The 71,212-nt window shown below is 44.8% G+C and overlaps 2 protein-coding genes across 3 annotated transcripts; one reads left to right on the forward strand and one right to left on the reverse strand.

Annotated features, from left to right (window-relative positions):
- Positions 1–6,650: 6,650 nt before the first annotated feature.
- On the reverse strand, positions 6,651–30,164 carry kcnk10b (potassium channel, subfamily K, member 10b). 2 transcript variants are annotated; one of them, XM_008401921.3, is made up of 7 exons: positions 30,036–30,164; positions 20,239–20,654; positions 12,311–12,425; positions 10,490–10,650; positions 10,086–10,278; positions 9,867–10,009; positions 6,651–8,432 (listed from the first exon to the last, which is right to left on the reverse strand). In XM_008401921.3, coding segments are annotated over exons 1-7 (1,680 nt in total). In that variant the 5' UTR covers positions 30,037–30,164; the 3' UTR covers positions 6,651–7,781. The 2 variants fall into 2 exon arrangements, with proteins under 2 accessions (XP_008400143.1, XP_008400142.1); XM_008401920.3 differs by having other exon boundaries at positions 29,468–30,163.
- Positions 30,165–34,709: 4,545 nt separating this feature from the next.
- On the forward strand, positions 34,710–43,724 carry fbxo33 (F-box protein 33). The gene is made up of 6 exons (XM_008401923.3): positions 34,710–35,298; positions 37,213–37,323; positions 38,061–38,221; positions 38,304–38,512; positions 38,584–38,881; positions 39,257–43,724. Exons 1-6 carry the CDS (start codon positions 34,871–34,873, stop codon positions 39,520–39,522), a joined length of 1,473 nt encoding a protein of 490 aa, XP_008400145.1. The 5' UTR covers positions 34,710–34,870; the 3' UTR covers positions 39,523–43,724.
- The last annotated feature ends 27,488 nt before the right edge of the window (positions 43,725–71,212 follow it).

The raw sequence follows: 71,212 nt of genomic DNA on the forward strand, positions 1-71,212 counted from the left end.
TCCCTGGTCAGCTTGAGTCATGGTCAGACGTGCAAATATTGAACTTTATTTCAAGTAAAGTCAAAGTAAAAAGGTCCTTTAAGGAAAAGATTTGTAACTTTTAAATTAGAGTTTATTTAGAGGACACTGTAAAAAGAGTTTTTCAAAATATTTAGTTTGGAGCTACTTAAAAGTTTGAGTTGACTTTCTGTAGAATTAAGACAAAGAGATTTTAAATGTTTATTAGAAGACAATCAATGATTTGAGTAAGAGTGACTTAAATGTGTTATCTTAAACATACTTAATACATTTGTTAAATAAAATTAACAAATTGAGTTGGATGATTAGAATATATTGAATTGGTTAAACTTAATAAATTAAGTTGGATAAACTTAATTGAATTACTTGTTACCCATAGAAGCAATTCAATTAAGTTGGTTCTACTATTTTCTTTTTAGAGTGCAGAAACCAACAAACACAAAAACCACACTACAAAAATCCTTCCTGTGGTCTGATGAAACGGACCAGAACAGCTGAGTTCTGCCATCAGCAGTCGGTCATGCCGCCCTGCAGAGTCCAGCTAACGAGCCATCAGTTGGATCCAGCAGCTCTGCAGGAACGCCGCTGGGTTCACCTGTCTCTGACTTACCTGAGAGTCTCTGTGTGACAGACTGGCCACCTGTCCAGGGTGACCTCTGCCACTCAGCCGGTGACCCCTGAGAGGGACTCCAGAAATCTGCTGTTTGCACATTTAACTGGGTCTAAAAAAGACTAAAACCAGCAGAGTAAAGAGAGAATTAACACATGAAGGCAGCTTCTGCTGTTCCTCACTCGTTCATTCTCCCAGCAGCCAGAACTAGAAGATGTTGTGAGGAACTGAAGAAGTGTGATGGCGCTAAGAGCGACGGGAAGAGGAAAAGTTGGAGGAAGTGCCAGACTGTGGCCCCGAGCAGCGCAGCGGGTTTGACATGAAACGTACCGAAACACAGACGAAAATCCGCCTGGCAGCTTCGACATCTGAGACTCTAAAATGAAGCGAGGTGTAAAGTGAAGTAATCAGAACCGAACCGAACCGGAGATCCTGAAGAACAGCATGTTCCAGGAAGGTTTCATCAGAGCAGGAGCAGTTAGCTTTATTCCACCTTAGCAAATGTGCTAAAACAGTTGAATCTGACTGAAACCATTCTGCAAAAAAAATATTTACAGGCATTATAGTTAGATTCATTACCAGCTTCGGAGGAGTCAGAGTCTCTGCTGGTCTTTTCTTCTTCACACTCTATGTGGATATTTTTATGGCTGAGTCAGACTGAATACATCTGCAGGACTGGAAAGATACCAGAAGTGTTGAGACGGACTGGATGAACATACAGCAACACGTAACATTTTTCAGGTCAGAAGCTGTTTCCATTCAACTGTCTGCAAAATCTGAGATAGCTGTAAAATAAATAAAAAACAAAAAACAGGAATTATGTAATATTCTGTCACACAACTCAGCTGGTTTTCACCAGATTCCTGTACATTTTATACATAAATACACACACAGCTGTCTGACATGAAGTTAGGCTGAGTTTTTCTTCCTTTTGTTTTGTAGAATCAACCTTTAACTGTTTGGCTTTGGTTAACCATTTAGTTCCTGTGTGTTTGTGTTTATTTCTGAGTGGAGCAGCCATCATGATGCTGCCACCACCATGCTTTACTGTGGGGACGGGGCTGTGCAGGTTTAGTCTTTCCACACATATTTTACTCAGAGGTTCAGTTCTGATCTCATCAGATCTCTCACCGCTGAGCTGGTAAACGTTTGTAGAGTTATTGTTGCTGCTATTTTCATCTTGCATACGAAAAATCAAAAAGTGTGTGGGAAGCTCTAAGTTACAATCTTTGTCCCGGATCTGTTGACAGCCGGGTTTAAATTCGTTTCATGCTCTTCAACCTTCCTTTGATTGCTCTGGCTAATATTAGGATGTGAGCCCACGCATGCTGTCAGCGTCTCCGGATGAAGCCTTTATTTACACACACACACACACACACACACACACACACACACACACACACACACACACACACACACACACACACACACACACACACACACACACACACACACACACACTCCTCACTGATGAATTGCACCATTAAAGGCGCCTCAACAGTCTCTGTGCCGGAAGGAAAAGTAAAGTCGCCACTTTAGACGCTGATATAAATCAAGAAGCTCGGTTTGTAAAAAAGGACAACAGGTCGACATCTAGAGTCACATTTCAGATGAAGGCTGGATGGAGAACTACGTCAAATCGATAAATATTTCCTAACAGTTTGTTTCTTCTCGTTGTGTTGATTTGTCTGCTTTTATTCACACTTTAAATGTTCAGGATGAGATCAGACTCTGGAGGTAAATACACACGTTTACTGCCACACAGTTACTTTAAAAAGAAGCAATAAGTAGTTCTTATCACCACTTCTCTCGTTATCGCAACAAAATATCACGATCAACTTTAAGCCCTTCCTGCTCAGACGGCGTCGTGATTCCATGCTGTGATCAGGTTCTGAGACCGACCCGTTCCTTCATCAACCGTCTGCATGTCCAGCTGCTGAGCAGGAAGATTTGGTTTTATAATTATATCTTCAGAATGCAGCTTGATTCCAGTGATTAGTGAGTTGAAGTGAGTGAAGGTTGGGTGGTTTCTGCTGCAGATCAGGCCGTTGCTCCTCCTGACAGAAGATGCTCTCCTTGCTGTTCAGGCAGAGTTACGTAACACTGCAGCACACCCAAGATTTATTTTAATATTTCTCAGGCACCAACAACCATTCATTGTGTTTAAGAAATGTCAATTCTTATGGCTACGCCTGCTTCTCCTTTTGCCACTTTATTGCTGCTGAGTCTCTGTTTGGATTGATTTTCTTTAACGAATCGCCTGCCAGCTTCCTTCCCTGTGAATAACTCTGACTGTCCACCACAACAATGTCCAGTCAATGATGCGTCCAGAGGAAAAGTATTTAAAGAGCAGCAATAGAACCGGACCAGATGCAGTGGGACAGGGGGCAGAGGTCACGTTCACCTGGAGGTAAAGCCCTGCAGACCCCACACACACACACACACACACACACACACGCACACACACACACACACACACACACACACACACACACACACACACACACACACACACACACACACACACACACACACACACGATCTTGTTATTAATGTCTCCACCTTTCTGCCCTGCCTGGCTGCCTAATTGCCTGATGACAGAACCGGACCGGACATGTGGTTCGGTCCGGTTCTGTCTGAGCTCAGAGGGAGGGAGATGAGCTGCATCAAGCCGCGGGTCACTTATACAGTCAGTATAATTACCTGAAGCTGCAAACACACCAGAGGAGAAACCTGCTGCAGGAAGGAGAGACGCTGCTCATGCTTCAGGTTACATTAAATATGCTTTTGGTGCCATTTGTTTAAGTCCCAACTGATACAATTTAAATTAAAAACTAGTCTTTGGATTCTAGATTAAGAATAACAGAAAACCTACAACAAGTTTTTCATTTTATTTATACGTTTTATTGTAAAAGAACAAAAGTAACTACTTCCTGTTTGGTAGGTTTGATACCAGGATTTTCTTGGTCAGTATGAACAAAACGGAAAACAAAACCATGAAGTCAAACTCAAAACACAGAACTGGATGAAGGTTTTCTCCACAAAACTGGTTCAAATTAGAGGAGAAAGAGTTTTTGATTTACTGTCGACTTTCAGCTGTTGGAGAATCTCAACCAGCAGAGGCAGAATATGAAAAGAAATCCAGAAAACATATAGTTTTAAAATGATTAATTTACATTTTATTGCATAAACTAAGCGAGGAGATAGAAATCAGCTAGATATGTTTATCATTACTGTTTATTATTATTAAATATATATGAAAATCAAAACTAAACTTCAAATCTAAGTTCAGTCAAAGTTTGTTTCTATGTTTATAGTGTGTAAAATATAAAGAAATCTCCCAGTTTATACTCATCAGACATGGTGTGATCTATAAATGTCTGCATCCATCAGATTAATATTGTTTTTACTTTTAACACGTTAATACGATCTGCTACAGGCTCAGTGTTTGAAGACTTCAAAAGGGATCAAATGTCGCAGCCAGAAGACAAAAATAATACTGATGATGTCAATAAGAAGCTCAGGCTGCAGAGGTCGGTGGAGGTCATCCCAAGGCCTCTGTAGTTTTGGTTTCACTCTCAGCCAATCAGGGCGCTGCAGCTGAAGGCCAATCAGGACTCAAGTATCGAACAAGAGTCACTGAGCAGGAGCCACAAACCACACGTCCCACTTCAGGGAACATCTGTCCGCCACAGTTTGTTTCTGTTTCACCCCAGAGGGCAGCGAGTCTGAAGGACGGAGGAGAAACTTCTGACCCGCACTCAGACCACGTTTCTCCACTTAAATCACTCCTTCTGTCAGTTCTGGTTAATAAACAAATGTAGCTTTCTAGGAAAGTGGAATTTTGCATCAGACCATTAAAGTATGTAACTTACAAAAACACGTTTTTCCAATAATTGTTAAAAGTTTGGCAGTTTTTTATGAGACAGATAGTCTGTGTAAAGATCTATCTCCACCTCCACCCAACCCCAATCAAAAACAACCAATCAGAGACAGGAGGCGGGTCTTAGTGCTGTCAGTCAAGCTCGTGCACTCGCTGCTAAATGTGGAGAAACAGCTAAACATTACAGGAAAAACATTTATCTGCTGTTGTCAGTGGCCATGCTAACTGGTTTTAGTTAACCAGCTGTAAGCAGAGAGCAGGGGACGAGGGTGAGCAGCGCCCTCATGAGCCTGACTGGCAGCGGTAAGACCCTCCTCCTGGATCTGATTGGTTGTTTCTGACTGAGTGGCCTATTTCTGTGGTTGGTACTGGGAGCACTGGGAGAAGGCCCAGGAGCTGGACCTTTTCATAGATTATCCGTCTCATATAATAACAGAATGACATGGTGAGAGTTTAATGTTCCATATTAAACCCTTTTTGGGTTTTCAGACCAGAATCCTCAAATGAAACAAACTTAAGATGCGTCGTTTGGTCTGGATGCAGGAAGACATGAGCTGCAAACAGCAGAAGGAGGTAAAACCTTTTAGGCCTGAAAAAGATGCTCATATCGTTAGGCTGGTTGCCATGGCATCAGCCTCTTACCTTAAACGTTCTACCTGAGGCAGTCAAACATGCTGCTGAATAATACTCAGTGGGAAGCAGAAGAGAAAGGACGAACGAGACATTCTGCATATTTCTTCGCCGTGTTTGGTCCAGTTGGGGTTCTGGTCTCAGGTTCCGACCCACACAGCTCACACCCTGTCTGGACTCTCAGCTTCCTGTCACACCAGCGTGTCCAACAATAACACATGAAGACGCGATGAGCCTACCTGTCCCACCCGCCTGTCTCCAGCTGGATAGACAGAGCTGTGATGAGGCTGCAGGTCCAGACAGGTCGGTCCAGATGGGTCCGGCCGCCCTGCAGGGGTCCAGCTCTGGGTTTACAAAGAGTTCAACGGTTTGAAGTTTTTAAAACCATCCAAAAACAATAAAACACAGAATACAACCAGCAACAAGTCCTGACCCCTGACCACCGATTTATCACATCCTGACCCAAACCAAGCCGAATTGAATCAGAACATTTCTCCTGATTTTGATTTATTCCCTTTGAGGACACGATGCTGACATCCTGCCCACTCAGGTGATGTGATGAAGATAATCTGTGCAGTTTGCTTTGACTCTTATGAGTCCTAATGTTAAGTAGAAAATAATTATGATGAGTTCTTTTAAATAAACGTGTGCAACTCAAATCTGTTTAAGTTCTTAGAGCAGCATCATCTCCATCCACCCTCACACTTCGGCTGCATCCGGAAATTTCGCGCATGCGCACAATGCTGGAGGGCGAAAACTATTTTACGTGCCATTTATAGCTGCGCTGCCGCCGTTAACTAAATGAGACCTGGAGATGTAGGTGTTATTCATTCAGTTAAATGAACAATTAGAAATAACACAGAAAACGGCTGAAGAATAACTCAAAACCTCTGGTATTTTTCTTTATCCCCCCTTCCTGTGTCGGCTATACTATACACACACTTGTTGCCGTAGCAACTGACAACAATGCCCATGTATCAAGATTCAACTCCAAAAAATTAATTTCCCATATGTAAAAGAGCAATTAATTAAAAATTATTGAAATTTGAATTGCTTAATTTATTTTTATTAATGAAAATATATACAAACAATATACACTGCTCAAAAAAATAAAGGGAACACTTCAGTGTTCACTTAAATGTTAAAGTGTTCCCTTTATTTTTTTTGAGCAGTGTATTTTTCAGCTAAATGAATTCAAATCGAGATGCATGTGATGAGGACATAAATCTTGTCTAAGTGAATCACTGGGTGATGAGGAGGAATCTTAAATGTATTGCATCGTAGCTCGTGAATCCAGATGTGCAGAGATCAGATTCCCATCCCTAAAACACCCATCGTCCTCCAGCGTCTTGTGAATAAAACCCAGACATTTTGTTTAAATTAGAAGTTTATAGCAGACCAATAAAAAAAACATTTTTATTCATAAATGTAGGCTCACTGACTGAGCTTTTCAACCTATATAAAACATATACAACTGTATGTTTACTAGGGATTTGGGTAATAAAGCAGTTTAAGCATACAAAAACGCATTTTTATTAAAAATAAAACACTTCATATCACTATTTTTTTGTTCATGTTACAGTTTAATGGAAAATACACAAAACCGAGGTGTATGGCTGATAGAAAAACAAGGAAACACAGGTGCAAACATGCTAGTGAGTATAAAAATCAACAGCATCACATTCATGAACAGAATCAAGGTAGACATGTCAAATCCTGATAGAAATAAAAGGCAGATTGAAAAAAGTGTAAAAAATTTGTGTACAATAAAGGCTGCTGACAATCGTAGTACGCCGGAGCTGTTTGGATGTTTGTGTTAATTCACAATTAGACGTTACAAAAACACAGTTTTACTGTGGATGAGCAGAAACCAGGAGTGAAAGCCAAACATTTTATTTTTTCACGAAAAAGGAAACATTATAACAGCTGTAACTCTTTAGGTTATTCCAGCTAGCTGCTATGGTTGTGTTTTAATAACCATGCACTGTGTATAGTTTGTTTTCTTTTTTTTTCATCACAGATCTTAATATTTAGTTGTTTTTTTTACTGTCAGGCTACATATGCAAAGCCACATACAATGTAGGGATAATTGTACATGTCCTCTAGGTAGCTACTAGCGTTGTTTATTGATCCAGCAAAACCAAAACCCTCCAAACTGCAGTCATTAAGGTAGAAGTCCCTCCACAGCAGGCCGGCGGCCCATAAACAGCCACCACGGTATGAGATGACAAAATGATCGATAACGTCTCTGGAGATGAATGACAGGAATCCAGCTCTCTGGCTGTCGCGCCCACAGTGTGAGAGAAAAATAAGATTCAGTGTGAACAGATGGCCGTCTGGTGAGCGCCTCCAGTGACAGCTCAGTTCACATCACAGGTAGCCCATTTTACAGCAACATATGTAATGAGGTAATCGAACAACAGGCTCTTCTGGATGTTTGTTTTGATTCATTTTTGGCAGCAGGTTTTCTTCCCATTGCTATGGCACGATGACTGAATTTGATGGGAACGGTTCCAGTCGAAGCATAGGAAACAGAAAAGGCACGTTTCTTGACATCTCAAAGGACTGTGAACTCTCCCTGGGACTCAGTCCGACTTTCTTTCCGTCTCGTTCTACAGTCTATGTCTGCAGCTGAAGTGTTCATGCATTTGAGATCTGATCGCTCTCTCTGTCCTTGGCCTGTGTGGCTGTGAAGCCGTTGAGCTTGCTGCGCTCCGCTGCGTACTGCGACAGGTTTGTCAGGCTGATGTTTTCCTCTTTCTTTTCTCGGCTCTCTTCTTCTGGCTCCTCATCCTCGCCCGTTCTCTCCTCGCCTTGCATGGGCGTGTTGATGGCCATGCTGGTACGCCGGGAGTCTTCGGTGATGTTCCTGCACAGGTCGCGGTTCTTGTTGCGCCGGGCCAGCTTGGTGAGCGAGCCGAAGCGCAGGTTGAAGAGGTTCTCCTCCGAGGAAGACGCGGTCTGCGGCGTCTGCTCGCTGCCCTGCTGGTCGTACGTCTCGCTGGCGCCCTTCAGCCTCAGGTTGTTCAGTTTGCCGTTGATGTTCTCTTGGGAAGAAGTCTTGAAGCGGCCGGCGTCCAGGCTGGCGAACATCGCCCGCTTCTCTGGAGAGAGAACGTCGAGCGAGTGAGCGCGCTGCTCCAGGCCCAGCTGGCGGCGCTCCATGCTGCGGATGGTGGCGGCCCGCTGGAGTTTGTCGTGGATCTCCACGCTCAGGCGCCGTCGCGTTTCACGGAACTCCGCTCTGACGTTAGCCTTCCACTCAGCAGCGTGAGCCTTGATCTCCCCGACCTGAAACAGAAACCAAAACGATCAGAACAGCAGGTATATAGAGGCTCATCTGAACGAACCACAATGTCATCAATAAATGTGTTTATTTCAAATCAGTACATATAGTAGGAAGGGGAGCGGTTTGTAAAGCTACGCAGTAAAAAATACAAACAATGTTTTGTTTGGTTTGACCTGTAAGAAAAAAATGGGAGTTTATTTCACCATATTATTCATAGTTTTATAAATCTCAGCTTCCAAACAAAATATTTAATTCACAAGCTCAATATTTAGCTTCAGAACGAGATCACGGGTACAAGCGGCCGAAATGGGTTTCCTCCTCCGCAGGGTGGCTGGGCTCTCCCTTAGAGAGAGAAGCTCGGTCATCCGGGAGAGACTCAGAGTAGAGCCGCTGCTCCTCCACGTCGAGAGGAGCCAGTTGAGGCTCGGGCATCTGGTCAGGATGCCTCCTGGACGCCTCCCTGGTTAGGAGTTCATGTCCCACCGGGAGGAGGGGAGACCCAGGACACGCTGGAGGGACGATGTCTCTCTATGGCCTGGGAACGCCTTGGGATTCCTGGAGGAGCTGGAAGAGGCTGGGGAGGGAAGTCTGGGCCTCCCTTCTGAAGCTGCTGCCCCCGCGACCCGACCCGGATAAGATGGATGGATGGATGGAATATTTAGCTTATAAATTAAACATTTAATGCTCAAATTAAATATATAATTTGGAAGATATTATTTAGTTACCAGTTAGTTACTAAGGTCTGAGCTAAGTATTTAGTTTGGAAAATAAATATTTACTTTGGAACTAATTATTTAGTTAACAAACTAAATATTCAATTTATTAACTAAATATTTAATTTGAGATTAATGTGGTAAATATTACATGAATTAAATATTTAGTTTGGGAATCGAACATTCAGAAAATATGACTGAGAAATGAACTCCCACTTTATGTCTACCACAGGCTAAATAAAATAAAATATTGCTGTTCTTTCTTTACTGTGTGCCTCTACAAATGGCTCCCACGGGTTAGTCCGCTTTAATCCATTTGTTATTAATGTTTTCCTAGAAAGTCCAGGTCGTTTATGGACGTGTGAATACACAATCGAACCCAAATGACGAACTCTGGTCCGTCTGCAAACCTCTGTCTGGGTTCGGTTGAAGTGAACTCTGATGTGGTTTGTATGTATATGTGAACGCCAAGCGGACTGGAGAGTTGTAATCGACTGGATCTGGTTTTACTCAATCAGAAATGCTACTCTGTGACCTATGAAATCAACATCATTGTTCAAAACTCCTTCTGTTCTTTGGTGCACCTGTTTGAAATTAATTCTGAGAAATTGATCTCAATGGGAGAAATTCCAGATGGAGCATTGAAGGGAGATGAGAATTGAGCTGAATTGCGTAGGAAAGCAGCGCCAGGCTTGTTGAAGATGCAGAAATATGGACGCTCACCTCTTCTTTGGTCTTTTTCGAAAGAACTCTCAGCCAGTCTCCGATCATGCTGAGAACAGCAGCAAAGTACGCCAACCCCACCAGGATCCAGAACCACACCAGAGGCTTGTACCAGTTCATGTAGTCGATGGTGCGATTCCCACCTGCAGCAGGAGCAAAAGCGATGTTAGAGGACCTGAATCCTGCAGCTTCAGTAAACGGCTGCAGCTGCAGGACGACCTGCCACGTAGTCGCCGATGCCCACGGTGGTGAGGGTGATCACAACGAAGTAGATGGCCTCCAGCGTCGTCCAGCCCTCGATGTGCTTGAAGATGACAGCAGGGATGGTGACGAAGACGATGCAGCCGGCGAGGATGAACAAGAGGGCGGACGTCACTCTGATCTTCGTCTGACTGATCTGTGTGTGTTTTTGCTGAGCAAACCAAGAAAGAGATTAGAAACTAGGAAAACGTAGATTATTAAAAGATTCAAATATGACAGATTCTCACTGGATATCCTTTAAAAAGATAAAGTGATACATAAAGACAGCAGTTTTCAGACACTGGGCATCATTACATAGGTTGTTTTTCCTCTGATAGCTAAAAAAAACATTCTGATAAAAACAAAGACAACACACTCCTCACCCTGAATATCTTTTCAACTCGCAAGATGCTTTTCACAAACATGGTGCCCAGCTGGTCTCCGATCCCCGCCAACAGGAAGCCAAAGAGAGGGATGCCAAAGATGGCATAAAGGATGCAGAAGATCTTCCCGCCTTCCGTGCTGGGAGCGATGTTCCCATAACCTGTGGAGAACAGGAGAGCGTTTCAGAACCGCTCAGACCCAAACAGACGCAGGGAAGAGCAGGGAAGGCTGGCGCGTAAGACGAGGAGGAAGACTCAATCAAGCTTCTCTTATGTAACTCAATCAATTGATGGCCTCATGCAGCACCTCTTAGTGCATGGAGAAGCTCCAACACTGTGATTAGATTTAAAGGAAACTGCATTAATAATGACTTTACTGTTACATACAGTGAGGTAAGAATCAGTGATGGAAGAGGCAGCTTGATTTCTTCATCTTTAACCCACTGAAACCCGGTTCTCACATTTAGGAAAAAGTATCAAAACTTTTAAAGCTTTTGTTCAGCAGCAGCTGGCAGAATTACTTAAAACTCACTTTTTTATCAGCTCCAGTGGCTTTTATTTGATAGTTAGTTGACAGGAAAGTGGGTAATCAGAGATCACCAGGCCGGGAATCGAACCTGCGACAGCCACGTTGAGCACTGAGGCCTCCATATGAGGACTGTGTTTAACCCCTGCACCACCACAGCACTAAAACTCACATTTTTTACGTTAAGATGACGAATTTCGGTGTATTTTAATGATTTTTAGGTCATGTGAAGCTAAAGGAAAATGATACAAATAAGAAGTTTGTTAGTATTTGCACCACTGAGTTGGTACTCAGGGGAACATTTTCACTCTTTCGGGGTTTTTCTCTGCCGGCTGTAAACATCTAAACACAAAGTTTTTGCTGTTTGCAGTAAAACTGAGCCAGCTTTAAACTGCTCCGTTACTGGGTCTTTATGACGCTGATTGTTCACTAATGTTTTTTAATAAATGAAATATTATCTTTTTATCTATCACATGATAACAAGTGGTGTGTCTGAATGGATTTCATGACGGCAGCTGAAAGAGAAGCTCCTGTCTGATGCTGGTGTTTTAAATGGTCTCTGAATCGTCACCATGTTTTGTGTAAAAGCAGCAGAAGCTGTTTCAGGAAGGCGGCTGGTTGTGAGAAAACAACATGTTCATGTCAGCAGTTTCTCTAAGCAATTATGAGAATGCTGAGCTTCACAGGCTGTTAGCTCCAGGAGCGAGCGCCGGCGTTCAAATCACCCGGGAATAATAATGAGGCCGAGGTCAGCTGAGATTTTACTGCATCTATTCAACCACTGCAAATAAAACTGGAAAGGACAGAAAAACATTTACTGTGAAAATGGGAACAATGACATTTGTTTTCATAAATGTTTTGTTTTATAACTTGTGGTTTATGACCTGTGCTGATAGGCTAGCTCCTTTTAGCACAACTTGAACACAGCAGTGTTGTTGTCCAGCATCCAATCGGATCGTTTTGAAGCAGAAATGAACCTCAGTGGGCCGAGAGAAGCAGCTTTATCATCCATCACTGCTGTAAATCTGGCAGATTTACAGATGTACCAGAAACACAACACATTTCCAGCTCAGGATTTATGTATTTTAATAAAACTGATAACTGCATTAAAAGTTTTACATGCTAAAATTTATGCAATTAATAGAAATGAACAAGTTAAAATTCACACGTTTAAAAAATGTTCTGCAAAGTGATCTATTACATTCTATGTGAGGTTTAATATTAAACTTAACATCTTATTGACTCGGCATGCGGCCGCATGAAGGTGTTGAGCAGAGCGCCTCTCTGGCTCCTACCTATGGTGGTGATGACCGTCCCAGCAAAGAAGAAGGCGCTGCCCATGTCCCAGTAGCTGGAGTTGTACGTTTCTCCAATAGGCCTCACTCCTGCGCTCACAGCGTCTATCGCATGCTGCAGGAAACAGGGAGCAAAACTCAAGGTTGATACATAAATAAACTGATCAAAGCACAGGGAGAGAAAATGGTTAAACATGAGGAGCTCAGCAGTCGTAGAGAAGGAACGGTTCAGAGCGCCGGGCTCCCAGACAGACGGTTCCTCTGCCCAGATATTCACACATGACCCTCAGCATGGATCCTGTCACACCTTTGACCTTTTTATGACCTCTGTTTCCTCACGTCAGCTCAGAGTTTTCTAATTTAACACCAGTTTGGAGCAACCAGACAGAGATCTTCAGGCGTCTCTCCAGATGTTTCTGGAGTCATCGCTGCTCTCAGCTCCTCAGCTCGGCTCAGTCTGGGTCTGCAGGCCGAAACGTTCATGGAAGAAGGCTGGTTTTCCATCTGCTGGGTTCAGTTCCCAGAGTTCAAACTGCCCTCGTTTCTCAGAGAACTCCAGATGAAATGGACCGACCCACAGCATCATAGATCCTCCACCATACTTATCTATGAGTTAACTTTTCAATCTGACCCTCGGTTTGTTTTTTTCCTGAATTTACATGTTTGACCACTAGTTGGCAGCAGAGCTTGTGTAAAAGGTGAAATGCAGCACTTCTGTTGTTGTTTGTTATATTATTCCATAAATATATGTGTTAATGCAAAAAGTCTGGACAAACCACACACACCGTCACATTATGCACTTCACAGAAAAAGACTTCTAGACAAAATAAAGTCTAAAAATGTCTTAAAAATGAAAATACTTTGAAAATAAATAAAACTTTATATGAAGATGATTAAAACATTTTATCTTAAAAAGTGGAAAAACAACATCTGGTGGAACCTTTAGGGTTAAAATAGTAACATCAGGATTTTTTTAAATTCATGAGTTAATATGAATTTTCAGGGATTTCTGGGGCTTTTTGTTGTAAAACAATTATCTCTGCACATGGATTTTGTTCCTCCAACCCTTAATAAATGTACCTAAGTCAAAGGTTTGATTTGTTTCTTACTTTTGGTTGAGAATTTGAATTTTTATTAGTTTGGTAGGAATGGTTTACAATAATTAACACTATTGTAAAAACACCAGAATTATACATTTTTTCATCTGTTGGACAATTGGAAAAATAATCTCACTAAACAAAAGGTTCTAAAATGCTGCTGAATTTGTTTCAAGGCTTTTAGCGTCATGTTGCAGATTAAAGGGATCCTGTAAATGCAGTCAGTAGGAATCAGGGTCAGACTTAAAGGACGTGTTGGACTCAACCCAGGGTCAGTGCAAACAGCTCAGTTAAAATGTGAGTACAGTCAGGAGGAACCTTCAGGCTGCGGTTTCAGGTTAGCACACCTGGTCATGTGACCTCCATCAGCTGCTCCGTCAGCTCATAGTTGGTCCATTTAGTCCCCAAAATAATTGCAGAAAGAGTTTTTCTTGATCTTGTACTCAAGTAATTTAAAGTTATGTTAGTTGATTAGTGTCACAACTGACTGTAAAACCTGAGGGAGTTTCTTCGTTTCAGAAAGAAACAATATTGATGGAGTCTCGTTTTCACAGGATCTTGTTCTGTGTTCCTGTTTAACCAAAGCTGCTCAGAGTCGGTCTTTTCTGGTTCGTTCACATTTTATAGACTGAAAACCAGTTACAGCATCTTTTCTCAAAGATCTCCCTCTGGGCTCCATTATGCACCCAGGAACATCAGCCTATCATCTTTTGTTCTTTATAATCTCTGTCTTTATGGGCATTAGATGAGAAAAGCATTTATTTTATAATTTTCATACACATGTGCTCGGTAATATTCTGCCTCTGGGGGCAAATAACCGAGTGGATGTTCTGTTTGGTCTCATCACTGCTGGAGCGCCATGCTTTCAGCTGCGGCTTCTTCATTCAGGGCAACCCCCAATCTGTTCACTCAAGCTTCCTGAACGCCGTGAGAATAAAATATGCATGTACTCTTCTGACACACATTTCCAAGCAGTAAAGGCAAAACACAACCTGCAAACACGCTGCTGCACTTGCTTACTCACCGTCTTACATCCGATTGCCTCAGCTGCATCAACCCAACCAACAACATCCACTCAAAATCTAAAAATAATCGCTTTCAAAGTGCTTGAGGTTTTAATAAACATTAATCATTTATGAGGGGAAAATATCCCATCAAAAAAGCCAAAGATTTCCTAATTTTAGAGTCGAGGGGCAGAAATACATAGCTGCTCGATGTGTCTGAATATTTTATAAGGACTTCTATTTTTGCCCCATAACTTTTACAACCACACTAAGAAAAGGATCTGACTGAGATGCAAGTATCAGGTTGTCCAAATAACCGCTAATTTATTCAAATCAATAGTGAAAACAAATATCTGTTATGTTAAGACATTAATTTACATCTAAAATCAATATAAACAGAGTCATTTTCATCTTGGCACACAGCTCCACACAACGCTGCAGACACACACACACACACACACACACACACACACACACACACACACACACACACACACACACACACACACACACACACACACACACACAGCCAGTCTAAAATGATGTGGTCAGTTCCACACAGGCCGTGCACAAGCCACATGCACGCCACCACTACAGAGTCAAAGCTCCATCTCAAGCTAAGCTAAGCTAAGCTAAGCTAAGCTAAGCTAAGCTAAGCTAAGCTAAGCTAAGCAGACACATTCCTCTCCTTGGGTTGCTGGATGCTTGAAACTAAATATGAAACTCAGCTTCTAATCAATAATTATACTAGTAATTATTTGATCACTTGAAGTCTCTTCACTGGAATCTCATTCCTGAACAGTAGATTTTCCAGAAGCTTCATACCTGGTCACACCGCAGCAGGTCACTGTGAACGCCACAGCCTTTATGCCTAAATGATGCTCTAATCAGAACAACACACACGCTTCAGACACAAGTCTTCATGTTCTTTAAAATAACCAACATAACAGAAACTTTTTAACTACGGTACCCAAAGCTGTCTGAAAACAAACCTCAGTCTGGGTTCAGCTGAACTTCGGTTTGAATTTATATGTGAAAGCTAAGCGGAGCAGAAGCCGCTCCAAAAGCAGGAAGTGGACTACAGCGCAGGGCATTCTGGGTAACCAAAGCTAACGTGCTAGCCTAGCACTAGCAGCAGAAATGGCTCCTGGTCTTTAGCCTAAAGAGAAATCCTCCAACCGCTAAAATCCTCCATCTTGTTTCCATCTGGTGAAGAAGGAAGTTGCTCTCAGCGTCTTCAGAGGTTTTTGTGTCGTTTCCTTCAGTGGTTCTTGGTGCAGCGCCCCCACAGGCCAGGAGGGGAACAGGCTGGTTTGACTCAGAACCACAGCAGCTGGAGGTGGAGCAGATGTTCTGGTTCCAGTAGAACCAGGTCGACCGGACCACCAGGTGGGAAAACATCTGATGTTTTGTCCACAAGGCAGGATTATTACTGTTTGGTGGCAGACAAACTAGAATAGTGAAAGGAAAATCACCTTTAAGGCTGACACCCTGTCATTTATGAGATTTAATAAAAACTATGTAAAGCATTTGAGAAACCTTGCAGGTGAGAATTGGTGGATAGAAAAGCAACCGGAGGAAGTCGAGTGTGAAATGACCAAGACTGGTATGAAAAGTCTCAAACTCATTTGAGGACTGTGATTTGTTCAGGTTATTTTTATCTGATGTGAAACTTTGTGAATTTGGTAATTAGCCAAACTGTTTGTTTCTCCGTAATGTTCTGGTCTGCTTTGGTTTCTCTACAGGTGCAGAAACGCTGCCACCTCCAGCTGGCTGATGTGTTTTCTCATCCTGCGCTGCAGGATCATTAGAGAGCAGCCGGTCGCTGCAGATTTCCATCCTCTCAGCGGCGTTTCCTCCCCTCAGCGGGTGACAGCAGCGACCCGGGCAGCAGCTTCCTCACGCTCTCCACCCCCTGCTGCATTCTGACACGCTGCCAACAACTCTGCTCTGCAACACTTTTACATCAGTAACACCTGAACACTGACCCAAAACACCTTGAAACCTTTGATGCTACAACCAAGAACTAAGTTCAACAACGATAACAGGTGGTTTTACTATTAAAGAACAAATTCTGAACTAATACTTTAAGGCTAAATCCGTCCTCTGCAGCTTTCTGTGCAGCTAATCCTTAGAAATAACAACAAACCCAACCTGTTACACTTTTCTCTTATGTTACATAATTCATGGCATGCTAGAGTGTTTCTGATGTATTTTTACTTGCAGTAATCCGGTGAATGCAGAAGTTTATTTGCAGATTAGTGAGTCATCAATACATGGAGCCTAACTGCTGCCAGAGACATAATGCCACGGTGAGTCATCAACCACAGCCAATTAGGGCTGCAGTGTTTGTGGCACCCAGTGGGTGAGTGGGCATCTCCGGTAGCGGAGCCGACGTGACGAGGTCAAGACGCACATGGCCGCATTAAGTCAGCACACGCTGTGCGGCGAGCCTTAACGAGCGCCACCGTCCTGATAGATCGGCCCACACAGGCTTCCCAAGGTTGCCATTTTCCTGTCAACTTCTTCACCAGAACAGTTTGACAACAGAGCGTCGCCGCTGCCAGCTCTCCGCCGAGCGACTGGAGCACGAACAGATAACTAATCGCCAAAGCTGTAAGAGGAGCAGGCAGACTTTCTGATGATGTACGTGTGAAGCAGCAGGTCCTGCAGGCCTTTTCTTCAAACAGCAGACACTTAAAACTGAGTCATTCTGCTACTGTAGGAGCTGATCAGCTCCGACGTTTGTTATTCAGAAAGACTGATATTCACTTTCTTCCACTTTCCCTCAGTGAACATATTACAACTGTGCTGTAATCATTAATCTGCTGCCAGTCAAGCTTAACAAAGCTCAAACTTCAGAGAACTTTGAACTGAACAATGACGCGTTTTACTGACAGAGTTCAAATGAATGCAGCTTTAATGATTCTCTAAAGATTTTCAGTGTTTACAGGAGAAACTCTGGATGCTGGATGCATTTTTCCCTCCAGCTCAGCAGAGTGACAGGCAGGAGATGCACTGAGGACATTTAAACCTTAGATACGCTCCCTGGTTGTTAACAGATCTTTTCCTGCTCAGTTCACTTCTTTGTGTTCAGTTTCTTGTTTTTCTTGTTTCTGTTCTTTCTGCAGTTAAATGAATGAATCTTCGATCGCCGTTAATTCATTATTTTCCTTCTATTTTCCAAATCTTTATAAAAAAAAACACTGAAGTTGGTGGTTTCACTGTGACTAAGTTTAAAACGGTGAAGAGTTGTGCATTCTTTTGAGACACTTTGTAAAGTTTGGAAACTGAAACTATTTGACATGGGGAAATAGTTAAGAAGAAAATTCATGTTGTCATTTCACAACATTAACACATTAAATTTTCCGGCTTGCTACGGTTTGCTGTTCATCAGGTAGAAACCGAGTCGTTCAAATATCTAAATTCACTGACCGCATTGAGATAGTCTTCCTTCAGACTGGCTCTTTCATGGCATGAATCTGAAGTAGAGATTGAGCTGATTTGTCCAGAAGACGCTGCTGGCTGTGATTCCCTCCAGGAGGTTTGTGTCTGCAGATCTGCTCAATGAATAATTGATTCCTCTGGACCCCAGGCTCGCCACGCTAAAGGTTTTCATTTCCACACGTCTTTTTAGGAAGTACTTTCATTGATTTTTTCAAAAACTCATGATGGAGCATCAGTGGCTGAAAGGCTGAGTACAACAAAGGGAATGTGGTGCAGAAAAAGGACGGATCCAAAGAAAGTTTGGATGAGCTGCAGAGGGAGAGAGGCTCTGTGGAGCAGAGTGGGCGATCAAATGGGGTTATTCTGGTGGAAAGACGAGCGCCACCGACCCGTTTGGGTTAGTTCAAGGACTGGGCTGCAGACTGAGAACTGCCTGGTTGTTACATGAGGTTGCTGGATTCTCCTTTTGTTCCTGCCGTCTGGCTGATCTTCAGGCCTGAACCTGTAAACTTTCTGCTCATCGTACTCCGGCACATCTCAAATCATTTTCCCATTCCCGTTTCCACTTGTGCGTGTCATGGTGATGCAGTGACCCTCAGTCTGGACGATGATTCAGTTTAATGCCAGAGAGCAGAATAAATCACAGCTGTGCTTCATATCACTGCTGCTGTCAGAGTAAAACACAGTTAAATGGACGGCTAATTTGGATCCTGACTGAACTCGGTCTCTGTTTCCTGGAGCTATGAACTGACAACAAGGGAAATTTCCCAAGTTGTGCTGATAAATGACTGATTCAGTTCATCACTGGTTGAGTTTCTACTTGAAGTCAGAAAAATCCCACCAACTTTTTCTATTTCCTTGAACTCTAGATGGATCATTCTGTCCCTTTTCTCTGGAATCAATTTAATTCTAACCTTGAATGGGATATAAATACATTTGACTTCCTAACTGTGGGTCTAATACAGACAGGAACAGGTGTTGAAGGGAACAACAGGTACACACACACCTCTGCTCAGGTTTCTCAGGCCAAGTGGAGTGTCAGAGTCAAATCAGGTGAGACTTTTCTGAAGTTCACAAGAACATCCTCAGATATCACACTCAAGTTCAGAAAGCTGCAAAAATGTAGAATTGATCATTTAAATTTTGGAATTAAGATCTGAGATTCTCCAAACAGTGAAGTCAACCTCTCCTATAGCAGATGTATAAATGTTAAGCCAACAGAGAACAGCAGACATTTCCTGTCCAACGTTTTCCTTTTATGACGAATGTCAACATGAACGGACAGTTCAGGTCAGATTTCTCCTGTTTCAGCCTCCAAAACAACGTCTGACTAATTTACAGCAAATCTCATCATTGATCTTCCACATGTGAGATAAAGTCCAGGCTGATTTTAGCTATGCTACGTAGAAACACAATATTAGACTGTGCAAACAGACTAATGCAGTGGTGTCAAACTCATTTTTATTTTGGGCCGAATCAAAAATCTGAATGTTCTTAAAGGGCCGGTTGCACCAGAATCTATTGATAAAACCAATAAAACTGTTAAAATATCAATAAATAGCTGTTCCTCTGGGATTTGTGATTATTTTAGTGTTTATTTTTGCAATCAAAATGACAGATTTTGTGGTGAATATTAAGAAATATTTGTAATCGTTATTTTTTTTACAATATTTACGCTAATGTATGATGTCAAATGTGACTTTATCACTCGTCATATCAGTTACGGATTCAACGTTTTTGACCAATTCTGAGAAAATTAGCAGTAAAATCAGGAAAAAAATTTGAAATTTGTTGATTTTGTGTGATTTTTGCAGATTTGTGAAAAACTGGAAGGACTTATTGATGTAATTTGGAGTCCAGAGGGCCACATAAAAAGCTGCGGCGGGCCAGATTTGGCCCCCGGGCCTTGAGTTTGACACCTGTGGACTAATGGATTCATAGTCAAACATTTTGTTTTTATTCGCAAATTAAATTAAAAGTGAATTAGAGTTTTATCATCTTGATCTCTGGTGTTTTTGTGGCTGTTGCTCGTGTTGCTTCCATCTGTTCTTGTTTTTGTAGTTTTTACTTCCTTTCTGTATTTTAATCTCCATAGTTTTCCCTCCATCTCTGATCTGCACATAAACATGCAGCCTGTCGTCTTTAGGCTTTAATTCTGCAACACTTCCTGCCTTCACCTGTTCATTGGTATAAAATCAATGGTTTCTGTGGCCTGCTGGTCCATGACTCTCCCTTCCCTTGGGTTAAAGGTCAAGGCGTAATCCTTCCCTGAACAACTTATTCTGTCGTTGAAGAACTTGACTTGCTCTCCAACTCCTGAAGCGTTTTGAAAGCCCATCTGTTGGAGACTAGATGCAACATGGATAAGATCCAAACCCACCTTGATGATGGCGTCCAGCTCGGTGGGAGTCACACAGGGGTTCCTCTCCAGAAAGGAGGCCTTCTCCAGGGTGATGCTGGTCTTCTGGTTGCTCTCAAAGGGCTGCTCCAGGGCCTTGAAGGCCAGAGCTCCAGCCACCAGGTAGAGGACCACCACCACGAACACCGCCATCACCGTCTTCCACTTCATCACGGACTGCAGCGCCGCGATGGAGCCGTCGGTGCTGGCGTCCAGGCTGGCCACCATGCTGGCGGAGCGCGAGGAGATGGAGAGGCGCGGCAGGGCGCAGTGGCCGTTGGCCCGCGGGTCGTAGCCCATCGGGTTCTGCATGGTGGCCACGCTGGCATGGACCAGGCTGGACTTCACCATGCCTGGCTGCATCTTTTTGGGCGGCACCAAGTGGGTCTGGACCGCCACTAGGAAACAAAACCAGAAGAAATGTTAAGTTTTATTTGGACAGACGGAACATGAAAACATTTCCATGGCCTGGAGGGAAAAGTACGAGAAATCTGGAGATTTTTTCTTCCCTGTAAAGTGAGTGCAAAGGCATTTTGGTCTGCCGATACGATCCCAGAGCCCAGACACATCTGTCTTGGTCTGTGGTAAACAGCTTGTTGACATGTAGAATTAAAAATGTAAACCAATGACATGGGTTTAACTAAACCATTCCTAATGGTTTGCGGTTCAGATTTAATAATTAGAGATCCATTGCTGCATACAGACATAAGAGCATTACAGCCATTAAAAACCCTATTATCCCCACTCACAAGGTCTATAAAGCTTTTCTCTGCTCACTCTGGGCAAACAGACGGCTTCTTGCAGAGGAATGCTATCAGGAAAAAATAAGTATTATCCACGTTACGCTCGCCCTCCTTCACCTTCAGATTAACTTCAACTTCTGCTTCAATCATGCTGGAAAGTATTAAACAATGTTCTGATCTAAAAATATGGAATCTAAACCGAGAAAAACAATCATTTACAAACAGTTATGGGTTATTGATTTGGGCAATACGGCTCACACCCAGGGCGTCACTGTGTCAGGGGATCACAGGTGGAAAGCAAGTTGTCCTTTGCAACTCAAGCAATTTTTGTGCTTGTCGTTATTTTCCATCAACAGAGAATAGATCCGCCTTCCTGTCCTTCGTTTGGTTTTCACAGAATGACGAAAAAGTTCTAAAAATGACGGCGAGTAGTTCATGACGATGAAATGGTTCTGACTGAAGTGGGGCCGGCCGGGTTTTAACACGTTAATTCTGATTAAATAATTAACAGATTTTAACATGTTTACATTTTGCATCGTGTTTCTGATGTACAAGCGACATCCAGAAACGACGCACCGCAGCGCCTCTTCTCTGGTCCACTGAGGGTTAATTCCTCTAAACGATCTGATTGGACGCTGGGAAAGACTATTGATGTATTGCAGCTGTGCTAAAAACAGTTAGCCTATCAATGAAGCATGAAATAGCATGCTAAACCTGTAGCAGCTAACGCTAATGTCAGTGAGCACAGCCCACATTTCTAGAGAAGCTCCATTAATGATCAGGAGATTCTGGAAAGATGAACTTTACTCCAATCTGAAGAACCTGAAGATTAAAAACTATAAATGTCTGTTGTTGAGCTCATTGTCTATTTATCCACTAATTTACCACAAAATGGGATTTCAATTGAATATATTGGCTTTTTTTTTGGTCAATATAAGTTTTTCAATTGAAATACGATGAATTAATTAAAGTCCTAGAAATGAATTGGATTTAAAAATGAGACCACAGCACAACCTCCCTGGTTCACTAAGCTGACAGCAGATCTTCCAAACATGTCATGAAGATTGTTCCCACTAACATCACTCTGCTGGGTCAGGTATTAATAAATGCACATGATGTTGCTGCAGGTCAACAGGCCACATTTAGAATCCTTGGTTTATGAAGCTCTGGCCTCCACCCAAACGCCCACACCTCTCCGTCTGGAGCGCCTCAGGGCGGCGGCTGTCTGAGACGCTTCTCATCCCCACATGGAGGGTTGGATGAGAAATGGATTAACTGGAGGAGGAACGGTTCTGCTTTAACTCTATGCCAAACATCCACCAGGAAGCAAGAACGTCCAAGAACAGTTTCAATCTCTGACGGACGAATATTTTTAGTTATTCACTGAAAGTTACGTTTACTGGCAGAAATATACCAAACGCTGCAACAAGCTGCACAGGAAAACAGCAGCAGAGTCCTGATCAACATGGGGAAAACACCCTCAGCTCATTTCGTCCTTGGGTTTGTGTGTAAACGCCTTCTGAACACGCTGGAGCGGACTTTCCTTCTGGTTCTGGATCTGTTGGTGAGCAGCGCGGCGCCACCGTCGGCCTTCCTGTGGAAACTGAAACCTCGGCTGAAGCCACCAAGTCTGCAGGTTTTATGCAATCGGTTCTGGACGGCCTCAGGAGCCTGGCGGCTCGCAGCGTCCTGGTTCTACCACCAGGGGGCGTAGCTACTGCCCCATCAGTGCTAAACATAAGAAATATGTTTCCTACTGAATCTTTTCAGGTAATTGAGTTTTTGTAATTTTCTTTGTGTAAGGCAATAATCTCTTTTCTTAATTAAGGCATAAAATAAAACATTTCTATCAACACTAAAGATATTTCAAGTGTTTTTCTTTCAAGGATTTTCATGCAATGAGTGACTTGAATATAGGATTTAGAGATGAATTTGGAAATAATTCTTGTAAGATTAGTTTTATTTAGACATTTAAACTCTTGATGGGTAATCTGTTCATCACCAACAGCTGAGCAGTTCTAAACGTTCCCAATAAACTGATTTTGCAGAAGAATTAAAAACTTCAGGGTCAAATGTAGCAGTAAATGTAAATGTTCTCTAATCAGAGGATTTAAAAATGAGACCACAGCACAGCCCTCATGCAGACACGCCTCCCTGGTTCACCAAGCTGACAGCAGATCTTCCAAACACTGATAACTGTGATAAACGATAAACAAACAGGAAAAGTTGTTTTATTTACATTGTTTTTCATGTAATACATTTTAGATGAAGCAGTCTTCAAGGAACATTAACTGTCAGAAAGTGAAGGTGTAAACTGCGGCTCACCAGGAAACCACAGGAAGCCATGTTTTATGACATTTAGAAAAATAAATGTAAACTAAGAACCCAAACTACGACTTGCAGTCCAAACCAAACTGCAGCGAACATAACACCGTCTGGCTTCCTGGAGGTGAAGGTGCCATTACTGTAAACTCATTGTGAAGCTACTGAAACAGCTTCACATTGATTCCTGTAAATTAGATAAGCAGGGAGGGGAAAGTGTTTCATGCCATTAGACGCCTTCACCCCTCTGGCCTCACACTGCGCTTCTCTGACCACAGAGGAAGAAGGAAAATACACAGATGATGATCCATAATGGAAGAGGTGGGGCTGATGGTGGAGGAGGAGCTGAAGGGGCAGGTCCCATCAGATGTTCTGGTCCCATCAGATGTTCTGGTCCCATCAGGTGTTCTGGTCCCATCAGATGTTCTGGTCCCATCAGATGTTCTGGTCCCATCAGGTGTTCTGGTCCCATCAGATGTTCTGGTCCCATCAGATGTTCTGGTCCCATCAGGTGTTCTGATCCCATCAGATGTTCTGATGGGATCAGCAGAACCTCTGGACTGCAGCTGGTTTACAGCCGGTTAAAGTAAAACTCCAGCAGGTTTCTGCTTTTCCTGTTTCACTCTTTAAACAGTTTTAATAAACGATTTGAAAGAAGAGTCGGTTCTCTGTTGGTTCTGTGATGGTTCTGTGTTGGTTCTGTGATGGTTCTCTGTTGGTTCTGTGATGGTTCTGTGATGGTTCTCTGTTGGTTCTCTGTTGGTTCTGTGATGGTTCTGTAATGGTTCTGTGATGGTTCTGTGATGGTTCTCTGTTGGTTCTGTGATGGTTCTCTGTTGGTTCTGTGATGGTTCTCTGTTGGTTCTCTGTTGGTTCTCTGTTGGTTCTGTGATGGTTCTGTAATGGTTCTGTGATGGTTCTGTGATGGTTCTCTGTTGGTTCTGTGATGGTTCTGTAATGGTTCTGTGATGCTTCTGTGATGGTTCTCTGTTGGTTCTCTGTTGGTTCTGTGATGGTTCTGTAATGGTTCTGTGATGGTTCTGTGATGGTTCTCTGTTGGTTCTGTGATGGTTCTCTGTTGGTTCTGTGATGGTTCTCTGTTGGTTCTCTGTTGGTTCTCTGTTGGTTCTGTGATGGTTCTGTAATGGTTCTGTGATGGTTCTGTGATGGTTCTCTGTTGGTTCTGTGATGGTTCTGTAATGGTTCTGTGATGGTTCTGTGATGGTTCTGTGTTGGTTCTCTGTTGGTTCTGTGATGGTTCTGTAATGGTTCTGTGATGGTTCTCTGTTGGTTCTGTGATGGTTCTGTAATGGTTCTGTGATGGTTCTGTGATGGTTCTCTGTTGGTTCTCTGTTGGTTCTGTGATGGTTCTGTAATGGTTCTGTGATGGTTCTGTGATGGTTCTCTGTTGGTTCTGTGATGGTTCTCTGTTGGTTCTGTGATGGTTCTCTGTTGGTTCTGTGATGTTCTGTAATGGTTCTGTGATGCTTCTGTAATGGTTCTGTGATGGTTCTGTAATGGTTCTGTGATGGTTCTGTAATGGTTCTGTGATGGTTCTGTGATGGTTCTGTGATGGTTCTCTGTTGGTTCTGTGATGGTTCTGTAATGGTTCTGTGATGGTTCTGTGATGGTTCTCTGTTGGTTCTGTGATGGTTCTCTGTTGGTTCTGTGATGGTTCTGTGATGGTTCTGTGATGGTTCTCTGTTGGTTCTCTGTTGGTTCTGTGATGGTTCTGTAATGGTTCTGTGATGGTTCTGTGATGGTTCTCTGTTGGTTCTGTGATGGTTCTCTGTTGGTTCTGTGATGTTCTGTAATGGTTCTGTGATGCTTCTGTGATGGTTCTCTGTTGGTTCTCTGTTGGTTCTCTGTTGGTTCTCTGTTGGTTCTCTGTTGGTTCTGTGATGGTTCTCTGTTGGTTCTGTGATGTTCTGTAATGGTTCTGTGATGCTTCTGTGATGGTTCTCTGTTGGTTCTCTGTTGGTTCTCTGTTGGTTCTGTGATGGTTCTCTGTTGGTTCTGTGATGGTTCTCTGTTGGTTCTCTGTTGGTTCTCTGTTGGTTCTGTGATGGTTCTCTGTTGGTTCTGTGATGGTTCTCTGTTGGTTCTGTGATGGTTCTCTGTTGGTTCTCTGTTGGTTCTCTGTTGGTTCTGTTATGGTTCTCTGTTGGTTCTGTGATGGTTCTCTGTTGGTTCTCTGTTGGTTCTCTGTTGGTTCTGTGATGGTTCTCTGTTGGTTCTGTGATGGTTCTCTGTTGGTTCTGTGATGGTTCTCTGTTGGTTCTCTGTTGGTTCTTTGTTGGTTCTGTGATGGTTCTCTGTTGGTTCTGTGATGGTTCTCTGTTGGTTCTGTGATGGTTCTCTGTTGGTTCTCTGTTGGTTCTGTGATGGTTCTCTGTTGGTTCTTTGTTGGTTCTGTGATGGTTCTCTGTTGGTTCTCTGTTGGTTCTGTGATGGTTCTCTGTTGGTTCTGTGATGGTTCTCTGTTGGTTCTGTGATGTTCTGTAATGGTTCTGTGATGCTTCTGTGATGGTTCTTTGTTGGTTCTGTGATGGTTCTCTGTTGGTTCTTTGTTGGTTCTGTGATGGTTCTCTGTTGGTTCTCTGTTGGTTCTCTGTTGGTTCTGTGATGGTTCTCTGTTGGTTCTGTGATGGTTCTCTGTTGGTTCTCTGTTGGTTCTTTGTTGGTTCTGTGATGGTTCTCTGTTGGTTCTGTGATGGTTCTCTGTTGGTTCTGTGATGGTTCTCTGTTGGTTCTCTGTTGGTTCTTTGTTGGTTCTGTGATGGTTCTCTGTTGGTTCTCTGTTGGTTCTCTGTTGGTTCTGTGATGGTTCTCTGTTGGTTCTGTGATGGTTCTCTGTTGGTTCTGTGATGGTTCTCTGTTGGTTCTCTGTTGGTTCTCTGTTGGTTCTGTTATGGTTCTCTGTTGGTTCTGTGATGGTTCTCTGTTGGTTCTCTGTTGGTTCTCTGTTGGTTCTGTGATGGTTCTCTGTTGGTTCTGTGATGGTTCTCTGTTGGTTCTGTGATGGTTCTCTGTTGGTTCTCTGTTGGTTCTTTGTTGGTTCTGTGATGGTTCTCTGTTGGTTCTGTGATGGTTCTCTGTTGGTTCTGTGATGGTTCTCTGTTGGTTCTCTGTTGGTTCTGTGATGGTTCTCTGTTGGTTCTTTGTTGGTTCTGTGATGGTTCTCTGTTGGTTCTCTGTTGGTTCTCTGTTGGTTCTGTGATGGTTCTCTGTTGGTTCTGTGATGGTTCTCTGTTGGTTCTGTGATGTTCTGTAATGGTTCTGTGATGCTTCTGTGATGGTTCTTTGTTGGTTCTGTGATGGTTCTGTAATGGTTCTGTGATGGTTCTCTGTTGGTTCTGTGATGGTTCTCTGTTGGTTCTTTGTTGGTTCTGTGATGGTTCTCTGTTGGTTCTCTGTTGGTTCTGTGATGGTTCTCTGTTGGTTCTGTGATGGTTCTCTGTTGGTTCTGTGATGGTTCTCTGTTGGTTCTGTGATGGTTCTCTGTTGGTTCTCTGTTGGTTCTTTGTTGGTTCTGTGATGGTTCTCTGTTGGTTCTGTGATGGTTCTCTGTTGGTTCTGTGATGGTTCTCTGTTGGTTCTCTGTTGGTTCTTTGTTGGTTCTGTGATGGTTCTCTGTTGGTTCTCTGTTGGTTCTCTGTTGGTTCTGTGATGGTTCTCTGTTGGTTCTGTGATGGTTCTCTGTTGGTTCTTTGTTGGTTCTGTGATGGTTCTCTGTTGGTTCTCTGTTGGTTCTCTGTTGGTTCTGTGATGGTTCTCTGTTGGTTCTGTGATGGTTCTCTGTTGGTTCTGTGATGCTTCTGTGATGGTTCTCTGTTGGTTCTGTGATGGTTCTCTGTTGGTTCTCTGTTGGTTCTGTGATGGTTCTCTGTTGGCTCTGTGTTGGTTCTGTGATGGTTCTCTGTTGGTTCTGTGATGGTTCTGTGATGGTTCTCTGTTGGTTCTGTGATGGTTCTCTGTTGGTTCTGTGATGGTTCTGTGATGGTTCTCTGTTGGCTCTGTGTTGGTTCTGTGATGGTTCTCTGTTGGTTCTGTGATGGTTCTGTGATGGTTCTCTGTTGGTTCTCTGTTGGCTCTGTGTTGGTTCTGTGATGGTTCTCTGTTGGTTCTGTGATGGTTCTGTGATGGTTCTGTGATGGTTCTCTGTTGGTTCTGTGATGGTTCTGTGTTGGTTCTGATTCCTGATGGCAGTGAGCTGCTTCCAGGCATTAACTCATAAAATCCGTCATCAAGCTGCTACATCTTCCGGTAAAAGCAGTTTTTCAAAATAAAAGTCATGCAGTCAAATATTTAAAATGCACTAACAAGGAATCTGGTAAAAACATATATAAGTTATAAGAATATAAAAACTTTAGAGGAATGAAGTAAGGATAAAAGGGACACTATCTACGTGTAATTACATTCATATGTAATTATTTATTTTATTTAGAAGAAATAATTTTACTGTCAAGTTTTACATGATGTAAAGTTTTTAAAAGGCAAACTGAAGAAATTAAAGAGCTGATTCTGTTTTGAGTCATCAGATGCTTAGTCCAGTCGATGACATCACAAGAGGTGAGAGAGGAAGCTGATCGTTTCGATGACATCACAAGAGGTGAGAGAGGAAGCTGATCGTTTCGATGACATCACAAGAGGTGAGAGAGGAAGCTGATCGTTTCGATGACATCACAAGAGGTGAGAGAGGAAGCTGATCGTTTCGATGACATCACTAGAGGTGAGAGAGGAAGCTGATCGTTTCGATGACATCACAAGAGGTGAGAGAGGAAGCTGATCGTTTCGATGACATCACAAGAGGTGAGAGAGGAAGCTGATCGTTTTGATGACATCACAAGAGGTGAGAGAGGAAGCTGATCGTTTTGATGACATCACAAGAGGTGAGAGAGGAAGCTGATCGTTTTGATGACATCACAAGAGGTGAGAGAGGAAGCTGATCGTTTTTTTCCTCTCAGCTGCAGATCTGGTAGTTTTCTCACTGTCTGCTTTGAATAGATTTAAAACTTTATTACTACTTCAGACTCACAAATAAAATGAGTGAAAAAGTATCTTAGTAATTAATTAAAATGTCAGATTTAGCTGATATGCACATTCTAAAACTGCTTTAAATGATTTAGTTATATTTATTTGATCTGCTAAATTTGTATAGTTTCTACATATAGATGAACATTTATATGAATATAATTTGTGCAACTTGTTACAGAATGTTATTGATTAAAATCTCTGTAGAGAGGGACAGATATGAACTTTTCATTTACATATATTTGGTCTAATACTGTAGAACTGATGTAAGTTTACCACTAAAATGAATGACATGAGTAAAAATCATTTAATTTGAAATATTTCTTTGGATCATTTGGTTCTGCTTGGTTTCTGGTTTGTGATTAAAAGTTACTGAACATTTATTAATTTACATAACTTTATGCTTTTTGCTGGGGCCAAAAGATCATAAAACTTGTGATGAATGATATAGTAGAGTGCCTTACGTCTGATTTGACGGTTTGTCACTGAATCCAGTTCATTTATATGATTTATAAAACTGGTTTGAACTGGATTTATGGTGAATTTCTGTTTAAATGAATTGGAGCCGTTTGTCTTTTAATGTGCCTGAAGACATCAGTAGATAATTAACACAATATAAATAAGCTGAACTGGACTGGAATGGAACCAATACGCTTAACTGAAATGTAGATATTTGTAATGAATATTATTTATGTATCTCTAAAAATGAAATGAAATATATTTTGGATGAATTTGGAAAGTAGCTCTTCGTGCTTTTGTTTTGAAAAGCTTCGTGTCTCAGACATTCTGCTGTTCTGACTTTCCCATCAATGCTGCTAACTAAGAACAGGAACAGGAATGATGGAGACCCGGCTGTCACAAACACCTTTCTGCTGTTTACACACATTTGCATGATTCAGCCTGTCAGTGCGAATAAAAGACAAATCAGCAACAGGAAACGGAGCAGAACTGTCCAAGCGTGTGAAGAATGTAATGCGGATGTGCTGCAGGTAGCCCACCTCAACGGGCTGCTGCTGCTGCTGATGCTGCTGCTGAGACCAGCCTTTCATATCAACACATTCTGGAATTGGCAGCAAACTCAGGATTTAAGAGGAAATGATGGATTCACCAACCTTGCTCTGGGTCCCAGTTTACTTGCTTTGTCGGGTTTTCTATTGGAAATTTCATCTTTGATTTGGTTCCTTAGTAACCAGGGAGTGCAGGAAAAATATTCGGCACGAATCCCAAAATAAAAAAGAAAGAAAGAAATCAAATCAAGTCACGACGCATGCCGTGTCCATTTTCTCAGAGAGCAGCGATGAGCGCATCGACCAGCCGCATTGTCTGCCTCTCCGCTGGAGCTGCTTCCCCCTCCTCCTCCTCACCCCGCGGTGTGTTCAGACAGGCTGCTTCAGATGCCTCCCCCCGTGGTGCCGCACCACTCGCTGGTCCGAACCACATCCCGTGTCGCACTGGAACAGTGGTCCGGTCCAACTCGAGCTGCCGGAGCGTGTCTATCTACGCGTCTTTACGCACGCCTCACACCAGCAGCAGGAACAACGGGGGAGGATGCTCCGCTCTCCGCCCTCCCTCCCAGCAGCCACGACTCCACCTGCCTCTCCGTCAAGCCGCATCAAGCTCAGCATCACTTTTGTTTCCCACCAGCGTTTATTTAAATCTATGCGGTAACATTTTACTCACTCTTTATTTGTCCACAAACCAGGATTATCTTGTCTTCATTTGGCGGCCGGGAGATGAGCACATGGCGCGCAGCGGCACCAAATCATCGGCAGACACACTATTACATCATTCACATGTGTGTGTGTGTGTGTGGGGGGGGAGGGGGGGTGAATTATTAATGAAGTGTGATGGATAAGGACCGGTGACCTTCTGTGACCCATCAGACCGGCGTCCTGGTGATGCATTAAACCAGAGCTGCTGTCAGCCTGAGGGGAGCCCCGCGTTTCTCTGGATGCTTTTATTTAAATGTAACGGGTTTCATATGATTCAGTTCAATTAAAGTAAAAACTATGATATGTTGTTTTTCTTGTTCATTTCTGATCCTGTTTGCAGACTTGAGACACAATTTGTCTTTTCATTTATTCAGTTTATTTCTAAAGCGCCATTTAACAACAAGGCCGTCTAAAGACACTTTACAGAAAAAAAAAAAAAGAATAAATAAATAAATACAAATAAAAATTGTAAAGAGCAATGTGTAATCAACCAGTCCGGTCAGACAAACTGAACTTACACTCCCATTTGATTTGAGTTTAATTTATTATTCAAATGATTAAAAACACGTTTTTATTTCTAAGAAAAGCCACAGATTGTTTAAAGTATTAAATCATTTCTTTTCTTTTCACATCAAGATCACATAGCAGCAGGATATGTTGATAAAACTGTAACAAACTGCTAAAATATTAATAAATGTCTGTCTGTGCTTTCAGTGAGGGAGTTTAATAATATTGAACATCTTTTCATATTGATGTAATTTTGTTTTATGCAGGTAAAACCTGCTTTGATTTGATTGATAATATATATTTAAGCACACAACTGTTATTCCAAATGTTCTATTTGAGTCTGACACCAACATCAGAACGAAACACTGAAGTCTGCTTTGGGTCAAAACGCTCCAAGAGGTAGATCTCATAAAGTTAGTTATGAAACACTGGACGAATTAATCTGAGCAAAATATGGAACCAGATCAGAATCAAGTGAACTGAAAATGTCCAAAAATAAAATAAAGGCTCATAAATTAGGACACCAAACTGGAAAATACAGTTTTTATTTCATTATTAGAATTTTTTTTTTCTTAAATTGAGACTTTCTATGATTTTACTTCATACAATATTTATTTTTTTAACTTTCAGATGATGTCATGGTTTACAAGCACCTAAAGCAGCTTTACGTGTTTTAACAAAATTCCTGAATGGAAAATAAAAAATGATCATTTAGCTTTGACAAATAAGCCACATTTTAACACAAATAAGACATTTTTAAAAACTGAACATAATTTTCATAAACCATCGCTTCTCTGTCTTGCCTGTCATAATTGTAATTCACCAAATGTTTGTGAGTGACGCAAGGGGTCAAAAGGTCAGTGAGACAAAGCAGGGAACATGGTGGGAGTAAAAGTGTGATGCTGGCAGACAGACAGGTCCCGCCCGGCTTGGCCTGGCCCGGCCCGGCCCGGCCCGGCCCGGCCCGGCCCGCTCCGTCACGAGCCCAGCAGGTTCACAGGAGCACAACGCAAATAAAATGAAATAAATGTTACTAATGTATCAGACAAAGATCAATATCAAAAACAGTTTCATTTGTGATTTTATTTATGAAATACCATCTAAAACATCCATCCATCCATTTTCTTTCACCCTTGTCCCTCAGTGGGGTCAGGAGGGTTGCTGGTGCCTCTCCAGCTAATGTACCGGGTGAGAGGCGGGGTCACCTGGACAGGTCGCCAGTCTGTTGCAGGGCAACACAGAGACGCACAGCCATGCACACACACACACACTCACCTAGGGGCAATTTGGAGAGGCCATTTAACCTAACAGTCACGTTTTTGGACTGTGGGAGGAAACCGGAGTACCCGGAGAAAACCCACCATGCACAGGGAGAACATGGAGACTCCATGCAGAAAGACCGGGAATCGAACCCAGAACCTTCGTACTGCAGCTCTACCAACTGCGCCACTCAATAAATGACCCGACTGATTTTTCTGTGTTTCCAGGTGAGTTTGGAAAGATTTTTACCTTAATAAATGAAACCATTTAAAACTGATTTCTGTATTTTTGTCAGATTCTGTCATTCTGTAATTTGAATCGTTTATAAAAAAAAAAAGCAAAAACAGAAGAAATGTGTGACCAGGTGAATATTTTTCACAGTGAAGGGCGTCCATTCAAACCTGGAGCTGTAATCTGCATCAGATTTACTAAATTACTGTCATTTTTACCTGGTTTCAGTTAAAATGTGGCAGTAATACGTCCAAAATTGTTGTCTATTTATGATTTTTCTAAATTAAAAAGATTACTAAAAGTGTGAGAACATTATTACCCAAATATTGTTTTCTGCCCTGCAGTTTGATGCTCACATGTTACGCATGTAAATACATGCGTAACATATTACATTATATTTTTACACAGGTTTTTACACCTGGTTGTGTTGCTCTCTGTCGCCCCCTGCTGTGCACTTGGCGTGATAACGTTCGCACCAGTAAAACGACAGAAAAAGTCTCTGTTTAACAACTGAAGCCCTCTGGCGCCACCTGCTGCTAAAAAAATCACAACTGCGCCCCAACAACCGTTCAATAACACATGACTAAAACAGCATCAAATAAACTTTGTCTACAGTTTGTAAAAACAGGAGAAGCTTCACTATAAGGAGAAAATATTCTAATGGGAAAAAAACAAAGGCAAATTAAAATAAGAGGTACTGGAAAAAATATGTATAACTTCTGCAATTTGTTTTATCAATAAAAACAAATTAATCAAAGTAAGACGTAAAGTTTTTTTCAAAGTATTTGATACACTGGTGATTTTTTAAATGTTCCTACTTACAAAGAATAAAGAGCTCTATAATTTTCATTGTAGGTTCATCTCAAATATTACAGTCAGAATCTAAAAATAAATCCGGAAAAATCACATTATGATTTTTATGTCTTTCACTAATTTGAATTTTTATTGCAGTAAGAATTAATTGATACATTAGAAAAGTAAAACTTATATTTGGACAGTTTCCTGTAGTTCTGGGCCCGGTTTGACTGCAGCTCTGGTTCTGGTCTGCATACAGATCTGCTCCAGAACCTTTTAGGTCTTAGGGCTGTTGCTAGGCAACATGGAGTGCAGCTCCCTCCAGTGATGTTCTGTTGGGTTCAGGTCTGGAGACCGGGCCAAGAAGAACATCATCCTTTTCTTCTGGAAGGTCAGAGTTCAGATCCTGGAAGATTTAACGCTCAGACCTGAACCTGAGCTGGAGGCTCACCACCCTGAACATCCAGCCACAGATAAAACAAACAGACGGCCTAGTCAAAGTCTAGACTTTTCATTTATTTGACCATAAAGGCTTGAAAAAGCCTTAACAGATGCGCTCTGTTTAATCTGACTGAGCTTCTGCTGTTTTGCAAAGAAGAAGGGAAAAAGCTTCAGTCCAGAACCACGTTGACCCTTCAGTTTTATCTACAACGCATGCCGCACTTTTTAGATTATCCATTTAATCTCACAGTTATGACCATTTCTAAAGTTTGAGTTTGAATACTTGAGGCTGCACAGTGGCGCAGTTGGTAGAGCTGTTGCCTTGCAGCAAGAAGGTTCTGGGTTCAATTCCTGGCCTGGGGTCTTTCTGCATGGAGTCTCCATGTTCTCCCTGTGCATGGTGGGTTTTCTCCAGGTACTCCGGTTTCCTCCCACAGTCCAAAAACATGACTGTCAGGTTAATTGGCCTCTCCAAATTGCCCCTAGGTGTGAGTGTGTGTGTGCATGGTTGTGTGTCCTGTGTGTCTCTGTGTTGCCCTGCAACAGACTGGCGACCTGTCCAGGTGACCCCGCCTCTCGCCTGGAACGTTAGCTGGAGAGGAACCAGCAACCCTCCCGACCCCACTAAGGGACAAGGGTGCAAGAAAATGGATGGATGAGTTTGAATACTTTTGTAAGGTATTGTTTTTGTCTTTTCCAGGATTTTAACAAAAATCAATCAGATCTGTGTCATAATTATTCATAACTGTGTAGTTTTCTTTTTGCCTTGTCTATTTTCTATAACTGCACAGTCTGCATTTCATTTATTTTATTAATATTGCTTATGTTTAATGTGTATCTGTGAGTTTCCCCTCTGAGACACAAATCAAGGATTTTATTCTAAACAATACAAATGATTAATATTTTTAAAGGATTTTTATTTTAATCTTCCTAAGTTTACATTCTTTTCTTTTTGCTGGGTCCATCTTTAACTGATCGTTATTTAGTAGCAGGAGCCATGTTTTTGGGAGTGACGTCATGCGTTGTCGCTGGTGCTGCATTGGTTTGCCCCCCACATGAAGCCCTGCGTCAGATTTTTGCAGCGGGGTGTGAACGTAAGAGGGGAGTGTCACGCTGGAAACAAATACCAAAATAAAGATCACGTGTTGGCTCGAGTTTCTCTTTTTTCTTTAATGGTTGGAGAGAAATACCGCCCTCTGCTGGACGACAGAGATATGGCAAAAATACGAGAGCCTCCGGACTAAACCATTCACCAAACCAGCGGAAAATAAAATAGAGTTTAGGCTTATTTTTAGGTAACATTGTGATATAGTTTTAGAATATAAATGAAAACAGTCTATCTGAGTTAACCTTGAAGCAATAATTTTGTGAGGCTTCTTGTTTTGGCGTGTTTTGGCCCCCGCGTCCTGGGTGACAGTGGTTCGGTCCAGTAGTGAAGGCGAAGCTGCAAAAAAGAACGATTTGTTTTCAAGGAGAGGAAGAAGCGTCGCCGACGTCCAGCGCGGCTGCATCGCTTCAAACAGAAACGGTTTGAACATTTCTAACTGCTCGCTGCTCTGCCGGCCCGCCATGGCTCTGTGCGGGGGTGTCGGAGCCATGGCTTTACCCAGCGAGCTCATCGTCCACATCTTCTCCTTTCTGTCCCACCGCGACAAGCTCCGGGCCTCGGCCGTGTGTTCCCGCTGGAGGGAGTGCCTGTTCTACCCCTCGCTGTGGACCGAGCTCAAACTGCGGATAGGCGGCGACGGCTGTAACGGCTCCGATAAGACGGCCAAGGTGGACTTCCTCATGCGGAAGTTCGGCTCCTTCGTACCGGAGCTGGAGCTGGAGCTGGCGCCGGTGGAAGGGAACCTCAGCCCGCTGAGCAACGACCCGACGGCCGCCAGGATGGAGCAGCCTCCCGGCGGCCAGGAGGCGCACCAGCGGCGGAGGGACGCCATGGCCACCTACTACTTGGACCAGGTGTTGTGTGTGTTCACCGGCATCCGCAACAATAGGTAACATAAATGTGCTGCTTTGTGTTGCATCCTGAAAACTACCTGACATTTGTTCATTGCTGAACATTTTGAGCTTTTAGTGTAAACAAACCCAGGCTGTAGGGAGTTACGTAATCATGTCATGTCTGTGCGGAGGGCAGGGAAGTTGGCTTCCGATTCGTAGGTAAAGGGCTATTTCAAAGTTTTTAGGAAGTCAGCTATCTGTTTTAGATCAGCTGTTTAAATTGAACGTGGACTAGAAAGTTTGATATTGTTCTAAATATGCATATTAATCTAACAAAAACACTTCTAATGTCATTTTATTTACGCTTCACCAAGCTGGGAGTAGTTTAAAGGCCTTAGATTGGGATCAGGTGTTAAATCTTTTATTTTCTGTGTAATGTGAAACTAGTCCCTCCATCAAGGAGCTGGACGCACATCTTGGTAATCTTTCATATGTTTGTTTTTCATAATCAGCAGGTCAAAAAACGAACCTGAATTATTTGACAGTGATGCAGATTCTTTAAAATATAGTTTATGAGAAAACAACTCAGCTGATTTTAATTATTTCCAAAGAGTATGGTGTCTAAAATGTTTGCCTGGACTGGAGAAAGCGACATTTTTATTTATTAATTAATCAAATATTAATTTAATTTATAGCTTTTTAAGGAGTTAAACATTCATATTCTGTCCTGAATGTCAATATTTTCCCTGCTGACATGTTTTAAATGACAATAATCACAATAATGTCCAGTTTCTAATGTTCCTTTACATTTAATTATCAGCATAAAAAGATTAAATATTTCTCTATTTAATCCAACTGTAATTATTATTAATGTGTTTTCTGGAATCTTCATAAATACAACCAGTTTCCAGCTCTGGGTTTTTAATCAGAGCTAATCACCATCCAGCTCATTTAAAATCAGTGAAATATCCCTTTAATGAAGCTGTGAATCAGACACCAACTTCAGGATCATTGACAGCATTCATCTGCAGACGTTTTTATCTCATCAGCAGTCCTGCCTCTGCTGTGTGTGTGTGTGTGTGTGTGTGTGTGTGTGTGTGTGTGTGTGTGTGTGTGTGTGTGTGTGTGTGTGTCAGAACCAGTATGTACTATGCAGCGCTGCAGAGAGCCTTTGTTGCCTCTGACCTGCTGATATCAGCACACACACACACACACACACACATTGACTCTTGACGTAGAGACGTGTTGGTCCTGATGAGCTGCTGTGGGTTAGACCCCACCTGAACAGATTAGAGATAATCTGGATGAACAATCTGCAGAAACTTTCCTTTTCATGTCAACATCCTCTCCTACATTCTCTTTCAGGCTCTGCAGGACTTTCTGGCAACAGCAAGGCCCCTATTCAGACCTGCTTACTTTGTCTAGGCCATGCCAACATCTGTTCTGTTGTTCTGCTTTTGTTTTGTTGTTCAGCAGCTTCTGTTTATCAATTATCTGCATTTTAAACCTTTAAGCTTCAAACTAATCACTGGATGATATTCCTCTACAGTAGGATGGCCTAGTTAAAGTATTTGATGATCAAACATGGCTATCTTACAGGTAGGATCAAAAGAGGCATCAGTTGTCTTATTTGACCTTTGACCTCCCCAGTTTGATTTGGACTAATTGTTTTTTATGTCTTATTCTATGAATTAAAATGGTTTAAGATGAAAAATGTTTTTTAATGAACATTTTAGTTTTGAACCCCCCCAGTGAATGAATGAATCGTTAAACTGCGTTAAAGTCGACGTCGTTGCCTGATGCATTTATGGACCAGAAACTGTGGGACTTCTTAGTTTTGCAGCTGAGACTAAAACAGATTCTTACTTGATCTCCGATCTGATCTGGGGACGGTAAACCAGGCGGTAAACTGATCCTCCACCTGTTTCCCACCAACATGACGACTCGTTTTTGTCTTGTTTTCTCTGCAGAAACCTGCAGAAGCTGAGTCTGTACGGAGACACCTTCATCCTGCAGCAGGACGGACCGCTGGACATGTCCAGCCTGCAGCAGGTCCAGCAGGGGGACAAGAAGATCAACGAGTAAGAGCAGAGCAGCCGCCATGTTGGCAGCAGTATGTAACTAAGTACACTCCCTGGGTCAGCTGGCAGCAGGGTTTGTCCCCCATGGCTGTGGAGGAGCTCCGGTCCTCTCCTCGATGATTCAGTCATGTCCTGCTTTGACTAGGCCGCTGCAGCAGCTTGATTTTTGTTGTGATCAGACTGAGCTTCAGCTGATGGACAGTTCAGGGTTTCCCCAGAAATACTTTGCGCCTGGTGGCGACGGGAAGTTTAGGTCCCATGACAGAAAATGAAATTGGGCCCCTGCTGATGCCGTTGCTCCGTCTGGAGCCAGTCGGACCCATGGGAGTGGAGCTGTAAGGACTCGGCTGGACTCTTGGGCCCAGTACCAGCACCAGAACAATATTTACTATATTTCAGTAAATTGAGTTGTTTTTCTGTTTTTCTGTATCTGATCAGCCGATACTAAAGCTCAGATATTGGTATCAACATCAGAAGTGAAAGAAGTAGATCAGTGCTGTGATTAGTTAATGATTAATTAATAAATGGAGCATACAGACTTGAAATAGGCCATTTATTGAAAGAACAACACACAGAGAGCTGCAGCTAAACCATAACTGTACAGAAACTCTACATGTAGCATTTAAGATGAAAGAAACTGTCGTTTTTAATCTGGTGGGTTTTGAAATCTATTAATCGTCAGAGTAATTGCTTAGTGAAGTAATGGTTTGAAGTGACCTGTGACCTCTGACCTGCAGGGTCCAGCAGCTGTTCATGGAGCTGCTGTCCAACAGCCGCCAGCTGCGCTGGCTGTCGTGCAGCTTCATGCTGGACGTGGTGACGCCCTGCTCCCTCTCCTGCCTCTCCAACCCTGCAGCCGAGACGCTGCAGCACCTCAGCTTACTGGACGACCAGCTGGGTCAGTATCCGCCCGGTTCTGACAGCTGCAGAGCTGGAGCGGGTCGGAGTGGCGTGCTGACCGTCTCACCTGTCCTCCGCAGGCCCCCTGATCTCCCCCTCAGAGCTGGACCGGCTCTCCAACCTTCACTCTCTGGCTCTGGATTTCTGCGACTTCACGTCGGAGCTCTGTGGTCTGCTGGCATCGCCACGACGAGCTCCCCTCCACCGCCTGTCGCTGCTGCTCAACGGCGCCGCCCTGGAGTTCAAACCGCTGGAGGGCACGGCCACAGAGGACGACTGGAAGGCGCTGGTAAGTCGGTGCCGCAGCAGCTGTTGCTCTTGACTCCGGCCGGTTCTGACGGAGGCTCCCTGACGCTGCAGGTCCGGGTCAGCGCCAACCTGCGCGTTTACGTGATGGCTCTGGAGGTGGACAGCTCGGACCTGCTCCGCGTCCTGAAGCCCAGCCTTCCTCTGGAGCGCCTCCACCTGGACAGCTACAACACGCTGGTGACGCACGGCGCCCTGGAGCTCATCTCCCAGCAGTACAAAAAAACCCTGACCCACTTCCTGCTGGTGAGGGACGGGCCCGGCTTCCCCGACCTCGGCGTCAACTGCAACGAGGATCCGCTGGTGCTGCTGGCGTGGCGCTGCAAACAGCTGGCCGTCCTGGTGATCCATGGTGAGTTCAGGGACCGTCGGCAGGTTCCACAACCTCTGCTTCAATCTTTACCAGGGAGTAGAAATGCTTTGTTCTAAATATTTGTGCTGTTTTAAGGTTATTGATCAGTTATTGTTGGTATTGGAAACTCAAACCTCACTGATATTTTATGAAACATTCAGTTTTGAGGTTTATTATTTGGATTAACTGATGATTAATAAAAATTGGCAGTTAATAAAAATAATCTTCAAAAAGTGAAGTTTGTGTTTAGGTTGAAAAACGGAGCAGAGATTTTAAATTCAGACATGAAACCGTGTAGAACCCGGTTCCTGGTGGTTCTGGTCCGTGTTGGTCCTCCAGCGTCCTGACCCCTGCCCTCTGCCCTCTGTCTCCTAGGTTACACCATGTGGTCCCATAACCTGGTGGCCATCTCCCGCCTGCTCGGCTCCAGCCTGCGCGTCCTCATCGTCTCTGAGGAGAGCCTGGACTTCGACCCGGAACAGTCCTACTACATGGAGGGCGACCCGGTCCACTACCTGGTGAAGCAGGTTTCTAAGAGCCTTGACCTCGACTGGCACCCCTGCCTGGACTTCGCCATGGTTCTGCCCGAACCCACCCAACACTTCCACCGCGAGCTGTGCGCCTTCAGCGCGGGCGTGTAGCGGCGCCGGACGGACCAGACCAGCTGGAAACACAGCAGACCTGAGTAAACCATGCAGAGCTCACACTCACAGGATCGGCTTTTATTTTAGTTTTTATTTCTGATCATTAAATTTGCTTCAGTCTTTTTTTTTTCTTTTTTGTTTTTAATTTAGAAATCGGAACAAATTCCTTCATAAAACCAGATTTTTAACTAGTCAGCTGAAATGACTTTGTCAAGTCTGGGCTCATCTAGTCTGGTCTGATCTGTGCTCGGCTGATCTGGTCTGATCTGATCTGGTCTGGTCTGATCCGGTATGGTCTGATCAGGTCTGGTCTGATCTGGTCTGATCCGGTCTGGTCTGGTCTGGTCTGGTCTGATCTGTGCTCGGCTGATCTGGTCTGGTCTGATCTGGTCTGGTCTGATCCGGTCTGGTCTGATCTGGTCTGGTCTGATCTGGTCTGGTCTGGTCTGGTCTGGTCTGATCTGTGCTCGGCTGATCTGGTCTGGTCTGGTCTGGTCTGATCCGGTCTGGTCTGATCTGGTCTGATCTGTGCTCGGCTGATCTGGTCTGGCCCACAGTGGGATCACTTCTTATTCCATTACCCTAACACCCTGCGGAGCCTCTGTGTGATGTAACTCTGATCCCCGTTAGTTTTTTGCCCCCCCCTCCTCCTCCCCTGTGTGTTCTCTGTTTGTTTACTTCGTGGTGACCTTTCACCCCCCATGTGTTTGAACACAGATGCGTTGTAATCCTGCTCAGACGCAGCAGGTTGGTGATGGAGGCCAGGCTGAGTGCTGCAGCTGCTTTTTGTTTCAGGTGGGGGGTGGAGGGGTGTTGTGTTTAATGATCTGACTGGTTATTGAATGTGTTATTTTTTGGTATTTTTAAGGTCAGAGGTCATTTCTTAGGGCGTGTCAGGCAGTGTTACAGAGAGTTTAGTTACTTCCTGGTGAGCCTCCAGCTGATCAGAACCATCTGAGGTTCTGATTTGAACTTTCACAGCCGGCTGACTCAAGTTCTCGCTTCATTCTTGATGAGTCGGGTTCCCGGCGTGTAAAACCGTTTGGACCGGGCCGGAGCAGCGGCTGTGTTCTGCAGGCCCGGTTCTGAAGAGCTGGAGCGATGAATGTAAACTGGGCCGAGCTTCATGCATCACAGATTCCTTCCTTGATTTATTTTCTGGAACCTGCAGCACATTAATGGTTCTGGTTGTGCCTCCTCAGGGTTCGGGTCGGGTTCGGGTTCGGGTCGGCCTGCGCGTCGCTCTGATGCTGATGAGTGGGATGTGCAAAACAATCACTTTTATTTTCCTCTTATGTCACAGTTGCCTTGGAAACGGCTCCACGTTCTCCGGTGTACTAGTTTAAATGTTGTCGTGCGTCTGGCCATCTGATCGGACTCTCCGGCCCTGTCCGGTCCGGTCCAGTCCGAGGCCCAAAGAACCTAATCATACATTTGTTTTCAACGATTAAGGTTGACTGAGAGGCTCGGTCCTCTGACGGCGGGACGTTCTCCTCCAGATGTCTTCAGATGCAGAGATCCAAATCTGGTTCTGAACTTCCAGAACTTTACTGGCTGCAGAAAAGCCCCGGCACCAGCAGACTGAACGGAGCGCTGCACAACGACGGCTGGTTGCCATGGTGCTCTGGTATCAGCTGGGTGAAAGGTCAGAGGTCAGCGCCTTTTCCTCTCCGTTTTGTAAGAAGCTGATTTTTGCAGCTTCACTTTCACTTCCTGCTGCGGTCGGCTCAGACAGGAAGTCAGACTGAGTGAAAATCGGTTCCTGTCGTTCTGTGAGAGCAGATCAGCGCCGACTCGGCCCGGTCCAACTGGTTCTGGGTCCAGCACCAAGTATTCTGAAAGGAGACAGCTTGTGGAGTCCCACATGGCTCACAGCTCGGTCCTTTGGGTTTTTGTTCGGCGGTTCTGGTTCTGGTCGGTCCGCTCCGATCCAAACTGCTGTGTGCCTGTAAAGTTAGTTTTAATCACTTTGTGCTGTTTTCCGGTGCATCCAGTGGGAGAGAGTGGCTGAGAGAAGACCTGCGTGTGCGATGAAGGTGGGAAGTGTTGCCATGGCAACGGGAACGGTTGGTACTCAGGGCGCCAAACTGAAACGATCTCAGGCCTGCTGCTCGTCTGTGTGAATCATTCTGGACCCGGTTCTGTTCTCCTGACGCGTCCTGAGGAACAACCTTCACTCTCGCCTCAGTGTCGCCCCCTGGTGGCGGTTTCCTCCTCCTGCTCTCTGGAACGGGTCGGTTCTGGACCTCACAGGGAAACGAACCAAAGTGGAGCAGGAAGTGGAGGCGTGGCCAATCCGAGTCCTTACCTCTGATTGGCTCTCAGGGTCCGTGTCATCAGGCGTTCTGGGCTCACCGTCTTCTTCCTGTTTCTCTGTGAGGAGTGAGGCCGTGTGAACCGTAGGGGTCATGGGGTCATGGGGTCGCAGGTTCTGGCTCCATGAAGCTGTAAACTGATTTAGCTGCTAGGAAAGAACATTCCACATGAAGGATCCTTCCATCAGTGTGCATAGAAAATAATATCTATAGACAGATGATGCTCTATATTTTTACCCTGAGTTGTGTGTTTGTGCAGCAGGTGGCGCTGTTCAGAGATGATGCATCTTCCTCTGTTAGATCAGCTGATTTCACGTTTCCTCACGGGGGGGGGGGTTTATCTTTCTGACATGTTGAACTGATCCAGGAGTTTTTAGGCGATCGTTACCACGGTTACAGTCGACTCTGTGTCCTGTGCGTTACACGGAGCAGATGTCAGGCAGGTGTGGCGTTGTCCAATCAGAGAGCTGGCCTCTAACTCGCTGTGTCCCTCTGCTGGACCCGCTCAGCTCAGAACCAAAGTAGCAGACGGTCGGATCTGCAGGGACTCCAGCTTTTTAAGTTTCCCGCCTCTTATCTCAGATTCCTTTAGCTTGAAGCTGAACCGGCTCCTCCTACCAGAAGCTCAGGTCAGGAGCGTGCAGAGAGCTGGACTCATGCAGGGATGTAAATGTGAGAAAACACTGGATGTGCAGCAGAGGAGCTCCTCATGCGACCCGATGCTCTGGCACGTTAACCCACCAGCGGTTCTGGTGAAACTCCTCTGGACGTTAAAGGAAGTCAGAGGTCAGAGGTCAGATCTGCTTCTGGCTGCTGAACCAAGTCCTGATGGACTGGAGAGCCAAACGTCCGATCAGGCGGCCGGGCCGGCCTGCTGCCCAGTCCAGCATCACAACTATGCAAGAGGAATGCATTTAATCCAAACTTTATTTTTGTGTTTTTATATTTGCTTTCCATTCTCTCGCCGTCACAGAGCAGCAGTCTAGATGTGAACTAAGAGAACGTGCAATGACAATACTTGGCCTTATGATGATGATGGTGATGATTTCTGAGATCTTGTAATCATTTTAGTCTGAAGATGTTTTGAAGTGTGACCAGCCAACCCGGCGGCGGCGGCGGCAGCGGGTCGCTCTTGGTCTCCGTGAGACCGGCTAGACGGCCCCCGGTTCTATCGTGGTACGAATGTTGTGCATTTGTTTCAGATCAGGACAGTTTGCAATAACAGCAGTTTTACAAGCGGCCACAAGGGGCAGTGCTGACGGCGCCCGGCTGCGCCTTTAGAAAACCATAGAGGAAGAAATAGAAACTATATAAAGAGATGAATATATATGAAGTCACATATTTGTAACGGTATCAGCGACTCATCGTGGTGTTTCCTATATGCAACTCTTGTCCGGGTTCAGATTCTGAACATGAAGTTGATTCTAAAACCACGCAGACTTTGTACATCAGACCCCATGTTGTTGTTGTTTTGGCTTTTATTTTTGAAGAACTGGTTTTACTCTGAGTGTAACTTCCTGTGTGACTGTTTGCTGATGTAAGCGCTGGGTTTCTCCTTCCTCCTCCAAGCAGAGACACAGACCCCCTGACCCTTGACCTCTAGAACACACAGCTGGACCCGCCTCACACACAAATCCACCCGGTCCGTCTGAAATCTGCACAGATCAAGCTTTGAGCTCCAACGAATGAATCTGACCTGAGAGGATCCAGCTGGGGGTCAGGGGTCGTCTCTGCTTGCAGGAGGTGGGAGGCGAAGGGCAGCAGGACCTCTGAACTGACCGGGACGGAGCAGAACGGAGGGTCGGCCTGCTGACTGTCGATTGGAAATGATGCTGAATGAATGCTTCTCTTCTTTTAGTCAGTGAATAAAAACATTAAAAAGTCGCTTCACTCTGTTTGTCTTTTACTTTTAGTCCTGGATAGAAACAAAAGTTTCACTTTATTCATCTGCAGATGATGCAGTTTAATAAGCAGTCGGATCCAGTTCATATCCAGAGATCAGCAGAACCCAGTCGAGGCTGAATCTGAGTTTCTATGATTCATATGATCTGGTCTGATTTCTGTTGATCTTCATGTGTTTCACAGAAAAGACGGTAAAAGCTGGAGAAATGACTGAATTACAAAAACTTTAAGAAAAACGTCCCAGTTGATTCAAACTGATACAAATTAGACAAAAGGTTAATAATGCAAACTTAGTCACTTAAAGTGACCATGTAGTAATTTTTTCTCTTTTCTAGAAGAAATTAACTTGTTCTCCAGGTAGTCTGTGAATTCAAACTACAGCAGGACGAATTTCCACCTCGATGTGCAGAAACACATCAGACTGCAGCTGATGATCTTTCACAAAGGAAGCGGTGAAATTTCAAACAGGAAACAGGAAGTTGGTTTAAAGGTTTCTAAGAGACGTCAGTAAAAACATGATGATTGTTCTGCAGTGATTTAGTTTTTCATCTCATCTGTTTGGTTTGCTGAGCTGGACTGTAGAGGAGCTTCAGAGTTTGGGTCATGAAAGGATTTTCAGATCACAGCGCTGTGACCTGTCAGATGTATGGAAGGCCAAAATGGACAAAATTCAGTAAGACATTATGAAATAGGTAAATTAACCATTAAATGTCTAATTAAATATGCCAAACACATCAATAATTACATATACATTTTAAATAAATTCATTTTACAATAAGTACAATTCTTTCACTCTGTTTTTGTCCTTTTTGTATTCCTGTTTGTCCAGACTGCAGAGAGCAGGAAGGATTATAATTCCTGAAATGGTTCCTGTTTCTCATTTCATTCATTTGATCAATGTGAGCTTTGTAAGCAGAGGCAACATTATTTAATCTGACTGCTTTATGCATCCCTGATGTCTGCATGCTGCCATGACTGTCATTCTGGGGAAAGTTGCAACAATATTTCCAGTCAGACTTGAGCACGTCGGAGGATTCAGGCTTGACTGGAGTGAAGATAATAAAACCTGAAATCCTGCGGTGCTAAATATAGACATGAAAATCAGCTGTGCATTGATACTTGTTTTACACTTTGTTGCACAAAACTGGAGCTCAGATGTGATTTTAAATGTTGAGCCTCTCAGTTCAGTTAGATCTACACACAGGAATCGAACCAGCAGACAGAAGTCTGGCTATGTGAAATAAATTCAGCGTTCCTGTTCTGATAAAGTTAAAACGTTTCATTGTTTCACTTTCCTGCTTCATGTTAGGATCTGTTCTGTTCTGATGACGCTGATTTTAACGAGACAGATGATGAAGGTTCATCATCATCATCATCGAGCATCTGGGGAAATGAGGACACCTAGCGTCTACAGCAGGTATAGCAACACTGCAGTGATCACCAGATGGCCAAACCCTGACCAGATCCTTTCTGTCTCAGGGCCCCTCTCTCTGGAATCACAAGGATTTTTAGTTCAATCTAATGAATGTAAAGTATTTACATCTGTGTAAGATGCACATTTTCATGCATTTCTTCCTGCAGCAGACGCTTTCCCAGCATAAATGTGGGTAGAGTGATGATAATGAGCCAAGAGAGAAATCCATCCATCCATCCATCCATCCATCCATCCATCCATCCATCCATCCATCCATCCATCCATCCATCCATCCATCCATCCATCCATCCATCCATCCATTTTCTTCCTCTTATCCGGGGTCGGGTCTCGGGGGCAGCAGCTTCAGAAGGGAGGCCCAGACTTCCCTCCCCAGCCTCTTCCAGCTCCTCCAGGAACCCCAAGGCGTTCCCAGGCCATAGAGAGACATCGTCCCTCCAGGTGTCCTGGGTCTCCCCTCCTCCCGGTGGGACCTGAACTCCTCACCAGGGAGGCGTCCAGGAGGCATCCTGACCAGATGCCCAAGCCTCAAATGGCTCCTCGACATGGAGGAGCAGCGGCTCTACTCTGAGTCCCTCCCGGATGACCGAGCTTCTCATCCGGAGAATCCACATTTTTATGCATTTCTTCCTGCAGCAGATGCTTTCCCAGCATAAATGAGGGTAGAGTGATGATAATGAGCCAAGAGAGAAATCCAACCCTGGTTTATTCTGCTTCTTTAAACATCAGGGAACAGAAGAAGTTTGATCATCTGTTTACATGTATTTTTCAGGGAGAATCAAAAACTGAACATAAACAGAAATGTGAGGGAGGCCTGGGCCACATTTAGCTGTTTATTCTGGTTTTAACATGTTTACATGATTCCTTTGTAAAATCAGAAAATATTTGTTTAATTTTATTTTTGGTAAAATTATCACATTTCCATGAAAAGTCATGGAGTCGATTCTCCTACTTTTCTGGAACCTTCTGTTGTTCTGGTTCCTGCTCTTCTGTCTGGAGTTTAGAGTCGATCTGTTAGATGGACGAGATGCTAAATAACAAATATATGAAGTTAATGATCCTCTCGTCAGAGCAGGCTGCACAGGGAGATCAGCTTTGGCTTCCTCCTCAAGTGTCCTTGAGTAACGGCACTAATCCCACTTGTTGGCTGAAGCTGCTCTCTAACCAGAGGCAAAAACACACTTTCATCTTCATCACAAATTAAAGTACATCACTTCAAATGAGTCCTGATGCAGCTGCATACTAATGTGCAGGAGGGACGTGCCAGAACTGTGAAGGCCTGTTTTGTTTTCACGGCGCTTCTGGCTCGGCTCTCATGTCGACACCTTAATGATGCTTCACACGTCTCTGTGGGAAAGTAAGAGGGAGACACACACATGTGTGAGAGGAGACAAAAGGAGACAAAAGGAAAGTTGACGGCAGCGAAGCTCAAGTCTGGAAAATCTAGAGACGTTCCTGGTCAGAAAGACAAAACCGTTCCAGGTGGGCCTGCCTGGTTGTAGCCTGGTTGCTGCCTGGTTACAGCCTGGTTGTAGCCTGGTTGTAGCCTGGTTGCAGCCTGGTTGCAGCCTGGTTGCTGCCTGGTTGAAGCCTGGTTGCAGCCTGGTTGCAGCCTGGTTGCAGCCTGGTTGCAGCCTGGTTGCAGCCTGGTTGATGCCTGGTTGCTGCCTGGTTGCAGCCTGGTTGTAGCCTGGTTGCTGCCTGGTTACAGCCTGGTTGTAGCCTGGTTGTAGCCTGGTTGAAGCCTGGTTGCAGCCTGGTTGCTGCCTGGTTGTAGCCTGGTTGAAGCCTGGTTGCAGCCTGGTGGCAGCCTGGTGGCAGCCTGGTTGCAGCCTGGTTGATGCCTGGTTGATGCCTGGTTGCAGCCTTGTTAAAGCCTGGTTGCTGCCTGGTTACAGCCTGTTTGAAGCCTGGTTGCAGCCTGGTTGCTGCCTGGTTGCAGCCTGGTTGATGCCTGGTTGATGCCTGGTTGCAGCCTTGTTAAAACCTGGTTGCTGCCTGGTTACAGCCTGTTTGAAGCCTGGTTGCAGCCTGGTTGCTGCCTGGTTGCAGCCTGGTTGCTGCCTGGTTGAAGCCTGGTTGCTGCCTGGTTGCTGCCTGGTTGCAGCCTGGTTGCTGCCTGGTTGCAGCCTGGTTACAGCCTGGTTGCAGCCTGGTTGATGCCTGGTTGCAGCCTGGTTACAGCCTGGTTGCAGCCTGGTTGAAGCCTGGTTGCAGCCTGGTTGATGCCTGGTTGCAGCCTGGTTGAAGCCTGGTTGCAGCCTGGTTGAAGCCTGGTTGATGCCTGGTTGCAGCCTGGTTGCAGCCTGGTTGCAGCCTGGTTGCAGCCTGGTTGCAGCCTGGTTGAAGCCTGGTTGCAGCCTGGTTGATGCCTGGTTGCAGCCTGGTTGCAGCCTGGTTGCAGCCTGGTTGAAGCCTGGTTGCAGCCTGGTTGCTGCCTGGTTGAAGCCTGGTTGAAGCCTGGTTGATGCCTGGTTGATGCCTGGTTGCAGCCTGGTTGAAGCCTGGTTGCAGCCTGGTTGCAGCCTGGTTGAAGCCTGGTTGCAGCCTGGTTGCTGCCTGGTTGCAGCCTGGTTGCTGCCTGGTTGAAGCCTGGTTGCTGCCTGGTTGCAGCCTGGTTGCTGCCTGGTTGCAGCCTGGTTACAGCCTGGTTGCAGCCTGGTTGATGCCTGGTTGCAGCCTGGTTGCAGCCTGGTTGCAGCCTGGTTGAAGCCTGGTTGCAGCCTGGTTGAAGCCTGGTTGCAGCCTGGTTGCAGCCTGGTTGCAGCCTGGTTGCAGCCTGGTTGCAGCCTGGTTGAAGCCTGGTTGCAGCCTGGTTGATGCCTGGTTGCAGCCTGGTTGAAGCCTGGTTGCAGCCTGGTTGAAGCCTGGTTGATGCCTGGTTGCAGCCTGGTTGAAGCCTGGTTGATGCCTGGTTGAAGCCTGGTTGATGCCTGGTTGCAGCCTGGTTGAAGCCTGGTTGCAGCCTGGTTGAAGCCTGGTTGCAGCCTGGTTGATGCCTGGTTGATGCCTGGTTGCAGCCTGGTTGAAGCCTGGTTGATGCCTGGTTGCAGCCTGGTTGAAGCCTGGTTGCAGCCTGGTTGCAGCCTGGTTGAAGCCTGGTTGCAGCCTGGTTGAAGCCTGGTTGCAGCCTGGTTGAAGCCTGGTTGATGCCTGGTTGCAGCCTGGTTGAAGCCTGGTTGCAGCCTGGTTGAAGCCTGGTTGATGCCTGGTTGCAGCCTGGTTGAAGCCTGGTTGATGCCTGGTTGCAGCCTGGTTGATGCCTGGTTGCAGCCTGGTTGAAGCCTGGTTGCAGCCTGGTTGAAGCCTGGTTGCAGCCTGGTTGATGCCTGGTTGCTACCTGCTGATCAGCCTGCCAGACTCATCTCACAGTGCTGATTGCTTGGAGACGTGTTGCTTCTTCCCCTGAAAGCTCATCAGGTTCAAGGCTTTCCCCTCTCTCTCTCTCTCTCTCTCTCTCTCTCTCTCTCTCTCTCTCTCTCTCTCTCTCTCTCTGTCTCTCTCTCTCTCTCTCTCTCTCTCTCTCTCTGTCTCTCTCTCTCTCTCTGTCTCTCTCTCTCTCTCTCTCTCTCTCTCTCTCTCTCTCTCTCTCTCTCTCTCTCTCTCTCTCTCTCTCTCTCTCTCTCTCTCTCTCTCTCTCTCTCTCTCTCTCTCTCTCTCTCTCTCTCTCTCTCTCTCTCTCTCTCTCTCTCTCTCTCTCTCTCTGAGTGGTGGTGGTGAGTTTGCAGGTGGTGAGTTCGAGAGAGTGAAAGTGACCTAAACGGTGGTTACTGTCTTTCTTTCTTTTATTTTTTTTCATGTAAGTGTTTTTTAATAGTCTTGACTTCGTTTTGGTTCCAAGTCTTGGTTGTTTTCGTGAGTTTCAGCGCTTGTAGCGCTGTTTGTTTGCGGTATGGCGTCTTCGGAGCCGCCGCCCCTCTCTTTGAGAAATGGGTTTCGGATCCAACCTGATCCGATAATTCCAGTTGAAACGGTTCTGTTGACGGTTGGTGATCTAGTTGGTCACAGTAACTTAAGTTATGCCTCTAGGATGAATAAGGGAGTCGTGGTATTTCTAAAAGAGCAGCGCCTGGTGAACCAGCTGATTGCCAGCGGGGTGACAATAAGCGGAGAGTATCTGCAGGTGTCGCCGCTTGCGGTTCCTTCCACCCGGGTCATTGTCTCCGGCGTCCCGCCGTTCATCCCAAACTCTTTGTTGGAGAAAGAGCTTCAGCGTTTTGGGAAACTTGAGTGGTTTTAAAACCATTGGTTTGGGATGCAAACATGACAAACTGAAACACGTTCAGTCCTTCAGGAGGCAAGTTTTCATGTTCTTAAACTCTGCCACGTTTGAAGTCTCTTTTAGAGTAAAATATGAAGAAGGATCCTTCATGGTTTATGCGAGCACTGGGAGCATGAAATGTTTTGAGTGTGGAGCTGTTGGACACAAACGGGCCTCCTGTCCACACAGCAGCAGGAGGATCAGGCTGAGGGGGAGGAGGAGCAGAGGAGCCTCCGGTGGTTGGAGATCCTTCCTCGGCAGAAGCTGGTTCTGATGCCGGGGAGGGAAGCAGCGGACAGGATAAACGCGCTGCAAAAGGGGAGACTGAGGAAACTGGACCTGATGTTCCAAAGGACCCATCAGATGGGAACGATTTGGATACAGTAACCGATCGGACGGCTGTTTGTGCTGCTGCCGAGGCGGCAGCGCCGCCACCTTCGGGTGGCGCGGCAGAGGATCGGTCCGTAGCTCCACCTGTACAGGTGGAGGACATGGAGGATGACAGTGACTCGGACAGTGTTTCCATTACAGATTCGCAAATATCTAGTGATGAGTTGTACACACTGGAGGAAATTAATGATTTTCTGGATGAAACGTTTGGAAAGCAAGTTAAAGTTCTTGATTATTTTCCCGATGCGGAAAAGTTTATCAGAAGCGTGTTAATGGTACAGAAAATAGTTGGGTTTGAAATGTTGGATGAGAAGAAACGTTTCCGGTTAAAGAAGCACATGACAAATGTCCGAAGACATTTGTCCGTAACTAAAAAAAAGGGTTTGAAACGGTTGAAAACTCAGAAATAAGACAATGATTAAAGTGCACTGGGTGGTTTTCTCTCTACTGTCTCTGTCTGTCTTCCTTCTCCTTTTCACCTCTATGAGTAACATCAGGGTTGGGACTTTAAACATCAATGGTGGGAGGGATCCTCATAAAAGGATGATCAGCTTAGATATGATTAGGCTGAAGAAACTTGATGTTGTGTTTTTACAGGAGACACACACAGATCATGAAAATGAGGTGGAGTGGGGTTTGAGCTGGAAAGGGAAACATTTTCTATCTCATGGGACCAGGTCATCTGCTGGTGTAGCAATTTTATTCTCGCCAGTCTTAGATATTAAGGTTGTTTCTAGTTCTGAGTTGGTCCCAGGAAGAGTCCTGGTGGTTAGAGGGGAAATAGGAAAGATCCAATTCTGTTTTATGAATGTCTATGCGCCTAATCAAGGGGATCAAAGAATTAAAATGTTTCAGGACATGTATATTTTTTTGCAACAGTCCAATCATAATGAGTGTGTTGTAATGGGGGGTGATTGGAACTGTACTGAAAATTTTTTAACTGACAGAACTGGGGAAGAACCGCATCCTCCATCATCCTCCAAATTAGCCGAGGTGACAGCAGAGCTGGGCCTGGTTGATGCTTGGAGAACTAAACATCCCCAGGACAGGCAGTATACCTGGGTAAAAATGAAGGGTGGGACAGTGAGTGGGGCCCGGTTGGACAGGCTTTATATTTCAGACAATTTTAGAAATAATTTGGCCAACTGTCTAATTTCTCCAGTTGGTTTTTCGGATCATCATTTGATATATTTGGATTTTCTTTTTCCGAGTAATATTAGAGGTGGATCTTACTGGCATTTCAATACGAAATTGCTTAAAGACATTCTCTTTTGTCAGAGTTTTAGTAACTTTTGGCAAGTTTGGAAAACAAAGAAATCGGAATTTATGTCTTTAATTGAGTGGGAGGTCGGAAAGGCTCAGATAAGAGTCTTTTGCCAACAATATACGAGTTTTTCTACAGTTAAAATTAAAAAAGTGATTCAGAGCTTAGAAAGGGAAATTAAAGATTTTGAAGAGAATTTGTCATCTGACGCTGGTAATCAGCACAAACTTAAGAAGGATCAGTTAAGTAGTTTTTTACATGAGAGGGCAAAAGGGGCTTTAGTTCGGTCCAGGTTCACCTCGGTGAAGGACATGGACGCCCCGACATCTTTCTTTTTCGATCTGGAGAGGAGCGTCAGCCGGGCGAAGCAGCTGGTTTGTCTCCGACTCCCTGATGGAGCGCTGACTGCTGATCCTGGCGCTATGAAGGAACATGCTGCAGCCTTTTACAGTGACCTCTACAGGAAGCAGACCTGTAGCAGAAGCTCCAGGGAGACTTTGTTGGATGGTCTTCCTCAGCTCACCGCTGCAGATCGGGACATTCTGGAAGCTGGAGTTTCAATAGAAGAACTGACGGCTGCGGTTGGACAGATGGCTTCGGGAAAGAGTCCAGGCTTAGATGGTCTACCTGCCGACTTCTACAAACACTTCTGGAGGCTGTTGGGGGACGACTTGTGGGAGGTACTTCAGGAGTGCATTTTAACAGGAATATTACCATCGTCTTGTCGTCAAGCTGTTCTTTCCCTGCTTCCAAAGAAAGGAGATTTGACTCTTTTGAAGAACTGGAGGCCTGTCTCTCTCCTCTGTGTGGACTACAAGCTATTTTCTAAAGTGCTTTCCAACAGGCTGAAAAATGTTCTTGAACTTATTATACACAGAGATCAAGCATATTGTGTTCCTGGGAGATCCATCAAGGACAATCTTTTTCTTTTAAGAGATCTGTTTGACATTTGTAAGCAATATGAAATGGATGTTGGAATTATTTCTTTAGATCAGGAAAAAGCTTTTGATCGAGTCGATCATTGTTTTCTTTTTTCTACATTGAGAGCATTTGGATTTGGTGAAGGTTTTATTTCTTTATTGGGTTTATTATATAATGAAGTGTTTTGTGTTATAAAAGTTGGGGGAGGATTGAGTCGTCCTGTTAAAGTCCAGAGAGGAATTAGACAAGGCTGTCCCATATCTGGACAGCTGTATTCTATTGTAGTTGAGCCGCTGTTACACAAAGTTCGCTCCACCCTCACTGGTCTTGTTCTTCCAGGTTTGACTAGCAATCCAAATTTAATAGTTTCTGCATATGCTGACGACATCAATATTTTTATCAAGAACCAGAATGATGTTACGGGTCTTCAGCATTGTCTGGAGCTTTATGAAAAAGCCTCTTCAGCTAAAGTTAACTGGGAGAAAAGTTCTGCTTTAAAAGTCGGCCAATGGAAGAACAATAACCTCCCCGTATTGCCAGGTAACATTCACTGGGTTGATCAGGGTTTAAAATTCTTGGGGGTTTATTTGGGCACTGAGGCTGTTTTGAAGAAAAATTGGGAGGGTGTCATGGAGAGAGTGTGTGCCAGATTATCTAAATGGAAATGGTTGCTACCTCAGCTATCTTACAGGGGAAGAGTCTTGGTGGTTAATAACTTGGTCGCTTCGGCTCTCTGGCACAAACTGACTGTGTTGACGCCTCCACCGTCTCTTATACAGCGTCTCCAAAAGACTCTAGTGGACTTTTTCTGGTCCGGATGTCACTGGGTGAGAGCCGCTGCCTTGTATCTACCTGTGGAGGAGGGAGGACAAGGACTAATTGACATCATGTCCCGGATCGCGGCCTTCAGGCTTCAAACTCTGCAGAAGCTGTTGTATGGGGTTGGACTGCCATGGCTGGACACGGCGCGTCTTCTGCTGAGGACAGCAGGTCGTATGGGGTACGACAAACACCTCTTTTTGCTGAGACAAGGATCTCTGGATCTGTCTGGTCTCACCCCGTTCTACCAGTCTGTGCTAAACGCTTGGAAGATCCTCACCTTTGAGAGAGAGACTGAGACAACACCTGGAATGTGGGTTTTTGAAGAGCCTCTGTTTGAAAACAGTTTCCTCTCGTCACAGCTCCTCTCATCTGGTACGCTGAGATCTAGGATGAGGGAAGCAGGCTGTGTGAAGCTGGGTCACCTGATGAAGCTGTCTGTGGACAGTCTGATGGAGAGTCTACAGATACGATCCAACAGACTCGCATCGAGGCTGAAAGAAGAAGCATGTGCCCCTCTGCCAGTTTCCATCAGAGCGTTTGCTGTAAACAGTACTCTGTCTGACCAATGGGATGATGAGTGTGAGTACATGTTTCCTTCCCTGATCGTCTCTCCTGCAGTAGACCAGTGGCAGGATGAACCAGAGCTCTTGCTGTCTCTACAAGATTCTCCTTTGGGTCGTTTTGATGGCCTGGAGAAGAAGGTTTTGTACCACATCTGTGTGAAGGTGCTGAATTTACGCTCACTGGCAGAGGTGAGAGTTTCGAGGTGGCTTGAGTTTTTTGGCTCCAGCTCTTCCCCAAGAGGCTGTTGGCGGTCCCTGTACAAACCCCCTGTTGAGAAGCGGGTGGGTGACCTCCAGTGGAGGGTTGTGCATGGGGCCATAGCTACAAACAGGTATCTGGCACACCTTGATCCTGGGGTTAGTGTTCTCTGTGGTTACTGTTCTCAAGACGAAACTTTGTCTCATGTATTTATCGAGTGTTTAAGATTGAAGTCTCTTTTTGTTCTTTTGGGTCAGTTGTTTGGTGGGTTTGGTGAAAAGTTTTCCAACTGTGGTTTTATTTATGGTCCAAGGTACAGTGTAGGAAAGAAATCTATACACACTCTTTTGAATTTTATTTCTGGGACTGCAAAACTAGCAATATGGCTATCAAGGAGGAACAAAAAGAACGGTCATCAAACGGATGATGCTTGTGTTTTATTTCAGAGACTGATAATCGCTAGAATTCGTGTAGAGTTTGAGTTTTTTAAGTTGACAAAGAACATTGATGGATTTGTAAACAAATGGGGAATTAACAATGTTCTGTGTACATTGGATGAGGGTTCTTTAGTTTTTTCTTTTGTTTGAGTTTGTTTTTATGATTGTTTTTGTCTGTTGTTTGACATAAGGAATGTAAAATAAAGGAAAATTTAAACCTCAAACCTCTCTCTCTGTCTCTCTCTCTCTGTCTCTCTCTCTCTCTCTCTCTGTCTCTCTCTCTCTCTGTCTCTCTCTCTCTGTGTCTCTCTGTCTCTCTCTCTCTCTCTCTCTCTCTCTTACACACACACACACACATACACTGCTCCACCGCTGGCATCACAACACGTTTACATAAAATCAAACGCAGAGCATGAAAATACTGAGATATGATTAATGCATTCAGCTGAATTTCAGTCACCAGCATCAAACCAAAACTGCAGGATTTCTGCTCACCACCTGCAGCCTGTGGTTTGTTGCAGGCTTGCTAACAGCCAGCAGGTGGCAGTAGAGCTCCGTGTCTCCGCGGCCTCGTTGGTTGAAACTTCTGCTAAAACCTGGATTAAGACCAGAATAACTGTTAAAGTGATTTTCAGCCTTTTCAGCTGTAATGAGATAAAAACCATTTCTACAACCGGATGGCGTCGGTGTTAGAGATTTATTTTTATATATTTTACAGGACAAATATCACATTAAAGATGGAAAAAGTTTTAAATGATTATTATAACCTCAGTTTTTTAGTTTTAACTGGATTTTTACACATTAATATCTCCTCTAACCTAATAAAAAATGATTTATCTCTCATTATAACCAAAATATGAGGATAATCTGCCACAATTTTGCTGCATCTTCCACTGCTTCACTGTACACCAGCTGTGAATATGCTCATATTTCCTGCAGTTATAATTAGAGCTGTCTGCAGGTGTGACGAGCGTGCAGCAGGATGCAAGCGAACGAAGAAAGAGCAGATCAATACGCAGCATGAATAAATGATGATGACATGATAAAATATGTAGGTTTGCAGGGACATGGATGCCGCATGCTCGTCTATTTTTTACACTGACAAATACAGATTTCAGGTTCCCTGGAAGAAAAAAGCAAAGAGAGATCAACAGCAGGGTCAGAGGCATGCTGGGAAAAAGAGACAAAATATCATATTTTCTTAGGAGCATTTATACTGGCAAAATAAAAACGGTAAACTTGTAATCATGTCCACCCACACCTGTGGTTAGCTTTAATTAAAGTGTCATTAATTGTAATCGTCATGCTGACCAATCTAGTGACGCTGCTCTGAATCAATACCTGGAAACATAATTAGGATAATTGATACCAAAAAGCAGAAGAAAAGCTGGAGGAGGATGAAATCTTCCTTCTCAGGTTGTTCTGTAATGATTATAAAACCTCTGGCAGATAAGAGGCTCCTTTGTGTCGGATCACAATGATTCCTGTCATGCAGCAGAAACCTCAGAAAATCACAGCTCAACTCTTCCTTAATGTCAACTGACTCATGAGCTGCATGGTGGAGAACCGACCCGCAGTTCTGTTTGGGTCCAGTTTCCTCCCACAGTTCACTAATATTTATATTAGGCCATGAAAGGTCATGAAAGGTCAGGACACCCCAAACTGTGATCATATGTGTGAGCTCTGTTGAACTGATTTCTGTGTTTTCCTTCTTACTGCATCGTTGATCTGGTTTCCACAGACCAGCTCTGTCCACTGGTCCCACAACTGGTCCTACTGGTTTCCTGGAGCTGCTGTTCACAGCAGGGGGTGAAAGTCGTCTCTGAGTGACGTCTCCTCCTCTGGAGGTGGATCATCTGTGTGTTTCGATGCAGACGGTTCTTCTGCGGTCATGAGAAACACAAATACTGTCACAAATACCTGAAAATGAGCTGAGGCCGTTCATCTGATCAACATTCCAGGAAAACAACCTGGTGTTTTCCTGTTCACCAGGAACAGAAAGAGAAGAGAAGAGTCATGGTCCTGCAACGGTCTAGTCAAAGTTCCCACCTCTTGCTGATGGAAATGTTGTGCTGGAACCGTCAGAGAAAGAAGAGCAGACATAAATCTGTGTTTGTGCTCAGCGGTAGAGCAGGTCGCAGGTTCGATTCCCAGCCTCTCTGCTCGTCTTCCTGAAGACCTGAGAGTCAGAAGAACTTAAAGGAAAGAGAAGAAACTGGTTGAAATTCCTACATTATGATGAGAGTTTGACAGAAAACATGAACTGAGCGTCTTCGTCTTGATCAAACTCACTTCTTTTCTCTTTGTTTCCATCATTTTAAATAATCTGTTGTATTTCTGCACTTCAGTATCAGTAAAACCTGATAAACAGTGGATATGTTTGTACTTCGTTCCTGCTAGAGCCGACTGCTTCTGAGAGGAATGGGCCGGTTTGATGCTGCTGCTCTGCAGCCATGATATCCTGCATGTTGTAATAGATTTGCAGGAATAAATTGTGCTGCAGTGATGTGGGCAGAGCAAACACGGCGCTCCCAGGTATGCATGCTGCATCTATCGCAGCGGCTGACAGAACCAAAGGCTCGTTTCCTGGGGAGGCCTGAATTATTACTTCAGTCAATACGACACGGAGCCGGAGATGCGTTAGTGTCTCTGTGTTTGTGCTCTGAAGGAGAAATATCTCTGGATGTCGTTGATCTATAAAGCAGGTAGAAAGAAGCAAAGCAGGAAATCATGGATCCACCTCTGCTGAAGCTGAATCTGTCCAACCAGACAGGACATGTTTCATTACGGAGGATTTTACCTGGTAATGTGTTTCTCACCCAGTGCAGGAAAACCAGGGTCATGAGGATCAGGATGGTCCAGAAGGTGTTCTGGTCCCCAGAGGGAGCGGATGACATGAGATGCTCCATTAAACCTCCAGATTCTCTTTGCATTGAGATGTTGAAGTTTGATAAAGACAGAAAGCAGCTGGAATCTCAGCGCCTCACATCCGGCCTGCTAGGCACAGCAAATATCCACCTCTGGGTTTCCCTGGACCTTAGAGACCGGAACCAACACTTTGAGGGCTGCAGAGCAACAACGTAATCAAACAAATCAATGAACCAATCGTCTGGTTCCAGAAGGGACCGTATGACAGAAAGCACGCCCCAGAAAGCGGACTGCATTGCCAGTGAGTCCATCTGTGTTAAGTGCATTACCCACCAGAAGTCATTTGCAAAATTGCTTTAAGCACTCAGTGAAGCATAGCATAGCTGAAGTGATAGGATTGAGAATCCGTGAGGGAATTGAGTTCCCAGCAGCTGAAGGATGAGTTAAACGTGTGTCTGAGGATGGAAACACCAGCCGAGGAAGAGGATGGGAACGACGCCATCATGTTCAGATCTCAGCTGAAGGCTTGATAGAAGTGATAAGTGAACCATGACTGTTCAGTTCAAGTCTGTTTGCTTCACAACATGTTGTCGTCCTGAGCAAGCATGGAGCGACAGAGGGAAGAAAAACTCCCCTTTAACGGGAAGGAAGGCTTGGAGCTCAGTTCACATCTTTTTCTCAAATCCAAGACTTTTTTTCACGTTTGTTATTAGTAGTAATTAAATATAATACAGTCAGACCTCAGTGTGAGCGATTTATGACCACAAAGTGACCCACAGAAACGTAGCCATCACCCAGCACTGCTCCCTACAGCAGTAAAGATGGCCGCCGCAGCGCTCGGTGTACGGGAGTAAAGATGGCTGCCGCAGCGCTCCGTGTACGGCAGTAAAGATGGCCGCCGCAGCGCTCCGTGTACGGCAGTAAAGATGGCCGCCGCAGCGCTCCGTGTACGGCAGTAAAGATGGCCGCCGCAGCGCTCCGTGTACGGCAGTAAAGATGGCCGCCGCAGGCTGCGGCGCAAAAAGTGGGTATGCAGGGTATGCAACGCATAGGGGCGCAGCACCAGAGGGGGCGCCAAAACCCCGTCTGGAGGGGGCGGCGCGCCGATGATTGTTTTTCCATACACTTCGGCGCGTGTAACGCTCCTTCACCTCGCGCACATAACGAGGTAAATGTAGCGAGTTTTACCCTTCACGTATCGTCGCCCGATCTATGTTTTCGCATCCACCTGAATAATGTGTAGTTGCGCCACTGGCCGCAGCGCTCCGTGTACGGCAGTAAAGATGGCCGCCGCAGCGCTCCGTGTACAGCAGTAAAGATGGCCGCCGCAGCGCTCCGTGTACGGGAGTAAAGATGGCCGCCGCAGCGCTCCGTGTACGGCAGTAAAGATGGCCGCCGCAGCGCTCCGTGTACGGCAGTAAAGATGGCCTCCGCAGCGCTCCGTGTACGGGAGTAAAGATGGCCGCCGCAGCGCTACGTGTACGGGAGTAAAGATGGCCGCCGCAGCGCTACGTGTACGGCACGTACACGTAGCCGTACGTGTCCAAATTGTCCAAAGCAGACGCTTTGGAAACTATCAGATATGATTTAGCTCCACATGGGGAAGCGGGTCAGATCGGGTTTATGGAGGTGTAAAGATCTGAACTGGGCCGTGATGAATAAAAATGTTGATAAACAAACAAACTGACGTAAACAAATAAAGTATTCTTGTTAAGAATGTTGCATAAAAGAGAGCAATATTACATCTACCTGAGTTATTGCTTTAAATGCTCATTGATTAATAGTTCTGTTGTTTTCCTGATGCAGCTGAAATCTGTATTCACTTCATTCTGAAAGTCCTTCAGGAAACAGAATGTTTCGGACGAGGCGAAGTCCTGCTGGAACGTTTCATCCTGCTTAGCTGGGAGAAAAACATCCCAAATCCCATTTTTAGACGGATTAGAACATGTTGGACCCAAATTAGAAGTTTGGTCTCTGAACTCATTAGAAACAGCTCTTTGAAACCAGAAAGGAAGCTGTGCATGATTCATGATTCAGACAGAAAAAAACATCCTATTGTCTGAGCTAAACTCATCCTGGACTTTCTGATCTGAGCTCGGCGACGCGGACAGATGGACGCATCGTCTGGCTCGCTAACAGAATCTTCCTCTAATTAAATTTGTGGGAACAAAATGTTTCTGGTCTCAGAACAAACTCAACCAGGAAGCATCGGCTGCAGCCCCGGGGAAGAGCTGATATCTGCCAATGAGCAGCCAGATTAGAAACAACAAACTTTCATTCTGCTCTGGTTTCCAGTCAGGCATGAAAACATCTACAGCTGAAACATCGAGCTGGAGACAAACGAGGCAAACTGGTTTATGAAACACTTTGGATGAAACGACTGAGCAGCTTCACCAGGAACAGAAGAGTTAACAGCCATTATCCTCCATAATGACGGCTCTTCTTGTGTTTGTGCTACACAAAACACAAAGATGGCCGCCGCAGCGTTGTGTGCGTGGCAGTAAAGATGGCCGCCGCAGCGCTCTGCGTGGCAGTAAAGATGGCCGCTGCAGTGCTCTGTGCGTGGCAGTAAATATGGCCGCCGCAGCGCTGTGTGGGTGGAAGTAAAGATGGCCGCCGCAGTGCTGTGTGCGTGGCAGTAAAGATGGCCGCCGCAGCGCTGTGTGGGTGGAAGTAAAGATGGCCGCCGCAGTGCTGTGTGCGTGGCAGTAAAGATGGCCGCCGCAGCGCTGTGTGGGTGGCAGTAAAGATGGCCGCCGCAGCGCTGTGTGGGTGGCAGTAAAGATGGCCGCCGCAGCGCTCTGCGTGGCAGTAAAGATGGCCGCCGCAGCGCTGTGTGCGTGGCAGTAAAGATGGCCGCCGCAACGCTGTGTGCGTGGCAGTAAAGATGGCCGCCGCAGCGCTCTGCGTGGCAGTAAAGATGGCCGCCGCAGCGATCTGTGTGTGGCAGTAAAGATGGCCGCTGCAACGCTGTGTGCGTGGCAGTAAAGATGGCCGCCGCAGCGCTGTGTGCGTGGCAGTAAAGATGGCCGCCGCAGCGCTCTGCGTGGCAGTAAAGATGGCCGCCGCAGCGCTGTGTGCGTGGCAGTAAAGATGGCCGCCGCAGCGCTGTGTGCGTGGCAGTAAAGATGGCCGCCGCAGCGCTCTGCGTGGCAGTAAAGATGGCCGGCGCAGCGCTGTGTGCGTGGCAGTAAAGATGGCCGCCGCAGCGCTGTGTGCGTGGCAGTAAAGATGGCCGCCGCAGCGCTGTGTGCGTGGCAGTAAAGATGGCCGCCGCAGCGCTGTGTGCGTGGCAGTAAAGATGGCCGCCGCAGCGCTGTGTGCGTGGCAGTAAAGATGGCCGCCGCAGCGCTGTGTGCGTGGCAGTAAAGATGGCCGCCGCAGCGCTGTGTGCGTGGCAGTAAAGATGGCCGCCGCAGCGCTCTGCGTGGCAGTAAAGATGGCCGCCGCAGCGCTGTGTGCGTGGCAGTTCAGCTCAGATGTGGCAGCAGTTCCTGTTTCCTCTGACGTGATTCGCTGCTGTGTTTTCTGCACCCCATCAGTGAGTCTCCGGGATGCAGAGAGCTGACGGAGGAACAGGAAGGGCGGGTCAGCAGGAACCCGAGGCGGAACAGGAGCGACGATTCGATGAGATAAAAAAGGACAAATATCAGTTAATCCATGATGCCAAATATGGGATTGATCTTCATGATCTACAGTGTGTGTGTGTGTGTGTGTGTGTGTGTGTGTGTGTGTGTGTGTGTGTGTGTGTGTGTGTGTGTGTGTGTGTGTGTGTGTGTGTGTGTGTGTGTGTCAGCAGGTTTTCATGCAGCTGTAACAAAACATAAACCATCTCCTGGATTTAACCCAGAATGACGCTGTGAGGTGTTTCAGCTGGACGTCTGATAATCCTCACAGCTCAGATCATCAGTTTGACCAGTTAAAAGTTTTATAATTCTCTCCAGATTCGCAGCTGTAATGTGATTAAAACGTCTGCAGAGCAACAATGAACTGAGCCAATCAGTTCCACCGTTTGAGAAGAAACAACTCAATACAATTAGCAGCACATTTCATTTCCTAATGCAGCTAATCTCACAGGTAATAACTGCAGTTCAACATCCTCCGCTGCATAATTAGACTGGGTGTGTTGAACATGTGAGGAAAACAAAGCTGGTTTATGCTTCAGCTGCTAATGAGAGCAATAAGTGGCCCGTTAGGACCAAAACGCTGCAGACCTCTGGAAAAAACGGGATTTTATTTTAAAGACAAAAAGACTCCATGAAACATTAAAAGCCACAATTACCCAGACTTTCTGTTTTTGGCGGTGGAAAAGCAAAAAGGCCACTCTAAGAGAGAAAGTTGAGACTCTCACAATCAGAAGCAGCTCTTACTGAACAAAAAGCTTTTCTGCCACTCGCTTTCCCATCCAGCTGAAGGAGGCGATTTTAAATGGAGATCCAGGTCACTTCAGGGTTTGATTCTGTAGAAATGTTTTTCTGCGGCTCAGACTGACAGCCCGCTAAACGAGCCGCCTCATCCAGGAGGGGTTGGAGCTGTGATCCTTCCCAGAGACTCAAAAAGAAAGAAAAGTAAACCTGCAGAAAGGTTTTTTCTGCCTGAAGGACGTCAGTCTGGTTCAGCCTGATCCACACGACCTCTGACCTCTCAGCACAGCAGCATCTCGTCTGCAGGAGCTTTTCGTTTGTCTTCCTGCCACAGAATCAGACGTTTCATTCCTGAGCGTCAGACAGACGGTATAATAATTGATATGAAGGGAATAATCAGCATTAATGTCCATGTTCAACACACATGCAAAAAGGAGGAAACAGTTTAAAAAGTGAGATCAATCTGAGAGAAACATGGAGGAGCAGCAGCAGAAATGAAGCCAAACAACCAGACAGCGTCGGAAATATATTTTCCTCCAGCGAAGAAGAGAAGAGCCTCTTCATCTCACCTCTGGAGGAGTCGGGATGACAAACCTCAGAAACGCCTCAGTTTATTTAAAAAATACAGCAAACTTTACAGGAAGACTGATGGTCTCCTCTCCTCTCCTCTCCTCTCCTCTCCTCTCCTCTCCTCTCCTCTCCGCTCCTCTCCTCTCCTCTCCTCTCCTCTCCTCTCCTCTCCTCTCCTCTCCTCTCCTCTCCTCTCCTCTCCTCTCCTCTCCTCTCCTCTCCTCTCCTCTCCTCTCCTCTCCTCTCCTCTCCTCTCCTCTCCTCTCCTCTCCTCTCCTCTCCTCTCCTCTCCTCTCCTCTCCTCCCTAAATTTACAGCAGTCATGTTTATAATTAGATGCTGTTTCTTTATTCTTTATATTTTAATTTGTGTTATTCAAAGTGAGCAACAGGTAATATTTACTATATTATAATTAAATTACATATTATCATCAGGTGTCTCTGATTGTTGGGTCACATTTTGAATGTTTCTTAAACATTTTATCATGTTTTCTGGGTTTTTTGCTTCAGGCTCCCAGATCATAACTGAAGATGTTTTAGTTTCTTTCTCACCTGCTTTTCTCCTTTTCGGTTCTCCTGAAACTTTTCAGTCCAGGTGGTGAAAATGTTAAACATGGTGAGAATAAATGGACCTTATTGATAAAACTGAGCTGCACTTTGCAGATAATAAACCATTCTTGAATAAAACCCTGAAACGCAGCAATTAGCCTGCATTAGCGCGGCAGAGGAATAATAACTCTTTATGAGGCTTATTGATTTGCTCCAGCTAAGACCATAATCAGGTTTTACCACTTCCTGAATGATCTTCTTATCTTTTCATGCGAGAAGAAGAATCAGAAAAAGAGAAATCTATTATGCGACGACTATTTCCATCCTGGTTCTGCTGTGCTGAGCACAAAGTACGTCTGTCGTTTAATCAAACCATCATTTTCTCATTACTGCCGGCCTCTTCAGTCTGCAGCAGGAACAGTGTGGGGCTCTGAGGACGACGCTCACAAACCGATTCATCAGGGAAACTGGGAGAGAACATGTCCAGTTGAGCCTCGCTGACCTCCAGTAGCCTCTCGACTCTTTAATGCTTCCTTTGTGAATCAACTTTCAGCATAAACATGATACTGACAGCAATATTTTTCTACTCCTATGTTGTTATTATAACTGCGATTCTGTGGACTGAAATACAGTTTTATGAAAATCATGAGAATATTTTTGACATTTCTGTTTAATCATCAGTCGTGTAAATAATTAGACTTTTCTGAAAGGATCCGTCTGATCTCAGTTTATTTGCAGTCCAGGCTCAGTTCTGAGTTCTGCGTTACGATGGATTTATGTTACCGGAGGTGGAGTCGCAGGAAGACGATGGTTCAAGCACGTCTACCTTAGAGCAGCTAGCTGCTAATTAGCTCCATGGAGGGGCTCAGGTGCAGCGCTGCGCCCACGTCTTCACCTGCAGAGCCCAAGTGAAACTGCAGCATTGGCTTTTAGCAGATTCTTTCCTTCCTCTAAAGATCCGAGCCGTTTCTGCTTCCCTCGCTAGAAACGCAACATTCTCCACACACTGAGACTCACAGGCTTCCGTAGAAATATGATCACTAAAAATATTCTCTGGTTGGTTTATGAACAAAGCTGGAGGTCTGAGGAAGAGTACAGCTGAATAGACTGATAGATGTAGTTATTAATTGATCTAAAATGCCAGAATATTGTGGCTTTGGAGGTTTAATGTGCTGGATGTAAGTAATCAGACTTTAATGACCGAAGATCTACATTTATTTAAGGGTCTCATAGGCGCACAAAGAGGGCGACGGGTTATTAAATTTAAATGCAGAGGGTATGACCAGCCATATGAATGTTTAATGACGCCATCACCTTAAAGAAAGTCTTTACAGTGTGAGCTGATGAACTCCTTCTCCTCTTTATTATTCCTCATTTTGAATGTAACTGCAGCTGTTCTGGTTCTGAGAGAACAATCAGCTGAGACCCGGCAGCAGGTCAGAGAATCATCTGGAGAAAAGTAAAGCAGGTTCAGGTTCTACAACAACAAGCCCTGGGCAACGGTGTTAGCTGACTGTTGGCTAACAGCTAACACTGTTCAACAACAGTGTTAGCCTTCTGTTGGCTAACAGCTGACACCGTTCAGCAATGGTGTTAGCCTTCTGTTGGCTAACAGCTAACACTGTTCAACAACGGTGTTAGCCTTCTGTTGGCTAACAGCTAACACTGTTCAACAACGGTGTTAGCCTTCTGTTGGCTAACAGCTAACACTGTTCAACAACGGTGTTAGCTGTCTGTTGGCTAACAGCTAACACTGTTCAACAACGGTGTTAGCCTTCTGTTGGCTAACAGCTAACACTGTTCAACAACAGTGTTAGCCTTCTGTTGGCTAACAGTTTAGCTAACCAACTGATCTGTTAGTTTGTTAGCTAAACTAACAGATAACTCAGCTAACAGATTAGTTTAATTGTTCAACATAAGTGTTTAGGTGCGTTCACACCAAACACGTTTTGACATGTCTGGTTTACATTCAGAGTCTCTGTAGAGGCGGTCGAGGGCCGTTGTGTCGCGTTTGAGTGTCTAGCACGCCGCAATTTGAACCGTGTCCGACGCGCGGTTCAAATTGCACGGTTCTAGCACGGCGCGTAGACCGTGTCCGACGCGCCACATAGAGTTTAAATGTAAACCAGACGCTCCTGATGCTTAAAACGCGTTTGGTGTGAACAACACACCAAACGTGCATGAAGGGAAACAATCCAAACTGAGCTAACAGTTTGGCCTGTTAGCTAACAGGTTAGCTGTTAGCTAACAGTTTGGATTGTTTCCCTCTTTCCTCCATTGTGTCTACGGCGGATTTTCTAAAAAAAAAAAGCCAAACATTTCAGAATAACTTAGAACTCAACAATATCTTCCAGAACCAAGTCCATATTTTCATTTAATCAGCGGACTAACTGCTGCGTTTCTACGCTGAGGTCTGAGCTGAGCCACGCTGGGTTCCCTGCAGCGTTCCTGGATCTGCTGCTGCTGCTGCTGGTCATAATCCCATTATTCAGAAACAAAAGCTTTACTGACACCGTATCTGACAATCACACTGCAGGCGCTTTACTGCCACTGAACGGGGATTTGGTGAAAATGTCAGATTAGCTCCAGATGAATCGTTGTGATATTGTTTGAGCATAATTAACCACAGGAGGCTTGTTACCACGACGATAAGGGGATGGTGGGGAAACCGGGTGGCTCCTCATGGAGCAGAAAACGAAGAAGAAGAAGAAGCTGCTGCACGGTTTAACTCAACTTCCCTGAGATGAAACTAAATCACATTTTTACCTCCAGACCTGCTGCTTCCCTCTAAAACTCAGGATGACGTTCAGGGCTTCAGGTGGAAGTTGACTGCAGGTGTAATTATCTGGCTCAGATGCAGGGGGCGCTGTTGATCTGTACAATATATTAATGTGCCATTGTATATGTATAGAGGTGTGTGTGTGTGTGTGTGTGTGTGTGTGTGTGTGCGTGTGTGTGTGTGTGTCCTCCTCACACTGACCGAGCTTCCCCCCCCCCCCCCCCCCCGTTCTGCAATACCAGGAATTAATGATTTCACCCTCTTGACTATTTTCCATCTCTCACAAAAATCACACTCTGCTCGTCCTTCCCTTCCTGTGAACACACACACACACACACACACACACACACACACACACACACACACACACACCCACACACACCCACACACACACACCTAGTGCCTGTCATTGTCTCCTGCCGTCACTCTCAGGTGTGAATGTTGCCAATAAAGATAATGACTTTCACAGCGTGGAGGAACGATGCCGTCTGGAAACATGTTTCTTTGTGATCATTGCTGCACTTGATTCTTTTTATTACATTTCTATAACAAGCATGTTGGCTGAATGATGATCTGGATGAAGCATCTCTGCTTTCAGGTCATGTGATCCTGATGGGATGAAGGTGCAGCTCCACTCATCATCATCATTTCGGGTTTTAATGTCTCATTCTTTTCATATTCTGATTTGATGATGACTTCTAAAGAGAAATGTGACCAATTAGTGTTTGGGACGTTTGCAGTTCGTAGTTTTAACTAAAATCCCTGTGAAAGTGTAGCTCCGCCCCCAGATATGGGCGGGGCCTAAATACGTGGGGTTGAGTGGAAGGGTTGACAGTTAATCTGTAAAATGAAGGTGGATTTGGAGTTTGGTGACTCTAACGATCCCTGGGACTGTTCAGATCTATAGATCTACTCCAGACCTGCAGGCTGGTTTCTACAGATCGTCAGGATCTACGGCTGTTTGATGCTTCAGTTCAAACTGCAGCCTCCTTCATTTCTCACCTTCATGTTCACCACAGACCAACATCTGGGTCCAGGTCTGGACTCAGATCCGGATGGAGGCCAAGGATGTCTAGGAATCCTGTCCAGGAAAACCCGTCCACTCTGGAGGCGAAATGGAAAAATGTAATGTGCTGCGAGATGAATCGCTGCTGTCAGACAGAGCAATAACTGACAAATTACTTTTTGTGGAACGAGTCTTCACTCCCAGAAAAAAAAGTAAAGAGTCGTCACTGCAGCCAATTACATTTTACCAGATCGGTGTGAGCCCTGAGCCGCTCTGAGCCGAGTTAGAGGAACGGCTGAGCCGTGTTTAATCTTCTGCTTTATCTGCTTCATGTGCTGATTATGTGTTTTTGGGAGGGAAACTCTGAGCTTTAAAAACACTCAGGACTGAATCCTGCTGTGTTATTTTCAGCTGCTGGTCCTAAAAATCATATCTGGAAACGATCAGATGTTTCTGCGAGAAGGACTTTGAGTTTCTGCGGTTAGTTTGATTCAAACTCACATAGTTGATGTAAAAATCATTTTACTACTCCATGATTTTCATTTAGTATATTTGTGCTGAAAATAAGATAAATGAAGCTGAATCTCTGTTTGTTTCTAAAATATTAAAAATGAAAACAACTGCAACAGGATGTGTAGAAATCAAGAAAAACACAAACAAGTTGTGACTCATATTATTTCTATAACAGATGTTGGATGTAGGAAAGTTTTGTGCTCCAGTCCAGGAGGTTTTTCTTTTGTTTGTTTCCCTCCGTAACAAACTGATTAAACTTATTTAATAAATTGATGATCTGAAGTTACCGACTGAACCTAAAGCTGCACCTGAACTGAGTTATTAGAATCAGAGACGGTGAACTTAATGCTTTCATTCTTTATTTAATTCACGACTCTCCAGAATCTGCTGCATGTTTGTCTTCATCTCAGGTTAAACTTAATAAATGTTAGATTTTGGCTCAGTTTTATTTTCATCTTGCTTGTGAATCTTTGGCTGTTTTTTAAAATGACATTATGTATTTCTTTGTTTTTCCTGGTTGCTACGTTTAAAGAATCTGAATGAGGGAGTGTGTGTGTGTGTGTGTGTGCGTGTGTGTGTGTGTGTGTGTGAGTGAGAGTTTTTCCACCCCGCTCCCTCCGTACGTGTCAGCAGCAGAACTCTGGATCCACCTGAACCTCACCTCGTCTCCGTTGAGCTGTGGACGCTTTGAGCATGACTAATTCATGAGTTTTCTCTCTCTGCCCACCTTGTTTACCGTTTGTGAGTGAAGAGCAGCCGGGGCGGGTCAGACCTCTGGATATTCACCGCTGGTTTGTTATATAATCCCCATCAGTTCTTGAAAGTGATGAATTAATTAAAAATCTTTTCTACTGACAACCCGACACGACTGGTTGTGTAACTAAAACTCTGGCTCTGCAGAGCAGGCCGGGTTCCTGCCAGCTCTATCATGCATCTGCTGCTGTGTTTCTAAATGATAGTGATTTATAATTTAGGTCCGCTGGGAGTTCCTACACGGCCGACGTGCACAGAGTTATGGGAGGTTTGGTTTCTGTCACGGTAAAACTTGCACGCAGCAGAACAACCTCAGTCTTCATGGTAATGGGGTATAAATATGTAAAGGTGTCTAAAAATAGCTCCAGTTGAAACTAGAATTGTTTCTGTGCACATCAGATATTCTGCATTGGAAGGTTGTTGTTGTTTCATTGTAGCTGAAAGGAAAAAGACTTTCAGTTCACTTGAGTTTCCACAAACGAGTGTTGTCTCTGACTCTACACCTCATGCCGAGCATGGAGGACAGAACCAGAACCTGGATCAGTACCAGAACTGATCCATGTCTCCTGTCAGCTGCTGGGAGGTTTCTGGCTCTGATTCTGACTGGTTTTATTTGACTGATTTACAACTTTACAGGTCCAGAAGGTTCAGCTGCGATGAAATCAGTGGGATTTTTATCCTCCTTTGCTTTCCTGGAGTTTTATTCATAGCAATGTGAGCGATTCCATCCCGACCAGAGATGTTTGGAGACCTGAGCAGGTGAAGGTCCATTCAGTTTCATGTTTACATCGTTGTGTGTGGAATACGTCAGCTTTCGTCCTTCGGTTCATTCACAGCAGCCGAAGAGGCTCCAACCCAATTAACCCACATTATGAGGGGATGTGAGACGACATGTCATGTTTCATGCAGACAGAAAACAGAAAAGTGTTGGTGTTTCTGCAGCTCAATGTGCTCAGCATGCCATAAGTAATCTCTCTGCATGAGGCTGAAAGCAAACACTTTATTTTATGGTCTCCACCCACACGCAGCCTATAAACACGAGGCTCTACAGCGAGTTGGTGAGCTGGTCACTAAACCGATCCGCAGCAGAAAAACAACCTTTATGTGCTCCATCTCTCTCTGTTCTCCTCTTTCTGCATCGCGGCTGGAGATATTTGTCTTCTGTCTAATATTATCTTCAGCAGCAGCAACAAGAGGCTGGAGATAAACAGAGAAATTCACCAAGACGATAACATCCTTCATCCCACGATGAAACACTTGAAGATTTATCACAAAAACAGAGAAAAACCCAAAGCAATGCTTAAAGTTTAGCACCAATATCTGAGGACAAACTGTCCTGCTGCAGGGCTGGAAGCTCTTGGTCCACATATTTATGACATATTTCATATTTATTTATTTTCTCAACCAGAAATGTCTCTTAAAAACTCAGCCGACTGGATTCACCTGCTGTAGTTAAAGCAACATTTGGCTGCAGGTCACAGCTGGTCTGCAGGCTGAGCAGATTAACCCTCTGCTGCTTCTGCAACATGACTGATTTATTTGAAGTCACTTCCTTCCTGCACGTCTTCCACTCGATGTTTTCACCTCAGATCTTCCATCAGGCTTTAAAACCTTCATGCGTTCATCCAAACTGTGTCACCAGCAGCACTGGCCTGCAGTTTCTGGTGCTTTTGCCTTATGACAAACATGAACTTGAACAGTTTACACACAAAATACAACTGAGGAAGAACTGCAGCTGCACAAAGAGACTGAGCTTATTTTGAAGTTACACACATAAATTTGTTTTGCATGGATAAAATGCTTAATGAAGACGTCCAACAATTATTTAGAGACGTTTTTATCTGAGCAGTTCTTCATGCCGCTCTGCAATAAAACATCCACACAGTGAAATAAACAGAATAATTCCAGGTGAGTGTTTTACTCTGACATTATGCACACAGGATGGAAACGTAACCCAGAATCAACATCAGGAATCTGAACGGCAAACAAAAAGCTTCATCAACGTCAACACAGAAAATAAAACGGAGTTTAAAGGAGGAAATTATTTCAGGTGATTCACAAAAACATATGAGAAGCAGCTGCCAGCGAGTGAATGGTGTCTTTGTGAACAATATCCAGTGTAAATGTTATATTGTAACAGGTTGGTATATTATTTATTGCTGCTGCACTTTTATAGAATACAGATAAAAACTGATATTTACAAACACAAAAAGACATTTCATCAGTTTCTCCTCAGGCTGAAGTTTTGGGGAACAAACACAGAACGACTGAATAACATGCAGAATAAAGCCAAGTTGTAACTACAATGTCAGAATATGAGGGTCAGTGACTGACAGACTCTTTTGTCTTTAACTTTGACGTGTTGATAGTTTCCTGAATGTCGTGTTCGATGTCACCTGTTGGTGAAGCGGACCAGCCTGTCAGGCAGAGGTTTCCAACATGTCCGCTGGCCGGTGACCAAGCTGCTGGGAGACTCGGTCCGACTGGGGACAAAAACTTCAACATCTGTTCCTTCTCCAGCTGCTGAGGTTCTTTCTGTCACACCAACCAAACCCTTTGAAAAACCTGTTCCCCTCCTGGCCTGTGGGGGCGCTGCACCAAGAAACACTCATGGAAACAACATGGAAACCTCTAGCGCTAGGCTAGCCTGTTTGTTTTGGCTGTATTTACCCAGAATGCCCTGGGTTGTAGTCCACTTCCTGCTTTTGGAGCGGAGGTCTGTAGGCAGTTCATGGCTGGTCTGCATGTTTCTGCACCGGGTCAGAGGTCCGGTCTGGTGGCGCTGTGGTCAGTTATAGGATGAGACTTAAAGAAATGACATCATGACGGCGTGTGACGTGCAGAACGGACACGCGGGACGCGCCTGCAGTGGGTGCTATTCATAGAAAGAGCAATGAGATATTTAATATGTCAAGGTTAGTCAGTCATTCCACCTGAAGGAGACCAGAGGCTCCGAGTCGAAGCGAATGAGATCACTTCTTCTGTTTGCTTTCTTCTTCTCCTCATTCTGTAAATGAACTGACCTTCATTTAACGTGATGTCATTTCCTCTTCCTGACAGCAGCTGGGGGCTCGGCGCCTAAAGACACTTCAGCCCATGACGACGCGTCATGACTGGACTTATTGGACTGGGCGGTTCCCTTTGCAAGGACCAACATCCTGGGTTTAAAGTTTCTCCTGCCTGAACGACTCATTTAGAAAATAGGTCATTAATAAACTCCTGAAGACGTTTGGACTGGGCGTGTCCGAGCTCACGGCCTTTGAATAGGACCTCAGAGGAGCCCGAGTGGATCTCGTCCATGAGGTTCCCTGGGCGCTGCAGGAGGTCGGGTTCTGTTTGGGTTCTTCTGGATGAGCAGTAAGAGCGAACGGCTCGGGTCCAGTCCTGGAACCGAACCGTCTCAGTGTGTTTTCAGTCACGTCTCTGCAGCGCTGCTGCAGGAGGGGGAGCGAAACCCGACAAGAAAAACAAGGAATTCAGAGAAGTCACAGCGAGCAGACGGCTCAGCGTGAGCGTTCCCGTTTCTCCGTTCTCCATCACATCGCCTCCTCCTCCTCCTCCTCCTCCTCCTCCTCCTCCTCCTCCTCTCTGTCTCATTCAGTCCTTTTCTTCCTCGCCGTGCCTCTCCAGTGAGTGCCTCAGTAATTTCTATTCTTATCTTCCTTACTGATGTGCTGCTGCTCTCCTGTGGGAGGAGGAGACAGAGGAAACATTTTAAACATCTCCATGACTCGCACGGCAGCAGCGGGTGGAGGAGACGTTTAAACTGGGGCTGAGAGA

Source organism: Poecilia reticulata, chromosome 22 (assembly GCF_904066995.2).
Source record: "Poecilia reticulata chromosome 22, P_reticulata-male-v2, whole genome shotgun sequence".
Classification (NCBI taxonomy): Eukaryota; Metazoa; Chordata; class Actinopteri; order Cyprinodontiformes; family Poeciliidae; genus Poecilia; species Poecilia reticulata.

Excerpts from the sequence above, each read along its gene's own strand:
- kcnk10b (XM_008401920.3), bottom strand. The coding sequence starts at position 29,522 with ATGAAATTTCCAATAGAAAACCCGACAAAGCAAGTAAACTGGGACCCA. Across the intron at positions 12,426-20,238 it reads AGCTGGACGCCATCATCAAG|CATGCGATAGACGCTGTGAG; the intron begins GTGGGTTTGGAT and ends TGTTTCCTGCAG. Across the intron at positions 8,433-9,866 it reads CGAAAAAGACCAAAGAAGAG|GTCGGGGAGATCAAGGCTCA; the intron begins GTGAGCGTCCAT and ends TTTCTGTTTCAG.
- fbxo33 (XM_008401923.3), top strand. The coding sequence starts at position 34,871 with ATGGCTCTGTGCGGGGGTGTCGGAGCCATGGCTTTACCCAGCGAGCTC. Across the intron at positions 35,299-37,212 it reads ACCGGCATCCGCAACAATAG|AAACCTGCAGAAGCTGAGTC; the intron begins GTAACATAAATG and ends TTTTCTCTGCAG. Across the intron at positions 38,513-38,583 it reads AGGACGACTGGAAGGCGCTG|GTCCGGGTCAGCGCCAACCT; the intron begins GTAAGTCGGTGC and ends CTGACGCTGCAG.